At 44.5% G+C, this 72,089-nt stretch overlaps 1 protein-coding gene across 1 annotated transcript; it reads left to right on the top strand.

The window, feature by feature from the left end:
• Positions 1-27,785: 27,785 nt before the first annotated feature.
• Positions 27,786-59,271, top strand: MED17 (mediator complex subunit 17). Its single transcript, XM_066586917.1, has 12 exons — positions 27,786-28,100; positions 30,105-30,271; positions 32,235-32,454; positions 34,847-34,983; positions 36,959-37,043; positions 38,098-38,250; positions 50,914-51,044; positions 51,298-51,482; positions 52,108-52,245; positions 53,344-53,455; positions 54,785-54,944; positions 58,970-59,271. The coding sequence occupies exons 1-12, from the start codon at positions 27,860-27,862 to the stop codon at positions 59,173-59,175; spliced, it is 1,935 nt and encodes a 644-aa protein (XP_066443014.1). The 5' UTR covers positions 27,786-27,859; the 3' UTR covers positions 59,176-59,271.
• The last annotated feature ends 12,818 nt before the right edge of the window (positions 59,272-72,089 follow it).

The following is a 72,089-nucleotide window of genomic DNA, read 5'->3' as shown; positions in this document are numbered from 1 at the left end:
TTATTTTGCCATTATGGAGTCAGGAAGGAATTTTTTCTCTCAAAATGGGCTAAATTGTCTTCTGCCTCATTGGGTTTTTTTTGCTTCCTCTGGATTAACAAGAGGGGGGGAAACAGGCTGAACTAGATGACATTGTCTCCTTTCGGCCTAACATACTGTGTTACAACTGGCCGGGGCTATGACCTCTACCTGGATAATTTACATGATTGTTCCCCTATTCCAGAGCCTTGCTTCCGGAAAAACTGTGGCATGTGGCAAGGTTAAAAAAGAACAGAAGAGCCTCTAAGTCGCTGTTGGGCAAATTCTTAGAAGGGGTACTATGCAGCGACAACGTATTGTGTCAAATATAAGGATCAGAGGGATGTCCATATATTGAGCACAATACACGGCTATAGCAGTACCCACTGCCCAGTACGAGGTACCAATACAGAAACCCCCATGTCAGACTACAATAGGTACACAGGAGGCGTTGACTTGTCAGATTAAGTACTCGGGCTATACAATGCCATGCATATGTTATGGTATAAAAAAAAAACCTGTCCATGCCCATCACACTGGTGGCACTGAACCATGCTTACGTACTGGAAATTGTGTATGAGGAAGCTCGGCTGGCACAGTCTCACCCGTTAAGACTCCCTCCTTGGGTAATTTGTATTGTGTCTGGTGCGGTGACTTGGCTGGTGGTGGGGGGCAGTAGACCCTCCTCAGGCTGTAAGTTGCAATAGTAGTAGCCCCCTAAGGGCGGCTTGTGATGCCCCGGAGCCTACTTGTCCGGCGGGAGGCAGTGTTATTAGTTCGGTTGTGGTGGCACCAGATTTTTGTGGCTCCAAGGACTCCCTCTCGTAATTTGTTAATTAATGTTATGTTCAGTTTGTCAATAAATAGGCTGCTGTGGCCATTTTATCCCAAGAGAAGTGGTTTGTCTTTTGGGGATGTTACAGCAGAGGGGCCTTCTGGCCTCCACGGGTCATGGAATGTCTTTATATTGGATTCTGTGGTGTCCTATAATTCTTTTCTCTAGACTATGCTCTGCTAGCCATGCGGCATTACGTCCGGCTCTGTGAGACCAGGTAGACTCTGCACATGCGCATTGCAGCAGTGACTGGCCTCAGTCTGTCCGTAGTCTCGCGATATCTGTTCGATCTCACACATGTGCGGTATCGCTCGGTTGAGAGATACGGAAGGAGTACTGGACATGAGACGCTATGCAGCTGTACACCACGTATTAGTGACACCCCCTCAGCGGCCCCCGCGCACCAGTGACCACCCCCTCAGCGCCCCCCCGCGCACCAGTGACCACCCCCCCAGCCCCCCCCCCCCCCCGCGTACAAGCGACGCCCCCCAGCATACAAGCGAAACCTCAAGCGGCCCCCGCGTACCAGCGACACCCCCCCCCCCCCCCCAGCGATACCCCCCAGCGGCCCCTTGCGTACCAGCGACACCCCCCAGCGGCCCCCTGCGTACCAGCGACACCCCCCTCAGTGGCCCCCCGCGTACCAGCGACAGCCCCCCGCGTACCAGCGAACCCCCCAGTGGCCCCCCACATACAAGCGAAACATCAAGCGGCCCCCGCGTACCAGTGACCCCCCCAGCGGGCCCCCGCGTACCAGTGACCCCCCCCCCCCCAGCGGGCCCCCGCGAACCAGTGACACACCCCCCAGCCACCCCACAGTCTGTGCTCAAATCGCTCTATGTCCTGCTCTCCTGCTGCTGCTACCACCGCTCTTTCCAGCCTCCGCTGGCAGTGGCTGTGCTCATGCCTCCAGCGCTCCGTCTCCTGGTACTGGCGGCGCTCTGTGCTGCGTTTCTGCTGTTGCCGCCTCCGGCACACCGTCTCCTGCTACTGCCGGCGCTCCGTCTCCTGCTACTTCCGGCGCTCCGTCTCCTGCTGCCGCTGGCGCTCCGTATCCTGCTGTAGGCGCTCCGTCTTCTGCTATCGCCGCCGGCGCTCCGTCTCCTGCTGCCGGGGAACTGCGGCCCTTCCAGGTACTAGTGGTGAGCGGCCGATGGCTCTGCGTGCCAGCAGGGAGGGCTCTGCGTGCCACCTCTGGCACGCGTGCCATAGGTTCGCCACCACTGACCTATAGGATCAATATATGGATATGTAGAAATCTACCATCAGCTGTGGGGTAAAGCAATGGGGAGTCCATGTGACCTCATGTATGATATAACTCGTTACTTGGATAGTGGGAATAAAGCCTGGATTTTCAGTGAAGAAACGTAGCCAGTGATCACTTTAGTAATGAAGTATTGACCTATAGGATCGATATCCGGAAATCTACAAACCCGCAGTACTGTAATACAACGGGGAGTCCATGTGACCTCATGTATGACAACTCGTTCCTTGGATAGTGGAAATAAGGCCTGGATTTTCAGTGAAGAAGTGTAAGCAGTGATCACTTTAGTAATGAAGTATTGACCTATAGGATCGATATATGGATATGTAGAAATCTGCCATTAGCTGTGGGGGCACTGCAATGGGGAGTCCATGTGACCTCATGTATGATAACTCGTTCCTTGGATAGAGGGAATAAAATCTGCATTTACAGTGAAAAAATGTAACCAGTGATCACTTTAGTAATGCAGTATTGACCTTTCGGATCGATATATGGATAGTTAGAAATCTACCATCAGCTGTGGGGTAAAGCAATGGGGAGTCCATGTGACCTCATGTATGATAACTCGTTCCTTGGATAGTGGGAATAAAGCCTGGATTTTCAGTGAAGAAACGTAACCAGTGATCACTTTAGTAATGCAGTATTGACCCATAGGATCGATATATGGATATGTAGAAATCTGCCATTAGCTGTGGGGGCACTGCAATGGGGAGTCCATGTGACCTCATGTATGACAACTCGTTCCTTGGATAGAGGGAATAAAATCTGCATTTACAGTGAAAAAATGTAAGCAGTGATCACTTTAGTAATGAAGTATTGACCCATAGGATCGATATATGGATATGTAGAAATCTACCATCAGCTGTGGGGTAAAGCAATGGGGAGTCCATGTGACCTCATGTATAATAACTTTATCAGTGATCACTTTAGTAATAACATATTGATCTATAGGCATATATATCTAATCTGAAAGGACCCGCCGCCATCTTCTGTGCATGCACGCTACAGTAAAAACGGTGGCTCGTGTGCAGATGGGATCGGCCCAGGAGATTTGAAATCTTCAGTAGCCAAGAGGCTGACGTTCCCCGGGCCTGTGGTCCGATCCATGAGAAGAGATAAAAAATACTCACCTGATGTCCCGCGTCGCGATCTATAGCGTCTGGCACCTTCGTTGATCTACTCCCGTTAAATTGGCAGCGCAAGTGCAGTAGAACTATGTTCAAAACTGCCTTTATCATAGTAACTGGTTCCTGCCAGCATGGATGGCTGTGATATACCTATTAGGATCAGTGCTGTGTATTTCTCTCCTATTACTGAGGGAGTTTGAGAAAGGAAAAAGCGGAAAATCTTGTGCTGTACATAGTGGAGGGGGAACCCCATCACGTCGTTATCACCGCCCCTCATTATAATCACCCGGCCTCACCTCACAAAGCGAAGAATACCCACACATCCATTCTGTTTTGTTCTAAAATATGGCATAGACGTTATAATGTAGAGCAGGCCTACACTGTTGTGTTCTAGCAATTCGGGTAATGATTCCGAAACTACGTCAGAGGAAGAAATACATTCAAACAGTAAGCCAAGAAAATAGCTCAGCTTTCACGCTGTTTCCAGCTGGACAGGCAATTGCACAGCCACTAAATGGGTATTGATCCAAAGTATTCCAAACAGGGCATCCAATAGAGAAACGGAAAGTGGCAGAACAATAAAATACAATGTTTTGACTTGCGTCTTTTTTAAGTATAAAGCCTTAGACAAACACGACACTTACATAGAGCACTCACTAGGTAAAAGCACAAATCCCCATACACACTGGTAATGAGCTGGATCCTCCCACCTGTCACCAGCTGTGGCTGTAATCATCATGGCGAGATACTCCATGCTTCCATCACCGCATCTCCTCCTTGCTTATGCACTGCATCATACACATTTTATGACCCATGATGGGATACATCCCGACAGTGACGTCTCTGCTTCTACTGCTAGCCCTATGAAGGTTGAAGTAGTTGTTGGGCTATCAGAGCAGAGTAGTGTGGTGCCCCCTGAAATGTTGGATTCCACAGTCCTTTTCACCATAGATCCCCCAACTTACAGCAACTTCGGGTGTTAATGTGGATGTCACTAATTTTGCCCCCTATCATTTTTCACATTGATTTGTGATAACGTCCTGGAATTGTCCAGTAAATCAACATCTATGCTGGACTATTAATGACAGAGCATCCCACCTCTGTGTAATCCAGACTGTGGACCCCCACTAATGTCCCAGAGAAAGAAAAAGAAAATTGTTTATTATATTAATGCAATTAGTAAAAAATAATCCTCCATCTGGTCATACTGGTCCACCAGTGCTGAGAACACAACTTCTGTATGTGTGTCCGTTGTGTATGCATGTTTAGCGGCTTTTGAAGATGGATTGATACGAGTGATTGAAACTTTTCATGACAGGTAACGAGATGTGAGAAACATTCTATCAAAATATTGGAATATCCTCAGGAAGGACCCTGATCTAAAAGATTGTCTAATAGACCCTTGATCACGTTCAGACGAGGCAGGAAACTCAGGGATTGCCTAGTACACAGTCATTTACCTTCTGCACCAGTGAGGACTTGGCTCTCTATGGAGGCTCCTACCGCTGCTCAGGATGTAAAGCCTGCAGATACATGCAACGCAGCACTACATTCACGAGTTCATCGACTGGTAAGGAATACAGAATTAGAGATTTCATAAACTGTAGATCCAGTGGGGTTATATACTTGGCATCATGTTCATGCCCCATGGATTACATCGGCAAAACAGTACAACAGTTGCAACGCTGAGTTCTAGCCCATATTGGAAATATAAACCAAAAGGAACACACAAGCTTGGCGACCCATGTGAAAGAAAAACATGGAAACAATACGGATTCAATAACTTTCCGAGACAGACAAAAAATCATTGCAGAAAGAGAATGCATGGATCTTTAGACTCCAGACCTGTGCTCCAAAGGGCCTGAATGGTTGCCTATCATTCGCAGCATTCATTTAGATACACTTTGAGATTGAGTCATTATATCATCATCAACATCACTGGGAACAGGCTAGGCATATAGAGGTGGAGATGGAGGTCCGTATATTGTCGACTCGAGAATATTGGTAACCAGACCCATAATTCTCCAACGTTGTCAGGATTGGTAATGGGTTCTTGGTCTATAACTGATCAGATAATGTAAGAATGTCTATGAAAGTCTCAAAAGATGGCATGGAGAGTCATGAAATAAATCCAATATATCTACCTGAAGATAATGTATCTATACAGCATCCCGATATATAATCATTGGTGGATTGGGATTTACCCTTAAAACATTGGTCGTGGCATAATAAATGTGTGTATCCGGCCCAAGCTCATTTATGAAATATCTATATATGGTAAAAAGAACTAAAGTGACACATATAAGAAGTGCTTTTCATTCGGTCAGACTGGGCAGTATGGGGAAATGCTTAGCAGCAAGATCTCTATATTGTTTAAGAACTAAAATGAAATAATCAAAGTGATCTTTACTTTCCTATATTTGGAAAATGACCTTACCGCTGTTATGTTATACTGGGCAATGTGTTTGAATATAAGATTTTGGCCGATATGTTACCACCTAGGGGATTTATCTGAGCCCAAATGCTAATTTTCCACTCTAATACCTTAAACCGATAATACAGATTGCTCCATACAGCGGCTCTATATAGTGCGCTGTATCGTGTTGCCGTGGCGACGTATAGTGTATGAGTCATCAGTAAGCGACATGGGTAGTGGGCTTCATGTACTAATGCACATGCGCGAGTCCGTCATGAATCTCGCGACACCTCGTCATCATAGGGCACGTACGTCATGACGTCACGATCCCGCGGGATCTTGACGCAGTGTTAGAGTGTTATTCTCATTGGAGCATAAGGGATGAATCCCGGATGCTGGAGGGCGGAGACATAAGTATTTAAGGCTAGTCGACTGACCCACATACCATCTCTGTCTGTATCACTGCGGCCAGACAGGCTGCCGGTCGTGCTCCATAAATGTGGGCTTAAGCACTTACTTACCTATCGAACTGAGCAGTGATTAGGCTGCTAAATAAATCCACATACTCCATTCTGATGACATAGCAAGAAAATCAATAGGCTATAGATCAATAGGAGTAGAATCATTAAGTGCATGGAGTGCATAGCATAGTGACTAACGAGCTGACCTCCTCCAGGAGTTTATCAACTAATCCTGTGGAAGGATATATATATATGGCTATGACTTCAGTAGGTATAGTGTAGTTTTTCTTTGACACGGTATTTAGACCTTTATAACTGGTGGCTATTATTATCCAGGTACCCACCAGTAGAATAATAAAAACAAAATAAGATACACCTTGTATAAAATAAGAGACACACTTGGTCACCTGGACGTTGGTAGATGGGCCAATGTAATTTGAACGAAGTATATACCAAAAGCCTTGCATTATTTAGTGTGGTTGGAGTATTGATTATAGGCATGTATACCTCTGATAGTAAATGTATTTTGCGATATGTACCGGTTGATATTGGGGCCTATGGAAGCACTGTTGATGCTCGCATCTTCAAGGTAAAGCTGTGGTTCTGCACAATTTTTGCCAGATCAATGACGCGGGTTGGACGGTTGCGGATAGTAAACTTCCAACAACTTCTCAACAGTTGCAGGTGCAGATCAGTACCAAGTGATTAGGCCTGCATCTTCTGGGCTTCCAGTTAGAGACCATTTTGCGGACTACTTCCAGAATCCTAAAGGAGCGGTTCTGTGGCAGCTGGCCTCTTAGCTACGAAGCCGGAGGATCAGGACTTTCCAAACCGTGTTATTGTTTTTTAACAGCTTCCAAATTAATCTTTTCAGCAATGTTTTTCATTTTTTTAGCTAGGGACTAACAAGACAATGAGGACCCTTGACGTAGATTGTGAGCTTATCTAATAAGGCCCAATTTGCTTAAGAACTCCTGAAACGGAGTGCTGTCTATCTTCATAATTTGGCTATATTATTAGCAAACAACATATACTGTATATATTATTTTTGGGCGGCTACTAAAAGATTTGGTCAAATGTGCCTTCGGAATTCTTACCAGTAAATGGCGCTCATCAAGATTGGTTGGACGTTGCCGAGCCATTTCTGGATGCTGCGCAGCTTCCAAACTGCATCTGGGTGCTAGACAGAAAGCACATTCGTGTCAAAAAGCCACTACACTCAGGCTCTAGGTATTTCAACTATAGGCAGTTTTATTTGGTAGTGCTGTTAGCAGTTGCGAATAGTAACTATCCCTTTCTGCTGGTTGATATTGGTGCAAGTGAAAGCGCTGTAGATGCTCGCATTTTCGCGGCTTCCAGAAGGGGTCTGTGGCTTATTGCTGACAAGCTCTCCCTGCCAGAACGGAACCTACTTGGCTCGACAGGTCAACATGCCCCATTTGGCCTTGCGGCCTGCCAAGTACATACAGACTCCAGCTTTCACACTTGCATTTTGTACAGACAGGCCCTGTTATGGAACAGTATTAAATGTAGTTCCAATTTTTCTTTTTTGATGAAGATGCCTCAATTTTCTCTTCCAGCAGCAACTGTCTCTGAAATGTTTCCCTTTCCGAAGCAATGTTAACGCGGGTGCATACATTTATGTTTCAGCACATTGGGCGTGTTTGCTAAATTTGGGAGGGAGTCTGTTAGATAACTCTCCATTTGTATAAGTCTGATCTCCACTATTGCTTTTCCTTTTAGGCCGTGGGTGCTACCAAGTTCGGAGAGGGCAAGGAGAAGACATCGGGGGGCTGCGGTTTGCAGTCCCTAGGCACAAGTCTTGCATCCCAGGCTGTTAGGACCTGGCAAGCAATTTTTCTGAGACACCCCAAGTGTGGGTGAAGAACAAACACCCTTGTATTTTTTTTCTTGCTAAATTTATTTGTTTGGTGGATTGTAATGCTGCGCAGACAGGTTACGTTAATCGCGGCTTAGTTTTTTTCATTTTTGCAAAGACCGTTTTGTACTAAAATGGCCCGCATGCTGCTTTGTTCCAGCAGTTCTAGCGAAACTGAAACTGCATCGGAGTCGGAAATAAGTTTGTGCAGTGACGACTCTGCTTTTATCTCTAGCTCCATGGAGGTTGCAGCAGTTGTAGAGTCGTCAGGCCCGAGTACTGCGATGCCTCCCGCAATGTGGGTTTCCAGTGATTTATAATACCGCAATTTGTAGCGACTCCAGATGTGAATGCGGATGTCGCAAATTTTGCCCCCATTAATTTTTTTTTTATTCGATCATTAATAGCCCGCTTTTGGAAATAATTGCCCAGCAGACAGACATCTATGCTGGACAATTTATTGCAGATCATCCCACCTCTGTGTATTCCAGACAATGGATCCTCACAACTGTCCCAGAAATAAAAATAATTTTAATCAATGATGTCACATACTGGACACAGGAGAGGGAGAGAGGGACCATGCCTATCGATCCCACCTCAACCCTCGATCACTCTAGCGGTATTGTAAGCGTGGAGTCGTTAGAATTCAGGCTGATTTGTACCTGGCTTCCTCGGGGCTTCTGCACGCATGCAAAGTGAAAGCTCAAATCACCACCTGATCCGTTCTAACCCACTCCAGAGCTCTACAATGCCTATATACAGCTGCCACCACCAATGTCCACGGGCATTGGACCCGATCTATAAGTTATTAACAATCGTCGGCGTATTATGGTTCGTTGTTAAAACGGACAGGGAGCTCTGAGGAATCATTTATTTAGGTTTGGTCATATCTCGGCGGGAGAGCCTCCGATCGTGAGGATATGCCCGCCATATCTCCGTTTATGCTTTTAGCTACGTGTGAGTACCAAACGGACAGGCGCAATCCCAACCAGTGATGGGGTTACGTAATTTGAAAGGGTTCCTGAGCACCTAATACACCGTGAGTGGATGCGTTTTGTCCGGCAGGGACACACGATTTTGAAAACCTAAATCATATGCCGCGGGGACCTTCACACGACCAAATGTTCTTATTGAAGATTTCCCCAATATGGATTCTTTCGGCCTCAGCTAGTCTGGAAGAGGAAATTAATACTTAATTAACACCTACATGGTCAGCATCCTCATACTAATACCACCCAACACATACAGGGGAGAGAGAGAGAATGGGGGGTTATTTACATCACAGCACAGCTCGTCCAGGCAGGTGAGACAAGGCTTTTCCTACATGCACATATTGACAGGCTGGGGAAAAAGCTGCTAAACCTGTCGCTCCTTTCCATCTATTCAGGGATTATCTAGTGGATAGCAAATGGATTGCTGAATATAAGGCAAGGTACATAGGACAAAATGGCTGAGGGCCTAACTACTGTAGGTACAAAATCTGATACATCGCCACAAATGAGTTTAGTTAAAAAATCCTCCATCCACTCGTACTGGTCCACCAGTGCAGTACATGCCACCCGTGTTTGCATCAGTTATGCCCCGAGCCCACATTGAAAGTTTGCAGCATTTCTTGCATTTCGCAAATAATTCCCAAGGCCCCTGCCCATGACGGACTGAGGCCCCTAATTTCCCTGCTCAAAGAGCCCTTTAAGAATCTATATACCCCCGATAAAAACCTGTCCATTGACAAGTCTTTAATGCGTTTTAAGGGCTGCCTTTCCCCTCTAAATGCGCTAGGTATGGCGTAAAATTATACAAGGAGTGCGAGAGCGCTACTAGCTACACTACACCTGCGATTTCTTCATTATGTGGATCCACTGTGCAAAATGTCTAATCTTTTGTTATGTGTATGATATAAATATGAATGAGTGAGGGATCCCTGAGTCGTCGTCCTCAACGGGCCAATTTCCAGGCTCTTTGGTGAGTGCAGTGATGTTGGAAGGAGAGCAAGCGTCACCGCGGAGAATGTGGGTTCACCCCCTCCTTGACATGCGTCCAATAAAAAGGCCACTTGAGGGAGGGTGCTTAATGAAGAGCTTAGACAACACCCCGATCAATTTGTGGCTTATGCACGCCTAACAGTCTGTGCCCTTGACAAGATCCTAGAAAAGCTCGCCCCGACATAACTTATCAAGACACCAGGCTGCGGAGGTGTGTTTCAGCAGAGGAACGTTTGCTAGTTACACTGACGGACGTTTTCAATCACGGAGCTAAGTGTCATTTGCACCCAATCATTTTTTTTTCTGGGTGTGTTTAAAAGTAAATTAGGTAGCGAATGCTGCTGCGCAATGTTAGGCCGCAATTAGTTCTGCAATTAGTGTGAATCTACAAAATCCCCCCATGCACATGCCCTTTTGTTATTAACCTTTGTTATAATAGCATGTCGCCAAAAGCTGTAAAACATCTTGCCGCCTGAACCCATAATTCAACAAACGCTTCCACTGCACATGACTGCAAGTTAGACAGGCAGCTAACATTTTGCTGCCATAAAGGAATGTGGTGTCTAAATGGGCAAGGCTTTGTATACACATACGTGCTGTCATTGCCTGCTACATCACGCTGCAAAGGATGGTGACCGTGTAGGTTTAAGTCGGGGAAAGATGGGGGCGGGGGTTTCAAATATTTTAAAATGCCCCTCCCTAATTGCGGTATTTCTCTTGGTCCAGCAGTGTCTCTCTTCTCTCCTCCCCCCCCCCCCCCCCTACAAACAGGAGAGGGTAGCTCCACCAGCAGCGCTCCTCGCAGGCGGTGCACTAACTATTCTCAGTTGATTTTTGTGCACTCTCGGTATTTTAATGCAAAAGGAATGTTTTTTGTTTGTCAATGTCTTGTTTACTGTTTTAAAATTATTTTTGGCTTACTTATTTTAAAGATTCATTAGTGGGTAATTTGTGTGTGTATATTTCTGGGTTTGGTCTTCAGGTCAGCGAGATACGCGACCTTAGACTTTTTGACCTTTAGACTCCAATCATCTAATGTCCCTATAATGGGAAAGCTGAACTAAAGAAATTCAATCTTACCCCTCTGGAGGTTGCTTCCTTGCGATCACTTGAATCAGACCATGATATTCTTATCAAACATGGAGTTTAGAATTCCCAGGTTCCCATAGCCCCACACAGATTACCTTTCTAGACCTGAACATATTAAGGACAATATTCACACAAACATTTTAAGCAGCTATACGGAAATAGCTTTTTAGATTTCCGTAGTAGCCACGCCAAAAAATGGAAACTTAATTTAAACGGATAAGACATAACTGTTCAACTATTGAAAATTTTGAGAAACAGGCTGACATCTTATCTTGCACAATAGATTTAAGGATAAAAAGTATCCGGAAACCTTAATACAAACCTCTTACAAAAGGGCCCAAACAGAGGGGAGATCTATATGAATTAACGAAAGAAACCGAACCCAATCAAAGTAAATCCGACTTTTGCTTCATGCCTTATTGATTTTAATGTTATTCTAATAAAGGTTATATTTTATATTTAGTTCTCAGTGAATATGTTCTAATAGTATGAGGACTTGTCTGCCCCTGTGACTGCTGATACTCTTAAATATAGCGGGTTTTCTATCTGGGAGCATAGATACTGCTCCATGGTTAGTGGATGCCAGAATGGTTTTTTCAGATCAAAATATGGATTTACATACTCAGTCGGCTTCAATTAAGCAATCTTTTGAAAATCTGACCAAAATCTATAAAGATTTTATTAGATCATGGTGGGAGGTGCAGGGCCTAACTATATTGAGCATAAAATAATACCCCGTGGGCTACGGATTCAGATTTTACCACCGCCAAAACTAAGAACAGACCCTTTTATGGAAAAATGGGAACAATTAGCCTCTGAGTTCCCTGAGATTAATGAAGCTATTGCTGGATGAGGAGAAGATGAACTTGGATAAGAATACAAAGTCTCTGGAAGATGCCAGAAATTTTCTGAGAGGTAATATGTCAAAAAGAATACTTTGAAACACTAGAAAAATATACCAGTTACCTTAAAGAGCGTAAACATTACCAGTTTACAAGAGATATGTGTGAACATAGAGCATATGATGCAAAATCGTTTACAGAATTGGAACTAAGTTCATCTGAGGGTGAATACTCGGGGACAGAAATACCAAAGAGGTGCTTATCAGGAAAGATCTAAGGGCAGAGGTGAAAGTAGGCCTAGGACATGGGGTAGAGGTTGGTCCAATCCGTCTAATGGAGGTCATTTTTTAGGTCCCCCGATATCAACGTATATGTGGAGGAATCAGGGAGGAATGTTAGCCCCCAGTAATTAGAACGAAGCATAGAGTACAACATCAGAGGCTAAATACCAATGTGGCCACAAAAACGTATTCCTCTGCACCTCTTGAGTTAGAAGATCAATCACAGATAATTAATTTATCCTCTAGAATTTTCTCTGAAAGCGAAATGTCCGTTATGAAGAAAGGCCTGTCTTTTGTTCCTACTTACAAATTCAGTAGTTTTGAATGGATTAAAGATGTTTCGCTCTTCCTTAGGGAATTAAGATGGCATACATGTTTTGCCATTACGGGGTCGAAATAAATGCCAAGAAGTTGGTACAGTCCCAGAGGAACTCAATCTGAATTTGTTGGAAGAATTGTTTGAAGAGGGGCAACGACAAATAGGTGAGGGTTCATTTACTAATCTGCGGCCCAGAAGCAGTGGTCCATCTCCATCTGTAGTCACCTTATATTGACATTTTTGAGGCAATGGTGAGGGAGGAACTGGAAACATTGTCAAATGCCAAAAGATATCATCATCAAACACGGCTGACAAGAAAAGAGCTTTTTTATCCATCGAGAAAGACATGTCTATTATAATCAAGCCCTCCGATAAGGGGGTAACATTGTCATTCTGGATCGGGATGCCTATAAAGAGATGTGTCTGCAGATATTAAGTGACAACCTCGAACTATGAGAAGTTGTCCTGTGATCCGACAGATGAATTTGCTAGTGAATTAAAAGATATTTTGTTGCTAGCTAAAGGAGATCATCTCATTGGAGAGAAAGAGATTCAGTTTCTATTTCCCCAAAAGCCTCAGATTGCAACTTTCTACGGGCTCCCGAAAATACATAAAGGGGTGGGGTGTCCCCCTTAAAAGGGAGACCCATAGTATCTGGGATTGACAGCCTTACAGAAGGAATAAGTGAATATTTGGATATTATTCTACGACCGTTTGTTTAGGCCCTTCCAGCCTACATTAGAGATACCACAAATATATTAAAGCGCCTTGATGGTCTACTGATTTCATCAGATGTCAAATTGGCGAGCTTAGACGTTGAGTCCCTTTATGGTTCCAATCCACACTCAGGAGGGATCAACGCTGTAGACTTTTGTAAATCAGCGAGGTCTACACTTCAGGGCTCATAGCCGCCTGCTGATCCAACTTCTGTGGTTCGTGTTGGAACACTATTTTTTTGTTTGACAGTAAGTAATTCCACCAGCTATGGGGTACGGCGATGGGAAGCCCATATGCCCCCACTTATGCCAATTTGTACCTGGGCTGGTGGGAGGAAACGTCTGTGTTCAAACAGAATGATATGCGGACATCTAAGATAGATTTGTGGATCAGATTTATTGACATCTTTATTCTGTGGACCGGAAGTGTGGAGGAATTCCATAGATTTGTGGAGTATCTAAACAACAATAGACTGGGCCGGTATTTCACGGCCGAGACGGACATCAAAAAAGTCTGACCTTTCTTGATTTACAGATTTCACGCACTGAGGGAGGTCTGCTGGAATCAACGATTTTTCGAAAGTCTGTGGTGCACTGGGGGTTAATACACCAGGCTAGCAAGGGCTATAGTTGTCATGTCACGTGGCAGGGTGGCTTCACTATCCTGATGGTCCCGGGTTCCACACCATACCTTTTGTCAAGGGAGCTGCTTCAGTTATACGGAGTGCAGGATGGACTTCTGATACTAGGATTTCGTGAAACAGCTTTAACTTTACTACAATTGCTTATGTACATTCCAGGTTACGAGTCAAAGTATAACATGCGGTATTACAAATAAGCAGTAGATGGATGATCATTTGGTTATCGTGACTTTAAAGGTGACCGCTTCAGCAGAGTTATTGACGATACAGTCTATGATGCTCTTGGGAATGTCTCTTACTTCGCTTGTAGCAGGAATATCTTTGCTAACAGATTCAATTCTTGACATGCACGGTCAAATTTAAATTAACCTCTGCTGTGGGGCTCCATTCAAATTACAATTTTCACTTGGTACTCGCAATTCCGTTCCATCACGCGGTACCTGGAAGGACGCATGCAGGGACAATTTCATCAGTGTGCTAGCTGACCAATACTGCTCTCCACCAAAAGTTAGAAACAGCATACGCAGGGAGGTCCTTGTACAACTTATCCTCTCTGTCTTTAGCTCCAGCTCTGTCTTGCTTCCTCAGAGCTCATTACACAATAATCCCCTTCACAGTGTGGACTGGCAAAAATGGCAGAGTGGGTTAAGATCCCAGGAGCTCTCTCTCTGTCTGTCCTTTGTTCTTGCATGTTACTCTCCCCCTTCCCCCTCCAAGAGACAACTGACTCCCCTTGCTGTCGGGTCCCTCCCAGCTTCTTGGGGGAGGTGGAACTCTGCACTGAGAGTCTGCTTGATAACCAAAATCACATCTCATCTGTACAATTTAACCCTTGTATCTCTGCATAGCCTGAGATATGCAAGGTTCTGCAAATACTGTATTTCTTGAGGATAAGGATCTGGGAAACTTTCCTCAGCTCAATGATAAGTGGGTCAACACCCTGATGTTTCTTACAGATCTCTCTGCTCATATTCATGAACTGAACTTAAAGTTACAAGGTTTTGGTAAAAGTATTGACGTCATGTTTGGATACATAAAAGCTTTTGAAAGTAAACTTAAAATTTTCAAGCAAGATGTAGAAACTAAAACTTAGAAGTATTTTCCTCGAGTAGCCAAGTATTTTGAGAAGGCCAGTGCAGCTGTACCCAATGAAATGGAACCCTTGCATACCAGCAGGTTTTAGGCTCATTACTTGACCAGTTAACTCAGTGATAGATTTAACCAATTTAGAAGCCTAGAACAGACCATGAAAATCATTAAGCATCCTGATGACTTAAGGTCAAAGCTTGACAATCTCGAAAGGTTCGGCTTGGAGAATCAATAGGAGTGCCACTACGAACAGGAGATTTGGAGTGCCTGGAACCGATTACCACTTTTAGCACCCTGAAAAATATGGCAATGGCTTTACTCACAATTTTTCCCTCTACGTACTTTTGTGAGACCTTATTCTCAACGTTACATAATATCAAAACCAACAATAGAAACAGACTGACAGATGGCGTTAGTAGCACTTGCTTGGGCTTGAAGTGTACAAAATACCAACCTTCAATTGAAGATTTAGCCAATGAAACTCAGCAACACAAAAGTCACTAATAGGCAGGTTAGTTAAGGAATCCCTCTCCCCCCCCCCCCCCACTTATCTCAGGTCACAGCATCCCACACAATTTAAAGTTTAATATTGGACTGTTAAATAATATTAAGACCAACAAAAGAAACCGACTGACTGATGAACAGAGAAGTCACTAAGCAGGTAAGTTAAATTAGTTTTTGGTTTATCCAATACAGCTATATGTTACAAGTATACATTTTTCTTATTTAAAGTATAAATATCATGAATTTTTGGGTTTTTTTCCTCAAAGTGACACCACCCGAGTTATGCTCCGTTTTTCAGCGAATTTTGACACACCGAGCTCAAAAGGTTGCCCATCACTGATGTAGGCTGTACAACTAGGAAACTAAGAACACGCATTACACAACATGTTCGTCATAAAGAATTCCAACGTCAATAATTCCGGAGCAGTAAACATTTTGTAGAGCAGCATTCTAGTAACATTAGGAATTTTATATACCATGGAATAGGAAAAGAAATAAGAGAAAACAAAATGTTGATCAAGCTAATGTAATAAAAAGAGAAGGTTTCTGGATTCTGCCGCTTGGCACCAGATTCCTGAACGGTATGAACGTAAACACTGATCTTCTGTATGTATATTAAATGATAGTTGGAATGCTTTCAGTATAATGAAATAATTTTCATAAGGACGGTACTTTGTAGATAACTGCATGATATATGTGATATTAGATAGTGAATTATCATTATAGTACAGAGAAGGAATTGACATTTACTGCTCTAACACAACTTCATTTTTCTGATAAAATATAGATATTTGAGTGTCATCGTTTTCATACATTTTTAGGATCTTATGATATAAAACACTAATTAATGAATATATTGGTTATAGAATACAGTGTGAGATCAGACAAAGATGAATGGATGTAGGTTGTTCATGCATGTTATTTGTACTGATTCATATAATATTCCGTTTTTGGGGTTTTCTCCTGACTTTTTCCCAGTTATTTCTTTTGATGGAACAGCCGATGTACAAGGTATTTGTGGTGTATAAAATACATCGGCCTCTGTAATTTACTTAAATTATAATACAATGTTACATTGAAGGATATTGTCAATTAAGTTGACTATTTAGTCATAGAATAAGTATTTTTAGGCAGATATAGGGATTGGAACGGCATTACGGCTCTTTGAATGGGAACAGAAGAGCGGAGTGCCTGACAACCCTAAACATACTGTAAGAGGTTACATTTTAGGAGTTTTTAATGAGTTTTAACATATAAAGAAACAGAATGTGATGTAACGAGGCGTACAACAAGATTCTTTGGAATTCAAATGCCTTCTCAGTGCGCACCCTGAAAAATGAGCATTTTTGTTAAATAAAGCAGGAATTATTTTCACATTTTCCTGTCCACAAGTCTTCATTTATCTTGTAACTATAAATTAGGTCTATTTGCGGATGATATCATCCTGACTTTAACCAAACCTCTCCAGTCTCTGAGGGAGGTCTGAAGGCCATACAGATGTATAGTAAAGTGTCTTATTACAGCTTGAATGCCACCAAGTCCCAAATTCTGGGAATTAATATTTCACCCAGCCACCATGAAGCTTTAAGTAAGGAGTTCTCCTTCGAGTGGCAGGAGGATAGCATTCCCTATTTGGGGATTATTTTATCTCATCCCCTAAATTTTATATTAGAAAAAATTTTTTTAACCCTTTGATGGATTCTCTGTGGCCGGAGCTAGACTCGTACAAGTCCCAGTATTCATCATGGCTGAGGAAAATTGCAATATATAAAATCATGACGCTCCCAAATATTTTTAGCTCTCTCCAGATTGTGCTGCCCATTAAACTACTTTTAAAAATTGCAGAGACGAGTTACTCACTTTATCTGGGAGGGAAAGAGACCCCGAGGAGCTCTAAATAGTCTAGCCCTGAGAATGGGTAAAGGCGGAATACATCAGACAAGATACTGGTCGTCCCCAGCTAGTGATATGGGCTGAATAGCAATCGAAGAAGCATCTATCAAGCAGAGATCCTTAGAGGCCGCCATTATGGGCTTATATTCTATCCCTTCTCTGAAAAGTTCCCACACAATGTTATATATCCTGATCTGTCCCCCACGATACCGGCTCCTCTGAACGCCTGGAAATACATGATCAAACATCTTTATCCCTCCCTTCAATCTAATAGACCCAATATCCCCATAGAGACACTGGAGGTTTTTATCAAAGATCTGGTCTTAAGAGCTTGGAGATCAAGAGAGGTACACCATCTAGATGAAATTTTAGAAAGAAGGGGTTTAATCCCCTTTGAGATACTCAGGGAAAAATTTAACTTCCCAGAGGGCAAACGGCTGAGATACTATCAAATGAGAGCTTTCCTTCTCTCAACCAATATTCATAAAATGAAAGTCCCTGTAATGCTATCCAGGATTTTGAAAACAGACTCCCCAATAAACAAATCCCAGATAGGAGCGGTGCAGATAGCATGACTGGCAACTGTTCAATGAGCAAAACTATGTCCTGAACAGGAAAAAGGATCTGAAAGTAACCATCAATGAGGAAATCTGGGAAGCAGCATTTAAACTCGCGACAAGAGCAACTAAAGGCTCTGGAATTCTTGAGGTATATATTCAAATCGTTACAAGATGGTATTTAACTTTAGTGTCTCTTAAAAACAGGGGTCTGTATGAGGGCGATGAGTGTTGGAGGGGTTGCGGTGGTAAGGGTTCTTTGCTCCACATTTTTTGGGATTGCCCGTGTTTAACCATTTACTGGAAAGAAATATTTCTTATGACCAAAAATATTTCAAACCTTAATATCGCTAAACGACCCGAAAGCGGCCTCCTCCTTTTACACATGGAAGGGATACATGACCCCTTTAGAAAGATAAGACGCAGACATAAAAATGTCCTAATAGCCAAACAATGGAAAAAAGTGCTGCCCCCAAGAATAGACGACCTATGTGACTTGTTGGTCTCTCATGCTTCGATGGAGAAATTGATGGCAACTCCATCGAATAATTTGTTGAAATATAAGGAAATGTGGAATGTATGAAACTCAAAATACACCAAATGGATGCAGAGAGATAATGTTGGTTTTTCTTGCCTTTGTGTTCTGTGTGGTGTTGAGGTTACTGGACTAAAAGGGGAAAAAAATTCAGGATATTAAATTCGAACGTTTTCATGCGTGTATCATGTGACTTGTAGAACTATTTTCAAAGATGTTTTTTACATGCCTGTAATATCTCCACCCGAGTTCTCCTGTGCAAAGTAATAAATGTTCTAAAGAATAATCAGTGCTTATGATCGCGGTGCGCGCAGCATCCCAGGTTTGTACAATTCTGGGCTATACTTCAGGAAGATTTTGATATTAAAGGTTCTATACCCACAAATCCGGCTATTACATGTCACCGTGGCAGGCATATCAGACAGGGCTCTTTCACACAAGTGTATGCGTTTTTACGATCGCTCATCTGCACTGTAAATTCACATAAAGATACGTTTTTCCACGATAGCATTTTCTCGCCCATTCAGAGATAATTAGCATTTGCTGGCAAAGTCACACGAGCGCTTTTGCGCTGTGAAAATATGGCGAACAAAAGAGTTAATTGCTGCCCCGACCCACAGCGGGCTGCTACATATCGGCCACATGTGGTGCCTCGCTCTCTCCAACCTTGTTGCTGTTTTTGGCCCCACCATCACGACCTAAATAGCTAGATGTCGCTGCGGGCTTCTGGGAGTCTGTGCAGTTTCCTAACTGCATCGGGGAGCTGGACAAAAAGCACATTCATGTTATAAAGCCGCCGCACTCAGGGTCTCAATATTTCAACTACAGGCATATTTTTTCTGTGGTCCTTTTGGCTGTGGCTGACAGCAACTATTGTTTCTGCCTGGTTGATATCGAGGCCTGTGGAAGCGCTGCGGATTATCACATCAGTGCTTCCAGAATGAGTCGGCGGTTTTCGTCTGGCCAGCTTGCCCAGCCAGAACCACGGGTTCTTCCGGGCTTGACCGGCCAAGCTGCCCCATTGGTATTTGTGGCGGATTTGGACTTTCGACTCATGTCATGCATCCCTTTGCTCGCAGGGACATGGACACCAGGAGGCGGGTTTTTAATTACACTCTCACACTTGCTTGGCCTATTGTTGAGTGCACTTTTGGGATTCTTGTCAACAGGTGGCGGGTTTTCCACAGTGCCATTTAACTGGCTCCGGACTACATGTGTGGTAATAAGAGCCTGCATGGTTCTGCAGAACTTTTGCCGGCACAACAATGCTGTTTGGAATGCAGGCGACACTCAACCAACAACTCTCCCGGGAAAAGTTTTGGTTGAGTCTAGTCTGTATGGCAGGCCAGCTCAATCTGCTCTGCGAGTGCGGGTCCTATTAGCTGATTTTTTCCTGTACCCGCATGGACACGTTCCCTGGCAGTTGGAACTGTGGAATATGCATTAATGTGTGATCTCCCACTCTGTTTTTACCCTTTACACCCAAAAAATATAAAAAACCAGCACGACACGATCTTCATGTACCTCACACTTTTATCTGCAACCAAAATACCTCCGTATAAACATGGCAGCACGAGGTGAGGAACCATTACCACCATAATGCAGCTCTGTGTAACATACAACTTGTATGCAGCCGGAATAAACGGTTTAAGAAATTACTCGGGGTCAGCTTTGCTTTTTCCCAGGTTTTTCATTTAGCTTTTGTCTTAGAAACTTTAACTCACTTCTAATTAATATATTTTTAGGTTTCGTGCAATTTTTTATTTCCCTTTAATCCATATTTTTGCACCCGTTCCTGACGTATTTACATACAGCCCCAGCCCATTTTTAGGTGCATTATCCAATTTTTTAGTATTCTCTCTGCATCACACCCAGCCCCATTCATGTATATATTAATCTGTGTGGTTTCGCTGCCCAAGGTCTGTTTTTACTGCAAACATCCCAAAAGCATTTGTTTTTTAATAAATGTTGTACAATCTTCATGCACCTCACATTGATTTCATCTGTGACCATACGGCAACAGCTCTTCTTTTTATGTTAGCCCAGCGTATATACAAAACACCCCCGAACATACATGGCTGCCTTGAAGTACAGAAACCTCAACATTACTACTGAAACAGCTTTATAGATCCCAGAACTCACGGAGAGTCGTAGAAATTGTAATAAAAAACACATTCAGGATCAGCTTTCCTTTCTCTCATGTTGTTCATTTAGGTTTCATCTTTGGAACCTCACAGATATAAATTATTCCTATCTTTTATGTATCGGATAACTTATACTTTTACTACAGTGCATGTCTCAGCAGCAGCTCCCGATGTAATCAGATGCAGCTACAGTACATCTTTGTGTATTTTTCAACTCTAGTGTTTTCTCCGTATGAAGTCCAATCCTTTTCTATGCTTTCATTTATGGGGCTTCCCCATCCCAGAGGTGTTTTTACCTACACCACCAATAAAGTGACTCTTTATAGACCTCATGCTCATTTTGTCCCTAACCAGACAGCAAACCATTTTATACATAACACCTCCATGCAAACACAGAGGTGCGCTGGAAGCCTTCCCATTACCGCCATAATGCAGCTCTATATATAAGTGAGAATGCATATGGTGGTATAATAATTGTAAGACATTCTTTCTCTTGAGGTTTTGCGTTTTCTATCGGTCATCTAAGTTATTTTTTTCAGAACTTGAAAGCCCTTCATGGGGATCTGCATTATTTATTCAGACATCATGTGAGAGTTCTTCTTATGCCTTATTTTGGCCCGAGGTTCTGATGTAATTGCATACAACTTTATCACATTTTTATGTGCATTATCCAACTGTGCGTTATTTCAGGATCAGGTTCAGTCTGCTCTTGTAGTCCCTTTCAGGTACAGTTTTAACTGCAATACCGACAATTTAAAAAAAAACAAAAAAAACTGCAAAAATAAAAAATGCAAGTATGGCTCAGTCTTCGTTCCCCCCCCCCCCCCCCATGCATTTTGTGTGTAACACTACAGCAAGATTTTTTTATTCTATAGTTCACATAAAAGGCGTACAAAAACACATGGCTGCGCAGAGGTACGAAAGCCTCCACATTAACGCCATAATGCAGCTTTGTAACTCGGATATTTGCATAAGGGCATAATTGTGAAAACAAAATGTAAATAATTTGAAGGGGCCGGCTGTACTTTTTTCCATATTGTTCATTTAGTTTTAATTTTTGAAACCTCATTAAATACATAATTTTCAGGTATTGTATGAATTATTCTTTGCTTTGTGTAACAGTTCAGCACGGCTCCTGTGCTCATACACAGCTCCAGCATGTTGGTGTACCTAAACTTCTGTACTGTTTTCTCTGCACCAAGTCTAGTCCTTTTATCTAATTTGTGTGGTTTCCCCACCAAGATTTTTTTTTTAACTTAAAACCCTAAAAAAAAGTAAAAATAAAAAATCATGCGTAAACGTGGAACAATTTTTCATGTGCCTCATACACACTTTTCATCTGGATTTTGAAAACAGACTCCCCAATAAACAAATCTCAGATAGGAGCGGTTTATAATTACAGGACTGGCAACCATTTAATGAGCAAAACAATCCATGTCCTGGAACAGGAAAAATCAGCTGAAAGTAACCATCAATGAGGAAATCTGGGAAGCGGCATTTAAACTCGCGACAAGAGCAACTAAAGCCTCCGGAATTCTTGAGGTTTATATTCAAATATCGTTACAAGATGGTATTTTACTTTAGTGTCTCTTAAAAACAGGGGCCTGTATGAGGGCGATGAGTGTTGGAGGGGTTGCGGTGGTAAGGGTTCTTTGCTCCACATTTTTTGGGATTGCCCGTGTTTAACCATTTACTGGAAAGAAATATTTCTTATGACCAAAAATATTTCAAACCTCAATATCGCTAAACGACCCGAAAGCGCCCTCCTCCTTTTACACATGGAAGGGATACATGACCCCTTTAGAAAGATAAGACGCAGACATAAAAATGTCCTAATAGCCAAACAATGGAAAAAAGTGCTGCCCCCAAGAATAGACAACCTGTGACTTGTTGATCTCTCATGCTTCGATGGAGAAATTGATGGCAACTCCATCGAATAATTTGTTGAAATATAAGGAAAGGTGGAATGTATGAAATTCAAAATACACCAAATGGATGCAGAGAGATAATGTTGGTTTTTCTTGCCTTTGTGTTCTGTGTGGTGTTGAGGTTACTGGACTAAAAGGAGAAAAAAATTCAGGATATTAAATGAGAACATTTTCATGCGTGTATCATGTAACTTGTAGAACTCTTTTCAAAGAAGTTTTTTACATGCCTGTAATATCTCCACCCAAGTTGTCCTGTGCAAAGTAAAAAATGTTCTAAAGAATAATCAGTGCTTATGATCGCGGTGCGCGCAGCATCCCAGGTTTGTACAATTCTGGGCTATACTTCAGGAAGATTTTGATATTAAAGGTTCTATACCCACAAATCCGGCTATTACATGCCACCGTGGCAGGCATATCAGACAGGGCTCTTTCACACAAGCGTATGCGTTTTTACGATCGCTCATCTGCACTGTAAATTCACATAAAGACACGTTTTTCCGCGATAGTATTTTCTCGCCCATTCAGAGATAATTAGCATTTGCTGGCAAAGTCACACGAGCGCTTTGGCGCTGCAAAAATATGGCGAACAAAAGAGTTAATTGCTGCCCCGACCCGCTGCTACATATCGGCCACATGTGGTGCCTCGCTCTCTCCAACCTTGTTGCTGTTTTTGGCCCCACCATCACGACCTAAATAGCTAGATGTCGCTGCGGGCTTCTGGGAGTCAGCGCCGTTTCCTAACTGCATCGGGGAGCTGGACAAAAAGCACATTCATGTTATAAAGCCGCCGCACTCAGGGTCTCGATATTTCAACTACAGGCAATTTTTTTCTGTGGTCCTTTTGGCTGCGGCTGACAAAATATTGTTTCCGCCTGGTTGATATCGAGGCCTGTGGAAGCGCTGCGGATTATCACATCAGTGCTTCCAGAATTAGTCGGTGGTTTGCGTCTGGCCAGCTTGACCTGCCAGAACTATGGGTTCTTCCGGGCTTGACCAGCCAAGCTGCCCCATTGGTATTTGTGGCGGATTTGGACTTTCGCCTCATGTCATGCATCCCTTTGCTCGCAGGGACATGGACACCAGGAGGCGGGTTTTTAATTACACTCACACTTGCTTGGCCTAATGTTGAGTGCGCTTTTGGGATTCTTGTCAACAGGTGGCAAGTTTTCCACAGTGCCATTTAACTGGCTCCGGACTACATGTGTGGTAATAAGAGCCTGCATGGTTCTGCATAACTTTTGCCGGCACAACAATGCTGTTTGGAATGCAGGCGACACTCAACCAACAACTCTCCCGGGAAAAGTTTTGGTTGAGTCTAGTCTGTATTGTAGGCCAGCCCGATCTGCTCTGCGAGTGCGGGACCTATTAGCTGATTTTTTCCTGTACCCGCATGGACACGTTCCCTGGCAGTTGGAACTGTGAAATATGCATTAATGTGTGATCTCCCACTCTGTTTTTACCCTTTACACCCAAAAAATATAAAAAACAGCACGACACGATCTTCATGTACCTCACACTTTTATCTGCAACCAAAATGCCTCTGTATAAACATGGCAGCACGAGGTGAGGAAACCGCGTTACCACCATAATGCAGCTCTGTGTAACATACAACTTGTATGCAGCCGGAATAAACGGTTTAAGAAATTACTCGGGGTCAGCTTTGCTTTTTCCCAGGTTTTTCATTTAGCTTTTGTCTTAGAAACTTTAACTCACTTCTAATTAATATATTTTTAGGTTTCATGCAATTTTTTATTTCCCTTCAATCCATATTTTTGCACCAGTTCCTGACGTATTTACATACAGCCCCAGCCCATTTTTAGGTGCATTATCCAATTTTTTAGTATTCTCTCTGCATCACACCCAGCCCCATTCATGTATATATTAATCTGTGTGGTTTCCCTGCCCAAGGCCTGTTTTTACTGCAAACATCCCAAAAGCATTTGTTTTTTAATAAATGTTGTACAATCTTCATGCACCTCGCATTGATTTCATCTGTGACCATACGGCAACAGCTCTTTTTATAAGGTTAGCCCAGCGTATATACAAAACACCCCCGAACATATCTGCCTTGAAGTACGGAAACCTCGACATTACTACTGAAACAGCTTTATAGATCCCAGAACTCACGGAGAGTCGTAGAAATTGTAATAAAAAATACATTCAGGATCAGCTTTCCTTTCTCTCATGTTGTTCATTTAGGTTTCATCTCTGGAACCTCACAGATATAAATTATTCCTATCTTTTATGCATCGGATAACTTATACTTTTACTACAGCGCATGTCTCAGCAGCAGCCCCCGATGTAATCAGATGCAGCCACGGTACATTTTTGTGTATTTTCTCCGTATTAAGTCCAATCCTTTTCTATGCTTACATTTATGGGGCTTCCCCATCCCCAAGGTGTTTTTACCTACACCACCAATAAAGTGACTCTTTATAGACCTCATGCTCATTTTGTCCCTAACCAGACAGCAAACCATTTTATACATAACACCTGCATGCAAACACAGAGGTACGCTGGAAGCCTTCCCATTACCGCCATAATGCAGCTCTATATGTAAGTGAGAATTCATATGGTGGTATAATAATTGTAAGACATTCTTTCTCTTGAGGTTTTGCGTTTTCTCTTTCATATCGGTCATCTAAGTTACTTTTTTCAGAACTTGAAAGCCCCCCGTGGGGATCTGCATTATTTATTCAGACATCTTGTGAGAGTTCTTCTTTTGCCTTATTTTGGCCCGAGGTTCTGATGTAATTGCATACAACTTTATCACATTTTTATGTGCATTATTCAACTTTTTTGTGTTCAGGATCAGGTTCAGTCTGCTCTTGTAGTCCCGTTCAGGTACAGTTCTAACTGCAATACTGACAATTTAAAAAAAAAAAAACAGCAAAAATAAAATCTGCAAGTATGGCTCAGTCTTCATATGCCGCCCCCCCCCTTATAGTTAGCATAAAAGGCGTACAAAAACACCTCCGTAAAAACATACGGCTGCGCAGAGGTACGAAAGCCTCCACATTAACGCCATAATGCAGCTCTTTGTAACTCGGATATTTGCATAATTGTGAAAAAAAATGTAAATAATTTGAAGGGGCCGGCTGTCCTTTTTCCCATACTGTTCATTTAGTTTTAATTTTTGAAACCTCATAATATACATAATTTTCAGGCATTGTATGAATTATTCTTCGCTTTGTGTAACAGTTCAGCACGGCTCCTGTGCTCATACGCAGCTCCAGCACGTTGGTGGACCTAAACGTCTGTACTGTTTTCTCTGCACCAAGTCTAGTCCTTTTATCTAATTTGTGTGGTTTCCCCACCCCAAGATTTTTTTTTTACTCAAAACCCTAAAAAAAGTTAAAATAAAAAAACAAAATTATACGTAAATGTGGAACAATTTTTCATGTACCCCATACACGCTTTTGATCTGCAACCACCCGGCAACAGTGTAAACCGCTAGCAGAGGGCAAACCTATAGCAGCAGAGGTACAAAAACCTCCACATGACGCCGTAATGCGGCTCTATGTCACCAAGAACTTGCATAGAGGCATCATAAAAAAATAATTAAATCTCCCTTTTAAGAATCTGATTCTCTGTTTTCCCGTTTATTTGGGGCTCATTCACACGGATGCGTTAAACGTGCGATACAGTGAAGCCGCATTGATCTGCATTAGGCCCCCCAGATCTGTGAAATACATTGTCCTATTTTGGTTTGTATTATAAACCGAAATCGCCTATGCAGGTCACCGGGGTCTGTAGCATCAGGCAGGAGGCTATGGGGGCTTCTTGCATTTTTTTTTTCTGTGCGCATGAAAAAATGCAGTAAATATGCGCACAAAAAACCACAAGGACTAAATGTGCAGAAAATAAGTGCAGCTGTGGTCTGTGAAAAAATACGAGCCGCAGACGGCGGTGAGCAGACGCCCAGCAGAACCCCACAGAAACGGGAGAGTATTAGTTTTTGCTTCCTTTTGTATTTTAGCCCCAGCGTGTTTTATGTGCATTTTCTGCTTTTTCTGGCGTTTCTCAGTCCTGCTGAATGTTTTTAAACTGCCCATAATAGAGTGAATGTGTCAGGATCCTCACACGGCCGTGTAGGTGAGCCCCAGTGAACGTGTCAGGATCCTCACACGACCGTGTAGGTGAGCCCCAGTGAACGTGTCAGGATCCTCACACGGCCGTGTATGTGAGCCCCAGTGAGCGTGTCAGGATCCTCACACGGCCGTGTATGTGAGCCCCAGTGAACGTGTCAGGATCCTCACACGGCCGTGTATGTGAGCCCCAGTGAACGTGTCAGGATCCTCACACGGCCGTGTAGGTGAGCCCCAGTGAACGTGTCAGGATCCTCACACGACCGTGTAGGTGAGCCCCAGTGAACGTGTCAGGATCCTCACACGGCCGTGTATGTGAGCCCCAGTGAGCGTGTCAGGATCCTCACACGGCCGTGTATGTGAGCCCCAGTGAACGTGTCAGGATCCTCACACGGCCGTGTATGTGAGCCCCAGTGAACGTGTCAGGATCCTCACACGGCCGTGTATGTGAGCCCCAGTGAACGTGTCAGGATCCTCACACGGCCGTGTATGCGAGCCCCAGTGAACGTGTCAGGATCCTCACACGGCCGTGTATGTGAGCCCCAGTGAACGTGTCAGGATCCTCACACGGCCGTGTATGTGAGCCTCAGTGAACGTGTCAGGATCCTCACACGGCCGTGTATGTGAGCCCCAGTGAGCGTGTCAGGATCCTCACACGGCCGTGTATGTGAGCCCCGGCCATCAGCCCCCTCACTGTGACACCCTGTGGAGACCATTTACGTTCCCCTTGAAAACTTTCAAGCTAAATTCACAGAACTAGAAAAAATTTACTTCAGAGAAAAGAAAAAAAAAATGAAAACCCCTTCATTAAAAATGGCGGGAATGAAGAGGCTCACACAGCAGACGAGAGCCTGTATCTGCTCTCTGCTATATCATGCAGCTCCCGTACTGACTCCTCACTAACTCATCATCTTCCTCGGTATTATTGATAGACTATCTAGTATTCATCTTTCTATTCACTTCGCAGTAGTTTGGCGCCATTACTAGGCCGCCAGAGCGCAGCACCCCCACACACATCCACCCCCTCTGAAGCTCAGAGCAAGAATGGCCTTCACGAGCTTCACTTCCGGTCACTACGCGCCGAAAGCTGCATTTCCTGTCACATGGTGTAGTGAGCGGCAGAGATGGGGGGAGGGAATGAATTGGTCACGTGTGAGGGAAGAGTCACGTGACGGTGTGACGTCACAACCTCCTAGGAGATCGTACATTCTAACCACTACATTAGCTGTGAGCTCGCCGCCGGGTCTATCATGTCTGGGGGGCCGCCGGTACAGATCAGCATCGAGTCCTCCGCGGAGAAGCAGGTGCAGGAGGTCGGGCTGGACGGCTCGGAGACCTACGTGCAGCCGCTGTCCATGTCCCAGAACCTAGCCCGCCTGGCGCAGAGGATAGACTTCGGGCAGGAGTCTGATGATGGAGACAACGGGCAGGGAGTGCTGCAGGCTCGGGAGAACGACTGGGCGGAGCAGCAGCAGCAGGAGGAAGAGGAAGGTGAGTGCGGCTGGAGATCGGCCGACGACATCCTGAACGATCTGATGATTGTTTACATTGGTCGTCAGTGGGAGGAGCTTCCTTTGGCAGGTGGCTGCTGATTGGCTGTGTCATACCTTCCTCGTTAGGGCTCATTCACACCGATCTGCCTGTTAAAGCATGTACTTTAATTTTTCTGCGTACACTCATGGATATGAATTGCATATTCCACTAGCGTAATAATAATCCCAGCATGCTCTATTAGGCCGCGGACTCTATCTGGACGGCCTGGCGTGCAGTCAATGGAGGCGTCCGATGTGCAGCCCATATGCAGTTAATATTGCGCATGGGCCGCGGGTATCCGTGACATCACTGAATGACGGAGCGGGCGATACAAACATTGGAAAAAATTACCTGTACCGCGTACGGCCGATAGTGAGCCGCTGCGGCCATACGCACATATATAGTATACGCCCGTGACACGGACAGCATGAACCCCCCCGCAGGCTCGGAGCGCTTATATATGCTGTCTGCACAGATGTAGGGGGGGCGGTAAAAACGCGCAGTGAATGCGTGGGATGTGCGCGAACCCAAGAAGGCGGGAAGAATCCATCGGTCCTTCTTGTGGATTTTTTTTTTAGTGTTTTTGTGTCCGCAGAAAATAAATGCAGGATTGAGCAAAATTCACCGTAAATACGAGCGTCTCTGGTCCTTGAACACGTTGCGCACTTCACGGACCGAAACTCGCCAGATAGTCGAGTATTGGAGCCCTTCTAGCGACTCTATTTTTTTTTTTTTTTGTCTGAGCGTAAGAACCCCGCGAGGACCGCTGAGTTATGTGCAAATACATAGGGAATAAACATTTAACCCCGTAAGGACCAACCCCGGTAAATATACGGCGCTTGGTCCTGGGCTTTAATCCCGGCTGATAGCAGGAGCCGGTCAGGGCCTCGGCTGTAAGTCACAGCTGAGTACCCGGAGGAGAAGTGGTTTTTATCCCCTTCTGCCTTCTTCTTTCCCGGGTACATGGCACTCGGTGAAAAACGCAGAATGAAAACCAATGGGTGTTATTCCGACCGTGTTGCACGTGTAAGGCGGTCTGTCCACGGGCGCTGTGATATCCCGCAGCAGATCGCAGGAGCCAGATGACTGCTCTCCGCGCCTTTCTGACAGGCTGACTGCGAAGAATCGCTATGATTCTCCGCTTGTGCACAGGGGGGCTGCGCCTTCCATAGCCTTAACCGCGGCCGGATTATCACCACGGGGAAAACAATGCAGAAACGCCCGTGGGCAGGCAGGCTAAAGATTACGCCGTAGGCAGCTGGTAAAATACTAATAAATAATATTAAAGTTAGAAAAAGCGCTTTTCCAAATCGTCACATCCAAAAACAATTGGTACCAATACCTCCATAAGTCTCTAGTTTATTAAAATATGACATTATTAATATTACACGATTAACTCCGGCAGAAGAAAAAACACAGAATCGCGTATTTTTCATCACTCTGTGTCTTACAAAAAAAAAAAACGAATACAAAGCTATCAAAAAGTCTTGTGCTCCCCACAAGGGCCGCCCTGCGAGAAACGAGCCCTGTGCTGATGGAGATATATAAAGGTCATGGGGGTTTAACGATATATATATATATACCACGTGTCCCTTAATGCACCGTGAATGCCATGCAAATAAACCCCCTTCCCTCTCAAAATGGTGCAATTGTGGGTCCTCCTCCAACTTCGCCCCACTTAGCAGTTTCTCTAAGCCTTCCAATACGTTATATGATACTAATGAAGCATACAACTCGTCCCGCGTGGGGAAAAAGCCCTCGTGTAGAAATGTCAGCTGATATAATACAAAATAACCAGAACTGCAGGCGCATCACTAACCCTTGGTCATGAAAGGGTTAAAATTTAAAAAAAATAGGAGTATACTCTTCCTCGGCCCCCGGCCTGTTAGCGTTTCCCCATGCTGGACGTCGCGGTGGCTTTGTGGTCGTACTTCCTGTTCAGTCTGTCGTCTTCCCCTTCAGGTATGATCAAGTTCCAGCCGTCACTCTGGCCGTGGGACTCGGTGCGGAACCACATCCGCGGCGCGCTGACGGAGATGTGCGTGCTGTACGACGTGCTGACCATCGTGAAGGACAAGAGGTACATGCACCTGGATCCCGTCTCCCAGGAGTCCACAACGCCCAAGCAGGTAGGTCACTGCGCCCGCCCTCCGGCTCATGGGGGGGTCTGTGCTGGTTTTAGGGTCCCCTCTATTGGCGCAGAAGAAACCTGCTTGACATTTGACACTGGTGCCGCAGAGATTAGTAGCGGCGTGGGCAGTGTGTTTTGTCCTGTAGGGGGCGCCAGCAGCAGATTTCCTCTGTGCACAATATCCAATAGGACGAGCGGCTGGTCATGCACATGGGTCCAAGGGAGGGGTCCAACTGTGCCGATGCTGGGATATAGATGTATATACAACCTGCTGTGGAGCGCGTCCCCAGGGGGCACAACCTCTAAAACAAGCTGGAAGGTACCCAGGGAAAGCATGAGGGACACAAACTGGCGCCAGCACCTTTTAAGGCGGCCGCACACATGGGCATAAGTGCATATAGGTACCCTATCGCATGGCGTATGTGCACTATGGATGGCGCATGATCACGTGCTGGAGCGCCCGTAACCGCACTTTTTACTGCACTTCTTTCACTGCCAGGACCGCTCGCATCGGCGCCATATTTCAGTAGGTGGGTCAGCTGACTTAGTAAGCGAGACAGCCTGTGTATTCTCGGGTATTATCGGTTAACCCCGCAAAATCATGCAGCTCAGTGCGCAATTGTGGGCAGACAGGGGCCTTCACTGCGCAATTGCACACCAAGATGGAGCGTGTCGCGTTTTTCCCCACAATCAAAATGCGGACAAAGAAAAGTATTAAAACGTTATTGCTTGACCTGCTGATAGATGTAAGCGGTGAAATGCAGTTCACAGCCGCACGTGTGCGACTACGTTTGGCGTCCCTTACAGTTTTTTATGGGATAAGTTTAACCACAAAACTTTATTGAAAAGTAAGATTGTACAGTGAAAAAATACACTTTTTTATGTAAAAACTGACATAAATGTGCGAAACTGTATGGCTGCATGTTTACCGCATACGTTAAAACGTACATGTATGCTTAACCACTTCCATCCCGAGGATGTATATTTACGTCATGGGGTGTGAGCTTAGTATAGAGCGGAGTCTGGTGTCAATCCCGCTCCGTACATGGCGGGTGCCAAAAAGGGCAAAATGCAGAAAGATGGGACATGCCGCGATTTAATTTTTTTTTTTTATGCGACATCGCATGAGTGAAAATGTCGCAAATATGGAGGAAACCGTTGAAGAGCCCGGCCTTCATAATTCTGTGTTTTCACCCAACTTGCACAAAAATCGAGGAAGCGGCCTTAACCCTCTTTAGAATAAAGTTTTAAACTTTCTTTAGTCGTCCTTGAACACTTGAAGCGATCCATAACCTGAAGTGTGTTAAGCGGTTGTCGGCTGGTGGCTGACCTACCTGTCGGTGGTGGCAGCGAGGTGCGTTGCGGCACGCTAGGCCGTGTAGGATGCGATTTGGGTACCATGTTGCATGAGTGCAGGAGCTGGAAATAAGTCGGCCCTGCGGTCTGCCACGGGCGCCGTACGTCACAGGTTGGTGACCGTCAGACCCGTCATCCCGTGACGCAGCCAATCAGTGCTGTGCTTGCCTGCACCATCGCTCCCTGGATCAAGCACTGATGTTCTCGCGCTGCGCCTCCACAGGGATAACATGGACTTCACGATGAAGAAAATCTGCCATTCTGGTCTACGGAAGGGATTCCAATATGGAGGCATCTGTGCGCCATGAGGAGTTCAGCCGTATTTACATTTCTGGGTAATATTTTCTATTGGGCAAATATCCATAATTACCCGGTAGGAAATAAACCCGTCGAGAAATATGGCTCATATACCGATGACCCGGTTGTAGGTTAATCGCGTCTCTATTCTGGATCCGTATTACCAACTTGCTGCAATCCGCTCGTGTAAAAGCAACCTGAGAGGTCAAAAACTGGGGAAAGTCATGTGGTTTTTGCATTTTCTCCTTGATTGCCGGGTCCGCTGGGAACGTCTATACTTACCGTCTCCCTATATCTTCTCTTCCCAGAATCAGCACGGCTTACTGTTGGTTTCGAAACGGAAATCGCTCCTTGGCGCCGCACAGATCCTTCTTAAAGGAGGCGAACGCCTGTCCAAGTCCGTAGCGGAGAACCAGGAGAACAAGAGGCAGCGAGACTTCAACTCTGAGCTGCTGAGATTACGCCAGCATTGGAAGCTGAGGAAGCTGGGAGATAAGATCCTGGGGGACCTGAGCTACCGGAGCGCAGGTAGAGCCTGAGGACACAAAACGCCGCTCCCGGCTGCTGCGGTCCTCGCAGATGAGGCACAGATAATTGGACAAGAAAAATACCCAACTTTCAAGATTGGGCTCCAAAGTTGTGATATTAGTAGAGCAGGACATCGTTGTACGAGGCTTGTCGCCACACACAGAAACCCTGTTCACACTGCCCGACCCACAGGCAGCATAGATAGAGCGCCGGCTCCATTCCCTGTGAAATCAGTGGGAGCGCTGCTCCTAAGCTTCCTGTTTGGGATAGGACATAACATCCTGCCCGCAGCCCAGAGCAGGAGGTGTAGGAGCAGCGCGGCGCTCCCAATGATTTTATGAGGAGTGAAGCCGGCGATCCAACTTCCTCTGATCGCTGATGATGACGACGGCTGACTCTCTGCAGTGATAGCGGGCCGGATGATCAGCTGATGACCTATCTAGGGGATAGGTAATCCATTAAATAAGATCGGAATATCCCTTCAGGACCCGGCCTACTTTGGCCCTAGGGATGTACTCATTTTTGGGGGAACTTTCATCTTCACTTCGCAAAAACCATAATTTTTTTTTGGGCGGTACCAGCTGCAATTTTTATTGGTACCATTTTTTTCTTTTTTTTAAAACTTCGCTGCATCCAAAGTCCCATAGCTTTTTTGTTTTTTATTTATTTATTTTTTTCAAAACTTGGAAGGCTAGGTTTTTGCATGACAAGCTGTAGTTTCTATTGACAGTATTTTGGGGTACATCACTTTTATAGTGTTTGTGTTCTTGTTAGTTTACTTTACCTCCTATTTAAAAAAAAAAGTGAGCATTTTGGCTCTTTTTATTTATTTTTTCTGTCTTTTCCATATCGTTTTTTGCCGTGCAGGATATATAGTGTGTTCAATTTTACCAAACGTACGTTTTTTTTTGGTTTTTTTTTTTTATATAATTTTTTTTTTTAGAGGGGAAAGATTGCAAGAAAGAGTTTTTGTTTTGTTTTTTTCTTAGCTAATTTTATTTTTTTTAACACCTTTTTTTAAATATCCCTGTAGGGGACGTGAACCTGTGATCATATAATTGCTATGATAATACATTGCAGTAGGTCTGTACTGCAATGCATTATAGCTATTGCTATCGATCATACGCCATTGCAGACTTGGATGGCTTTTGGTTCACATCGCAATTCATTAGTCTTCTGCAATTAAATCGCGGCAGGCCAATGACGTCACAGTGGGAGTGCGCTCCTGTGTACCCTTTACATGCCACATCTAATATTGATTACGGCATGTTAGGCCTCCCTCACACAGACTTTTTTTGTACAGCGTTTAGCACTGCACTAAACGCTGTACAATGCTCACATTCATTTCGATGGGGCTGCTCACACAAGGCTAAAATCGCAGCATCTTCAACCCTGCACTTTGGCAGCGATGCATGTTCTATTTTTGGCCATTTTCAGCCCTGCGTCGCCCATTGAAAATGAATGGGCAGCGGTTTCATTGCTGCCGGAAATGCGGCACAAATTGGTACTGCGCTTTTGGCAGCGCTAAACGCCCTAGCTACACTGCCTGCGTCAAAAAATCAATACTCACCTTGCAGGTGATGTCGCTGTCCCCGGCGGCGCTCTCAGGACTTATCAGCCAGCAGGGGAACTTTTTCTCTGGTGACGGGGATTTGAAATCCCCGCCTCTAACGAGAGATTGCTCTGATTGGCTGAGCACTGCTGAGTGACAGCCCGCTCAGCCAATCAGAGCCAGCGCTCAATGCATCCAATCTCAGCCATTCATTCATTGAATGGCTGTGATTGGACGCATCCAGTGCTGGCTCTGATTGGCTCAGCCCGCTGTCACTTAACGGCGCTTATCCAATCAGAGCATTCGGACGGCTTCACAAGGTCCCGACAGCGGTGCCAGGGACAGCGACTTCACCAGCTAGGTGAGTATTCAGCTGTGCTGAAAATGCAGCCAAAACACTGGCATGACGCATGCCAGCGCTGCTGAAACCGGGCGGAATCTGCAGTAAACCCAGTGCTGAAAAATGCTGTGTCTGCAAACGCCTGTGTGAGGGAGGCCTTAAGGTGTTACGACCGGGATCAGTGAACACTGGAGGTGAACTGTCAGTCACAGCCAGCTCCTGACAGATGGCATGGGCTCAGCTTTTGGAGATGAAAATCCCTCCCCCCAAAATTGTCGTATCCTTAGGTCCAAAATGGGCCATGTCACTAAGGGGTTAATCCGAGGATAAGTCCTCAGTCGTTCACATCTAGACAACACGTTTTAAGGGTTTGAAGTGTTTTGGACCACAGATGGAACTTCTTCTCATAGTCTGATTATCTTGTAGGATGAGATCTCTGCAGGCGTCTCCTCATGTTCCTGCTCTGACGTCTTCCTTTTCTGTCTCCTCCTTGGTTGCAGGTTCTCTCTTTCCTCACCAAGGAACATTCGAAGTCATAAAGAACACAGACATAGACTTGGATAAGAAGATCCCAGAAGACTACTGCCCGCTAGATGTGCAGATTCCCAGCGATCTGGAGGGCTCCGCTCATCTGAAGGTCAGCACTGTCTGTATGTATGTCTCCCCGATGCCTCCCACGTACATGTACGTAGGATGTGCATGACGTGGGATCGACAACTGAGTCTTCTCCATACACAATCGTGGTTTGCTATCTATGACAGCTGCCCACAATAGTCCTGATCGGAGATTACTCCATTCTTGGCAGTTAACTGTTTAACCCCTTAACACTGCAGGGTGTACATTTACGTCCTGCAGCGTCTGGGTAAGTATGAAGGGAGATCGCCGGGCAATCTCTCTTTATACAATGCGGCCGTCGACTGTTTCTTACAGCCGACACCCAGCGGCAACAGCTCTGATAAGTCATGTGGCTGATCGGAGCTGTTCACCCTTTAAATGCCGCTGTCAATTCTGACAGTAGCATTTAAATCCCCCGAACGATGTTCGGGGGTCCCATACAGTCCCCCCACAATGAGACCGCAGGAAGCTGTGAGGGTATCATGGCAGCCGGGGGCCTTCTGTAAGGCCCCAGTGTTGTCGTGGCAGAATGCCTATCAAGCCATGCCCATGGGGTGGCTTGATAGATTGCCTGCCCAAAAGGCAGTATGATGTAATGCTATGGCATTACATCATACTGCAGGAGCGATCAAAGCATCGCATGTTGTTAACCCCTCTGGGGACTAAAAAAAAAGTAAAAATAAGAACAAAGTTTTAAAAAAAAAATTAGTTAAACCCCCTTTTGCCCTATTTATAATGAAAGACTCTGAATAATAAAACAAAAATACATATTTGATGTAGTTGCTTCCATAAAAGTCCGATCTATCAAATCAACTCATTATTTGCACCACACGATGGAGGTCGTGGGAAAAAAAACCCACCAGAAATACGCTTTATTTGGTTATCCTGTGTCCAAGAAAAAATGCAACAAAAAGCGATCAAAAAGCCGTATGTATTCCAAAATGGTACTAACGTAAACTACTGGACGTCCCGCAAAAAATGAGCCCTGGCACAACTATGTCGATGGAAAAAGAAAAAAAGTTATTATAATAAATAATTTTTTAAAAAATTAAGTAAAAGTAGTAGAGCAAAAAAAACAAAACTATGTTTGGTATCATAGTAATCGTACCGACCCATAGAATAAAGTTATCATGTCGTTTTTGCTGCAGTTTGGGCGTTGTAGAAACAAGGCGCACCGAAAGATGGCGGAATTTAATTTTTTTCATTTTACTCCACTTAAAATTTTTTCAAAAGTTTTTCAGTACATTAAATAGTACCCTTGAAAAATACAAATATCGTCCAGCAAAAGATAACCCTCAAACAGCGACGTCAATGGATGAATAAAGGAGTTACGATTTTTTTAAATTGGGATGGAGGGGGTAAAGGGCCATGTCATTGAGGGGTTAAATGCTGCTGTCAATTCAGCTTATACAATTATTGTGTCAACAACACATCTTCTGCCCATTAGGGCCAGACAGAGTCCCTGCAATGCCCACCGTGGTCCGGATCCAATTCAGGCCACCGTATAGACAGCCCAATAAATAGTAGCACAGGCAGCAGTTTCTGATGCAAACAGATAATCCTCTTTATTCCTCCCAGAACAAACAAACGACGTTTCGATTCAACGAATCTTTGTCAAGGTATACTTGACAAAGATTCGTTGAATCCAAATGTCGTTTGTTTGTTCTGGGAGGAATAAAGAGGATTATCTGTTTGCATCAGAAACTGCTGCCTGTGCTACTATTTATTGGGCTGTCAATTCAGCCGGCAGCGGCATTTAAAACTGAATCCTAATGGAATGGAAGCCATCTGAAAGCTTCTGGTTTCTTGAGAACCCATTGAAATCAATGAGGAAGGGAACCGAAAACACTTTACTTTTAATTCCAATTTTCTGTTCCAACAACCGCACTGAATTGTATCTGAGGTCCCATCTGGCTGTGAGAGGCTGGTATACTATGATAGGACGTCCGTCTTACAAGAAATTGGTTAACCGGAGAACCGCGTTGGTTTTGTTCCAGGTTTCCATTCAGAAGCAGTCGTCGGATATTGGTGACCTCGGCACAGTGAATCTGTTCAGAAGGACGGTACCCAAAGCCAAAGCAGGTACGTTCAAAGTACTACGGGTGCGCTACACTGGGGTCTCCCACGGTTCCCATAATTAAAATGGGACTACTTAATATATGTCTATTAGTCTCATTTTTTAGCATAAGTCTGTCCCTTTACTTTTTGCTTAGTAACACAATATAATCCTACATGGGGACATCCTGAGGAATACAGGGGTACCTTTTATTTTGTTCCAGTCTGGCTCCCATCTCCATATGTCACCCCAGAAGGTCTTTGTGCATCGTATGCTAATTAGCTGTGCACCGTCTGATGGGTGGTTAGTCCGGGCTCTCTTCCCAACTACATTAAAAAAAGAACACTCTGCCACTGGACTCCATGCATTTCACCTCCAGACTGCTTGCGCTGCACTAAGGCAGGGGTCCCCAACTCCAGTCCTCAGGGCCCACCAACAGGTCATGTTTTCAGGATCTCCTATGGTAAGAACACCTGTGGAAATGTCTGAGGCACTGATGATAATTACATCACCTGTGCAATACTGAGGAAATCCTGAAAACATGACCTGTTGGCGGTCCCTGAGGACTGGAGATGGGGAACACTGCACTGAGGGATCGGGCACATGTGCTGTGGCGCCCTCTTGGGCCAGAATGGCGTTACACACATGCTTCCTTCAAGCACTCTGATGGTAGAATGCATGGTGTCTCCTAGGAGTGCAGGGCTGGAGATGTCACTCAGCAAGGAAACAGGCAGTTTTGTAGTTGAATAGGCGAAGAGAGCGCCGGGACCGTCCGTTGGATGGTTGGACTGCTGGCGAAAATGGCTCCAGCTTTAAAAAAAAAAAAAAAAAAAAAGAAGAAAAAAACCTGGCAATTTCAGGTTCCTCCAGAGGGAGGTGCATGTAGTTAATCCATCTAGTTGCAAAAGCTGCTTAAATTTATTCTATCACTTTAATTATTAAAATGGTTGTAAAATAATAGATCTAATCCGGTGATTGTCGTTATTGTTACTTGTGCCAGTCTTACTGTTCTGGTGCCATCTGCTGCAGATCAGTCCTACACGCTCAATATTGAACTCCCCCCGTTCTTTCTGATTCCAGGGACACCACATTGGCAGACGAAGCTGGAAGCCGCACAGAACGTCCTGCTTTGCAAAGAAATATTTGCCCAGTTGTCTCGTGAAGCCGTTCAGATCAAATCTCAGATCCCCCACATTGTCGTCAAGAACCAGATCATCTCCCAGCCTTTCCCTGGTAAGACGTCCGTGTCCTGCAGAGGTTCATGATGGGCGTGTGAGTGGGTGCTCAGCAGTATCTGACACCCGTTACCTCCCACACTTCACATGGATACACTTTTCTTCCTGGGTTCCTTCTGACTTCGCTAAAAACCGTATTCAGACTGAAACCTGAATGAAACCATAGACGTTAATGACTCGGAGACTAAAGTTGCAAACTTCGGTCCCTGTTTGACATTGTTTTTGTCAGTTTTCTGACATTTTTGGAGGACAGAGTGGTATATTCAACTATGCTTCACTATACAGGACAAAATATAATTCAACCTGCGTACAGCAGCACTCGGAGGTCAAAAAGAAAGCTCCGTCAAGTGATCAGGTTACAGTCAGTATATGTGATCACATAGCGTGGTGTGAACAGAGCTTAACCCCTTAAGGACACGGCCTATTTTGGGCTTAAGGACCCAAGTATTTTTGGCGGATTTTCATCCCCATTATTCAAAAGCCATAACTTTTTTTATTTTTCCGTCGACGCGGCCGTATGAGGGCTTGCTTTTTGCGTGGTGCACTGTAGTTTTCATTGGTGCCATTTATGGGTACATAAACTATATTTTAAAATGTTTATTAATTTCATTATGTTGGCAGGGAGAGAAAACGCATCAGTTCTGCCATAGATTTTTATTTTGAGTTTTTTTTCAGTGTTAATCAACGGTAGTCAGAGGTAGGTGGTGTACTGGGTTAAAGAGTTTGTCCGAGTTATTCCATCTCTCTGCAACCTCTTTCCCTATTGTGTAACATTACAGGTTGTCATAGACTTGCCTCTCACCACTTCTGTGTCCTCCAACGCGGCTCGGTCCCCCGACTCCAGTCTCTGTCTACAGCTGCAATCCCACCAGTTTAGAAGACGTTATTGGCTGCTGCCGCTGTTTTGTCCCATAAAGCAAATGGGACTGCAGCTGCAAATGGAGACCGGAGAAGGGGGGAAAAAAAGCACAGTCACGGGACGGTGCGAGGAGAGGTGAGTAGATGACAATTCGTTACACAATGTGGAGGGGGGGAGTACCAAGATGGTATAAGTCGGGCAGCTGCTCCATGGGGAGGCATGATCAAAGCACCCGTGTATAGGTGCTGCTGGCCTAGTCTGCTAGTCAACCGGTGCTCAATTAGCATGTGCGAATATGATGAAGAGGGAGTAAAGAGCTGGGACTCTGGCCAACCTGTTAGAGAGGCACGTATGGTAGATTAATAAAGTCAATGGCACATTATTAAATCCTGTGAATATAACGCTTATTTATTTTGAGGTTCGCAGACCTTTTTATCAAACAGCTGGGTGAACACTAGTAGTAGTGACCGTCCCAGGAAGAGTTACATAGTATAAAGAAGACACAAGAAAAAGTAATAAGAATAGAATAAAAATAAATAGAACAGAAAATTATTATAAATTAAAATAGATAAAATATGCTCAACCCGTGTCCTGCAGGTTCAAGGTATGTGTGAAGGGAGATCGTGGGGCGATCCATACAATGTGGAGGCCGTCTGTTTCTTACAGCCAACACCCGCTCATCGGAGCTGGTAACCCCTTAAATAGTACTTATCAGTTTTCGGGGTCCCGAACACCCTCCCTCCCCCCGTGATGAGATTGCCGGGTGCTATGTGGGTTTGTAGATTGCCTGGCAGATTGCAGTATGATGTAATGCTATAGTATTACATCATACTGCAGGGTCGATCAAACAATTGCAAGTTTTTGTTCCCTCTGGGGACTAAGAAAAAAAAAAAAAAGGAGAAATTGGTTTTAAAAAGTTTTATTAGTTAAAAAAAGTAATACGTTAAAAAAGAAAACCTTTTGCCATAATAATAATAAAAGAATCTAAATAATAAAACTAAAATACATATTTCGTATTGTTGCGCCCATAAAAGTCTGATCTATCAAAGTAATAGATAGCACAGTGAATGTCGTTAGAAAACGAAACGCCAGAATTGCGGGGGGGGGGGGGGGGGGGGTTACCACTTTCTCGCCAAGAATAAATACTATAAAAAGCAACCAAAAAGTTGTATCTTCTCAAAAAGTGGTACCAATAGAAACTACAGAGACGTCTTGCAAATAACGAGCCTCACAGAACGATGTTGATGGAAAAATAAAAACGTTATGGCTGTCAGAAGATGGCGGTAGAAAATAATTGTATTTTTTTCCAAAGATTTTTTTTATTTTTTATAAGTAGTACAGCAAAAGTGAAACTATACAAATATGAATCACGGCCCGATATCTCCCTCGCCAGTGTGAAGGGGCCCCAAGAGAAATAGAGCAAATGAAAAAAATATCTTTGGAAAAAAAAGTAAATTCGGATAGCGATAGATAAGATAGATTAATATAGATATTCAGGTATAGTAGTTATCGTACTGATCCATAGATTATCTTGTCACTTTTGTTGCAGTTTGTACGCCGTACAAAGATTGCAGAATTTCTGGGGTGTTTTTTTAATCCATCTCTCTTCACTTTTTTACTATGAAAAATGCAACTCGACCCACAAAAAACAAACCGTCAGACGTTTACGTCTATGGTTAAAGAAGAGTTACGACTTTTTTAAAGGAAGGCGGGGGGGCGAAAATGGGGGTGGGGGGGAATGACAAGCCTACAGAGCCTCGAAACTACAAGAAAAGTACAGCTGCAGATAAAATGGAGAGAAAAGGGGACTCAAACCCATATAAAGGGATAAATGTGCAGGCATACAGAAATTAGATATATTCTGGTATATAAAGAGGTAAGAACACACTTAATATTTAATGATATCTCGGGGTTAAACAAGGTGACTAAAAAAGCTTTTGGTAATTGAAAAAAGTATGCAGTCATAAAAGTTAATATAATAATCTTTATTTGTATAGCGCCAACCTATTCCGCAGCGCTTTCAGGCATGGATAAATGCAAAACAATACAACAATTGCAACAATTACAATGTGAGATACAATCAGTTTGAAACAAATGGGGTGGGGGTGATACAGGAGGTACAAGGGGGGTGGGGGGGAGCGAGGCATGGGGAACACAGGCAATAGGGGATTTCATGTGGAAATCAGTTAGTAGAAAGCAAACAAGGCGATAATGAGGTCATATGTGATAGGAAGGGTGAAAGGCGTGGGGAGCCATAGGGAGGGGCAGGGGATTTGGTATGCCTCCCTGTAGAGGTAAGTTTTTAAGGCGCCCCTGAAATTTCATGCATCGGGAATTGTCCGGATGCCTTGGGGTAGAGTGTCCAAGAGGATGGGTGCTGCTCTGGTGAAGTCCTGGAGGCGAGCATGGGAGGTTCGTATTAAATAATTATTTAGTCTGACTGTGTTAGCAGATCGGAGTGTGCGGGCTGGGTGGTATACGGACAGGAGGCAGGAGATGTATGGTGGCGCGGCGACATACAGAGCTATGTGGGTGAGGTTGATGAGTTTAAATTTAGTTCTGCAGTGGATGGGCAGCCAATGCAGCGACTGGCATAATGCAGAGGCGTCTGAGTAACGACTGGATAGAAAAATGAGTCTAGCTGCTGCATTTAGTATGGATTGGAGTGGAGCGAGTCTAGTACGGGGGAGGCCGATGAGTAGCGAGTTGCAGTAGTCAAGTCGGGAGTGGATAAGGGCTACCACGAGTGTCTTGAGCGTGTCTGTGGTGAGGAAGGGCCTGATTTTTAGCAATATTTTTGAGATGCATGTTTGGGCCAGAGATTGGATATGAGGGGCAAAGGAGAGATCCGAGTCCAATGTGACCCCAAGGCATCGGGCATGCTGTCTGGGGGTTATGATGGTGCCAGACACTGGAATGGAGATGTTGAGGGGAGGTCGGTTAGAAGGTGGAAAGACGAGAAGGTCCGTTTTAGACAGGTTAAGTTTGAGAAAAAGGGAGGACATAGTGTTAGAGACAGCGGACAGACAGTCGGTGATATTTTGGAGGAATGGTCCAGAGATCTCACGAGAGGAGGTGTATAGTTGGGTGTCATCAGCGTAGAGATGGTATTGGAGGCCGAATTTGTGAATTGTTTGTCCAACTGAGGCTGTGTAGATAGAAAAGAGAAAGGGACCGAGCCCTGGGGTACCCCAACAGCGAGAGGAAGTGGGGCAGAGATAGAACCAGCGAAGGAGACACTGAAAGAGTGGCCAGACGTAGGAGGAGAACCAGCAGAGAACAGTGTGCTTTAGACCAATAGAACGGAGCATAGTGAGAAGGAAGTCATGGTCGACAGTGTCTAATGCAGCAGAGAGGTCAAGTAGGATTAGTAGGGAGTAATCACCCCTTGACTTTGCCGTCATTCAGTCATTTGATACTTCTGTGAGGGCAGTTTCAGTCGAGTGTAGAGAGCGGAAACCAGACTGGAGGGGGTCGAGGAGTGAGTTGTCAGAGAGGAAGTGTGTAAGGCGGGAGTAGACCAGGCGTTCCAGTAATTTGGAGATAAAGGGGAGGTTTGAGACAGGTCGGTAGTTGGCAGCGTTGGTCGGGTCAAGGGTTGCTTTTTGGGTTTTTTTTAAGCAGAGGAGATATGATGGAGTGTTTAAATGATGAGGGGAAGGTACCAGAGGTTAGGGAGAGGTTGCAGATTGTGGTGAGGTGAGCAGTGAAATCTGGGGAAAGGGGCAACACTCAGATCCATCACAGGGGCCTGTTATTTGGGGCTGAGGAGGGAGTAGAAGGTGTGGAAGAGTCATTTGGGGTTGTGGCATAGTGAGGAGACAAGGGAGGTGAAATAAACTTGTTTGGCGCACCTAGAGCACCGCTGGATAAAGCGCATTTGGGATGTGTGCCAAGGTTGCCATGGTCCACGGTTGATGGCCCAGGTCATGGGCGCTTTATCCAGGGCACTGCTGAGGGTGGTGTGATAGTGTTCGGCTGCCAGGGGAGGGGAGAGATAGGGGACAGGGAGGACTGAATAGTCTCGGCGAACAGTTGGGTGCAGATGGTCTGGAGGTTCCTAGAGGTGCGATAGATAGGAGGGTCACGGGAGATGGTAGGGTGCTTGATGGAGAAAGAAAGGAGGTTGTGATCTGAGAGTGGAAGGGGGGAGTTAGTAAAGTGAGAGTCAGAGCAGAGACGGAGGAAGATTAAATCAAGAGTGTTGCCATCTCTGTTAGTGGGGGAGTCAGATTAGTGATAGGCCGAGGAAGGAGGTAAGCATTAAAAGCTGGAAGGCAGATGAGAAGCTGAGATCGTTCGTTGTGATATTGAAATCGCCAAGCAAGAGGGTTGGGATTTCACAGGATAGGAAGTGGGGGAGCTAATTCTGAGAATGGGGTTCCCATCACCCCCTCTCCTCTTCACTGCATCCAACCGCAGTGACATGCAGATTAGATGGAATGCCAGTCCAGCATGTGCGGCGCCGCACTGTTCATCTTCAATGGGATTGACGGAAATAGACAAACATTTTAGTCCGCTATCTCCAGCAGTCCCTTTTTGAAGATGAATGGAGCAGCACCGTGTGTGCTTGATCGCCCCTCTATTCAATCTGCATGTCACTGGTGGGGGTGCAGTGAGGGTGACTCAGGATCCCAACTCAAGATTGGTGAGGGTCTCTGTGGGAAGACCCCGTCGATCAGACTTTTATCACCTATTTACAGGAGGATAGAAGGGAGAGGGGGGACATGATGGAAACATTTATATATGTTACAGGAGGAGAGAAGGGAGAGGAAGAGATGATGGAAACCTTTATATATGTTACAGGAGGAGAGAAGGGAGAGGGGGGCATGATGGAAACCTTTATATATGTTACAGGAGGAGAGAAGGGAGAGGGGGACCTGATGGAAACCTTTATATATGTTACAGGAGGAGAGAAGGGAGAGGGGGGCATGATGGAAACCTTTATATATGTTACAGGAGGAGAGAAGGGAGAGGGGGACCTGATGGAAACCTTTATATATGTTACAGGAGGAGAGAAGGGAGAGGGGGACATGATGGAAACCTTTATATATGTTACAGGAGGAGAGAAGGGAGAGGGGGACATGATGGAAACCTTTATATATGGTACAGGAGGAGAGAAGGGAGAGGAAGACATGATGGAAACCTTTATATATGTTACAGGAGGAGAGAAGGGAGAGGGGGACATGATGGAAACCTTTATATATGTTACAGGAGGAGAGAAGGGAGAGGGGGACATGATGGAAACCTTTATATATGGTACAGGAGGAGAGAAGGGAGAGGAAGACATGATGGAAACCTTTATATATGGTACAGGAGGAGAGAAGGGAGAGGAAGACATGATGGAAACCTTTATATATGTTACAGGAGGAGAGAAGGGAGAGGGGGACATGATGGAAACCTTTATATATGTTACAGGAGGAGAGAAGGGAGAGGGGGACATGATGGAAACCTTTATATATGTTACAGGAGGAGAGAAGGGAGAGAGGGACATGATGGAAACCTTTATATATGTTACAGGAGGAGAGAAGGGAGAGAGGGACATGATGGAAACCTTTTATATATGTTACAGGAAGAGAGAAGGGAGAGGGGGACATGATGGAAACCTTTATGTTACAGGAGGAGAGAAGGGAGAGGAAGACATGATGGAAACCTTTATATATGTTACAGAAGGAGGGAAGGGAGAGGGGGACATGATGGAAACCTTTATATATGTTACAGGAGGAGAGAAGGGAGAGGAGGACATGATGGACACCATTATATATGTTACCGGAGGAGAGAAGGGAGAGGGGGACATGATGGAAACCTTTATATATGTTACAGGTGGAGAGAAGGGAGAGGGGGACATGATGTAGACCTTTATATATGTTACAGGAGGAGAGGAGGGACATGATGAAAAGCTTTATATATGTTACAGGAGGAGAGAAGAGAGAGGGGGACATGATGTAGACCTTTATATATGTTACAGGAGGAGAGGAGGGACATGATGGAAACCTTTATATATGTTACAGGAGGAGAGAAGGGAGAGGAGGACATGATGGAAATCTTTATATATGTTACAGGAGGAGAGAAGAGAGAGGGGGACATGATGTAGACCTTTATATATGTTACAGGAGGAGAGGAGGGACATGATGGAAACCTTTATATATGTTACAGGAGGAGAGGAGGGACATGATGGAGACCTTTATATATGTTACAGGAGGAGAGAAGGGAGAGGGGGACATGATGGAAACCTTTATATATGTTACAGGAGGAGAGAAGGGAGAGAGGGACATGATGGAAACCTTTATATATGTTACAGGAGGAGAGAAGGGAGAGAGGGACATGATGGAAACCTTTTATATATGTTACAGGAGGAGAGAAGGGAGAGGAGGACATGATGGACACCATTATATATGTTACCGGAGGAGAGAAGGGAGAGGGGGACATGATGTAGACCTTTATATATGTTACAGGAGGAGAGGAGGGACATGATGGAAACCTTTATATATGTTACAGGAGGAGAGGAGGGACATGATGGAGACCTTTATATATGTTACAGAAGGAGGGAAGGGAGAGGGGGACATGATGGAAACCTTTATATATGTTACAGGAGGAGAGAAGGGAGAGGAGGACATGATGGACACCATTATATATGTTACCGGAGGAGAGAAGGGAGAGGGGGACATGATGGAAACCTTTATATATGTTACAGGAGGAGAGAAGGGAGAGGGGGACATGATGGAAACCTTTATATATGTTACAGGAGGAGAGGAGGGACATGATGAAAAGCTTTATATATGTTACAGGAGGAGAGAAGAGAGAGGGGGACATGATGTAGACCTTTATATATGTTACAGGAGGAGAGGAGGGACATGATGGAAACCTTTATATATGTTACAGGAGGAGAGAAGGGAGAGGAGGACATGATGGAAATCTTTATATATGTTACAGGAGGAGAGAAGAGAGAGGGGGACATGATGTAGACCTTTATATATGTTACAGGAGGAGAGGAGGGACATGATGGAAACCTTTATATATGTTACAGGAGGAGAGGAGGGACATGATGGAGACCTTTATATATGTTACAGGAGGAGAGAAGGGAGAGGAGGGACATGATGGAGACCTTTATATATGTTACAGGAGGAGAGAAGGGAGAGGAGGGACATGATGGAAACCTTTATATATGTTACAGGAGGAGAGGAGGGACATGATGGAGACCTTTATATATGTTACAGGAGGAGAGAAGGGAGAGGAGGGACATGATGGAGACCTTTATATATGTTACAGGAGGAGAGAAGGGAGAGGAGGGACATGATGGAAACCTTTATATATGTTACAGGAGGAGAGGAGGGACATGATGGAAACTTTTATATATGTTACAGGAGGAGAGAAGGGAGAGGGGGGACATGATGGAAACCAATAAATATGTCACAGGATGATAGGCGGACATGATGGAAACCTTTATATATGTTACAGGAAGAGCGAAGGGAGAGGGGACATGATGGAGTCCTTTATATATGTTACAGGAGGAGAGAAGGGAGAGGGGAAGCTATACACTAGAACAAGGGGGAACAATCTGAGATTAGTTGGGAAAGAGCAGAAGCAACATCAGGGAATATTATTTTACTGAAAGAGTAGTAGATATCTGGAACAAACTTCCAGCAGACGTGGTTGGGAAATCTGCAATAAATGAACTCAAGCTGCCTGGGATAAGCACAGATCTATCCTAAGAGAGATAATATAAGGGCCAAATAGATGGACCATGTGGTCATTTTTTGCTTTTAATTTTTGATGTTTTTCAGTCTGCTCATGTGCCAGATAAAACCTTGCACATTCCTGGTCAGTGTACTATCTGCAGTAGGTGGAGCAGCCATCTATCAATCCAGCAATCGTAGGTTCAGATAACCGTGACTGTTAGAAGACTGCCGGCCTCATCTGTAACCAGAAGCACCCAGCGAACTCCTCTCTCCTCGTTACCGTACGGTGCCTTAAAACTTAGGGACCTATTGTAGAGGCACATGGGGGCTCCTGTACACAGGATTGGGGATTTGAGGCACATGCATATACTTGGTTTGTAAAGGCGGTCAAATCTTGGTGACAGGTTCCCTATATAATATATTATTCTGCAACGCTATCATTAGTGAACCCCTTCTATATCAGTGCCGTCCCCTCCCCAGGGTTGTATGCGGACTTTGGCTTTCACAGCTCTAGTGGTGGTGGGGTTAAATCTGTAGCCTGCATTGAACACAATGTTGCTTCTTCTTTTGTGGCTGCAGCTTTTACTTGATTCTCCTTTTTCACTGATTATAAATGAGCTCTTTCTGCCCACGAGTGGAAAATCCAATGTATAGAAGTTGAAAATGCGTCACAAACAATAGTAAACCGCACAAACACAACGCGTTTCATTGGGGTTTCTAAGTACGGTAACAAAGAACCTGGAAGAGCGAGTTGCTGCGTCCTTAAAATATCTATATTTTGTTTCCATGTTAAACAAGCCGATCTTTTCTGCCGTTGTGGATGTAAATGCCGGCTCCCCCGCCGTCGCTCCTTTGTGTGCATCAATAAAGCCTTAATATTTTATGGAGTTGGAACATTCGAGGTTCCTCGGCATAAAGGGAGGCACAGTCAGAGAGCTGACATGTTGTGCCGTTTCCTTGGCAGCCTTTGTACTAGACAAACATCCATCTTTCGATGTGCACAGGCTGTTCTCTGGCGCTCCACACTTCCCACTTTATAGACGGGGCTCGCTTTGTATGCAGCTCGCTCGCTGTATTGTATGTTGGGTTATATGGAGATGAGCGCGCTATGTTCTTGCATGGCGTTTGTTCTTATGGACGTGGGCATCTCTAAACCTCTTCTGATGTTTCAAGGATACCAGCGGTACTCACAAGCCTTTGTACTATCTCCATATTAAAAGGGGGCACTTATTTTTTTGCAGATGGTTTCCTCACGGTAAGATTCGTCACATATTAACTGGATTGTCCGGCTGCCAGACAATTTATTAGGTTTAGCTAATGTGAAAATGGCAAAAGCAGAGGTATTTACCAGGCTTCTAATCTAGCACTACAGCCCGGGGTCTTTCTAACCTTTGTGTAGGGATGGATACCATCTGACCACTGCAGCCAATCAGAGGCCGCACGGTTAAGTGACATTAACGCTCAGATGCTGGGAGCCATGATGGGAGAATGACACCTGAGTTGCATTGGCTTCTGGCTGCAGTGCTCAGGTGGTATGCTAAACAAAGTTCGGGAGGACTCCTGGATCTTTGGTGGAGGAGACGGGTAAATACTGCTGCTTTCGTTGTTTTAGTACATTTGCAGTTAAACTGAAAAAAAAAAACATAGGGTGTAATCACATGGGTATTTTCACATGTGGTTTCTGTGCATTGTGGGATTCTAAAGCCTAGTTTAGACACGGTTATCACTCCAAAAAATCTTTTGAACAACTTTTGAGCGATAATCGTCATGTGCTTTTTTTTTTTTTTTTTTTACAGCACAAGGTGATCGCTCAAACGTTGAGCGATCACCTTGCGCTCCGAGCGGGGGATGCAGAAGACAAGCGGGGCCGCTTGTCTTCTGCATCCTGCTGTTCCCCACTCTGAGCGCCCGGCTGTTATACAAGCGAGCGCTCTGAGCGGGGGATGAAGAACACAGCTGGATAGCTGTGTTCCTCATACCCCGGCTGTCTTCAGGGAGCGGGATACAGCTGAAACGATAGTATCAACTGTATCCCGCTATAAACTCCTGATAACTGATTGCTGATCTTTCAGCACGCTGAAAGACAACGATGAGCGATGGTTTAACGAAAACTGCAGGATGACAGTGCAGTTAGACACTACGATTATCCCTCAAAAGACGGCTTTGAGCGTTTTTTTTTGTTTTCGTTTTTTTGCGAAAAAGGTTGTGTCTAAAAGGGCCTTAGGAAATTGCACATGAAAAGAACCAGTTATTTTCAATGGATGTATTTACATGGACGATTTTTCTCTGTTTTGGGACGATGTCGCCCATTATTTTGTATGGAAGGGGAAACCAATTGCATCACACTCACATGTAGATGTGATTTTCATGGGAGTGCGATGCGTTTTTATCTTTCCTATTGAAACATTCCATTCTCACACGCGTGTAAATATCCTGTGCAATGATGCGTTTTTCTCGCAAAATGCATCACAGTCAGTTTTACAAGCGCGATATCGGTCACAGCGACTCCGACTGATATCGCGCTCGCCCACGTAAATACGGCCTTAAAACAATCCTCCTGCAGCCAGACAACCCTTTTAATGTCTTGTCTGTAGCCTTTATGCCTCTCTGGGGACCCTTTTACACGAAACGATAATCATTGGATTGTGAGCAACCAAGGGTAATAGTTCAGTATAAACGCTGCCAGCGACTGAACGATGAATGAAAATGTGTTTGCTTATCATTCGTCTTATTTATGCAGATATGAAAACCTGACAATAGTTGGCCAGTGTAAACAGCCGTTCATCTTAGCAATCCAGAACAAAATAGCACTGCATGCAACGCTGTGTTGTCACGTGAAATGCCGGACTAAAACCAAACTGACCTCGTTATAGACAATGGGGTTCATTTGGCGCTGTTCTGTTCTTATGGTCGTGTCATAAGATGTATCTGTTGGCCACTCCCATAGGGGAGCAGGAAAACCGAACCACTTAGGGCCGATGGGAATGAGACGTAAAAGGGAGGATTCCCATCTGGGGAATCGTATCCGTGTGTTTGAAAGTGCACCCGTGAGATGTCGATTTTAGAGATGAGCGAACGTACTTGTTTTAGGGCGATTTCACAATCAAGCACCACTTTTTTTCAAGTAACTGACTACTCGGGCGAAACGATTCGGCAGGGGGCGGTGTGGTGGAGCCGGGGGTAGCAGTGGGGAGCTCCCCCCACTCCCCTCTGCAACCACCGGCGCCCCCCGAATCTTTTCGCCTGAGTAGTCAGTTACTCGAAAAAAGCAGTGCTTGATTGCGAAATCGCCCTAAACGAGTACGTTCGCTCATCTCTAGTTGATTTCCAAAATGCTCCATTCTCCAGATATTGCAGATATTGATTTCTCTGGTTGTTTATTGCTCGTTGTCAGGGAAGCAGACCACCTCTTCTATGGAAAGAAATAGCAGAGCACAAGGGTAGGTGATGGCCAGCCGGGAGCTAGTGCCCTCCTGGGATGCCGGGCAGCAAATTTAGATGAAAGAAAGAGGTGTGCCAGCGCCGGCCGTCTCTACTTCTCTGCTATTAGAAAGGAATCCCCTCTTCTCTTCCTTCCCTCTGGCCACCCTCTTTATTAGTATATGGTGACACAGTAAATGACTGTTTAGACTACACTCAGGGTTTGTTTGTAGTCTGTAACCATGGAGACACATACATTTACACTGGCACTATAGACACAAAACGGTAGGAGTTTCTAAATCATGACTGTTTTCAAAGTTGCTACATTTTTATTTTAGATTGGTTGTAACAATAAATGCATTTTTTATTTATTTTTTTAACATCTACGTTGGAACCTCCGTTGCAGATCCAGCTGAAAGTACCAGAAAAAGAGCTGCTTGCAGAGGTTTTTCTTATATTCAAAAGCAGGCGGACCCCATTATATAGTCAATGGGGTCCACCTGGCACATTTTAGTTCCATCTAGAGACGAAACTACTCAGCCACGGGGATTCCCCTTTCCTGCTTCCCGAACGGAATCCCCAATGCTGTTGTGAAACCACCCTTGACTAGTTTATAGCTCCTGCAGTTGCACTGATGATCACGGCCATCTGCAGGAGGGGCACTATAACGTTCTTGTGTGTTGTTCTATCTCCTTCTGCTCAGGCCTCCAGCTTTCTATATCATTTTGTCACTCCACAAATGACAAGAAGTCTCAGAAGTCGTCTTCTGATAAAACGATCCTGGAAGATCATCTGTACGTCCTGGAGCACAACCTGCACCAGCTCATCCGAGAGGTGAGACACGGACGTCTACTGCTGGCTTCACAGATTACTGCTTAAAGGGGTTACAAAAACATGGCTGCTTTCTTACAAACGCAGGGAGTTGAGGCTGGTATTGCAGCTCTGTTCCCATTCATGTTAATGGATCTGAGTTGCAATACCACACAAAATCTAATGTACAGGGGGGGCGCTGTGCTTAAAAGAAAGCAGCTGTGTTTTTCTAACAACTGCTTTTAAGACCCGTTTTTTTTTTTTTAAATCTTCCCAGTTCCACAAGCAGACGTTAAGTAACATCGTGATGCCCCATCCAGCCAGCGCCCCATTCGGGCACAAGAGGATGCGTCTTGCTGGGCCTCAGGCTTTTGATAAGAACGAGATTAATTCCATGCAGCAGAGCGAAGGCCTCCTGGAAAAAATCATCAAACAGGCCAAACACATATTCCTCAGAAGCAGGTGGGCAGTCACATGGAAATATCTGCACTTTTCCTTTAGGCATCTGTCTGGTGCCGTTCCTCTGACATTCCTCCTGGATATGTGAGTAAACTGATAGTTGGGTGCTTAACTTAGTTTGATGCTGTCCATAGACCGGGGCAATGGTAGCACCTAGTTGTCAATTTATTCTTACATTTCCAGGAAGCATAACAGAGGAATATCACAATGCAGAATTCCATAAGTGCAACTGACAGATCTGAGCTAAGCCTTGCAGTTCACATTAAAGTGAACCTGTCCTGTGTCCACAGCACCAGAAACTAAGTGATGTGACAGGAAGCTGGGTGATGTATTTTATTATACTCTCCCGCGATCCAGCATCATCACACTCTGAAGTCGGCGCATGGCACAAGAATCTGACATTTTTTAGAGTCCTGTGCATGCGCTCTCTTATACAAGTTTATGGGAAAGTGCACTGGGACACTGAAAAGAGTCAGATTTCCGTGCCGTGAGCCAACTTCAGTCAGTGAAGGTGCTGGAAGAATACATCACCCAGCACATCCCCTAACAGCACCATGACTTAGTTTATGGTGCTGTGGGGACTTGACAGGTTCCCTTTAAACCCATGCCTTTTCTTCTTTTACAATAGGACAGCCCGCAGTATAGACAGCATGGCCAGCAGAATCGAAGATCCCCAAATCCAAGCCCATTGGTCAAGTATCAATGATGTCTACGAGTCCAGTGTAAAAGTCCTAATAACATCCCAAGGTTACGAGCAGATCTGCAAGTAAGTGGTGGTATTTAATGAGAAACTTGTCTATGCCAGTTATTTCAGAGCTACAACTCCCAGCTGGCCAGGTATGTAGGCAGTTGTCGTTTTGCAACAGGTAAAGAAACACAGGTTGTGGACCCCTTACCTAGATAAAGGCAATTTATTTCATATTGCGTAGCTTAAATCTGTTTGCTGGGACCCTTGTCATTATCCTGAGACAATTGGGTCTGCACTGGTCGGAAATGTCTGAAATTCATCAAATATGCCACAGTACATGGTAGTTTGTAGGACAGAAATTACACCGTTTGATGCAGATCCACGGCTTCATCCCTTCATAATAATAAACTATTGCATTGAGTTTTCCTTTTAATGCATTTAGAAAGCCTCATACTTTGTTTGCAGGTTCTCCTACATTCAAGTTTGTCTGGGGGGCATTCCAAGCACTGGTCTCTCTAATGAACGTGCATAAGCTCAGCTCCCCTTTCCTCTTTCAGAGGCTGTGTAGCCTAACCACGCCCACTTAATACTACAGGGCTATCTCTCCTCCTCTCTCTGAGTAGCGGCTTCTCTCATTCTACCTTATTGCTGCTGACTCAGAGTACTAGTAACTGCCCTCTGTACCAGTAACTTTCTCTGCTCTCTGTCCTCCTTTTCTCCTCCTCCTCCATTTGCCAACACTGTCATGCAGCCCTTTGTGGAATGGCAATGAATACCCGATCATAACAGGACCGCAGGCTAGGGGAGGAGCTGTCAGCTTATTCTGACAGAATAAGATAAGATTTCAGTCAATTGCAAGTTTGCGCTTTTGCGATTTTGACATTAGAAAGTCCCATTGAAAAAAACAGTGATATCGCAGCTTCGAAAAAAACGCTAGTGGGTAGAAGCCCTAAGGCTTACGAGATGTTACGTCAGGCCATGGAATCCAATGCATCAGATGGTAGCATAGATCAGCCGGCCATGAAAATGGCAGCCGATATACGCTCGTGTGAATAAAGCCTGAATAGGAGGTTTGTGTCAGAAATGTACATAATCCCCCTTGTGCTGTTAGCGACGCTCATACTGAACTAATAGCCCAATGTCATTTCCATCTGTGTTTTACTTTCTTCCTCCCAGATCAATTCAGTTACAGCTGAACATCGGGGTCGATCAGATCAAAGTTGTCCATAGAGATGGGAGAGTGATCAGCCTGACCCATCAGGAACTGCAAGACTTCCTCCTGTCCCAGGTGACCCTGATGTCATATAGTCTTACAAATGTCTGTGCTAGGGAATCGGTCAAAAAAATCAGGTTATCTTGTAGATATGATACCTTTTTAATAGCTAACAAAACTACATGACGTTACAGCAAGCTTTCCAGCCTCACCGGGTCCTTCCTCAGGAGATAATGGAACAAATCTAACAATGTATTTAATAAATACACATGATCACATGGGAGGGCAGGAAACATGTCAAACTTAATTTACGCTATATAAATACCAGAAACAGAGGGTGAGACGGCACAGACATGTTGGATTAATAGCATTTAGATAAATACCAGGGAGGGAGGACCATAACAGTAAATAATCAGTCCAGTGACAAGTCGGCACCTTTATGTTCTCCTCTCTAAGGGCAGCATAAGGTAGTGACCGGCACATAGATTGCATCAATGTGCCTCTTATGTATCTATGAAGTAGTTTGTCAGAAGCTTTGATTCTATCAGCTGCTACACACAGAGGACTACAGGAAGTAGTCCTCTGTATCCATGAGCTGCAGGCCACTTATTGACAGCTGTCTGCTTATTACTGTTCAATCAGTGCCTGTTGAGGCAAATGAGCGGGGCTAGGCTGCACATCATGAGTATGGAGGACTGCTTCGTATAGTCCTCCGCTTAGTTGCTACTGATAAAATGTAAGTGTTTGACAAACTGCTTCATAGATGCATAAGACAGGCACACTAATGGCAGCGATGTGTCTATCACTATCTTGGGCTGCCTTCAGAGAGAAGACCATAAAGGTGCTGACTGATTCTCTTTAATTGCTTCCAAACCCTCTGCATAGACCTTTTAGTTACTTAATAAAATACTCTCTGCCTGCAGCCACCACTAGAGGGAGCTACTGCATACTGAAAATATTTCAGTATTTCTTATCTGGTATTAAAAGGGTTGTCCAATGAGAGTAAGTTCTCACCTATCTGTCATTCCCTCATTTTCTGGATTCTTGGGGGTACTAGCGGTCAGACCCCCATGATCCTGAGAATGGGATGCAGTGCAACCCAGAAATATAGGAGCAGTGGTCGCACGTGTGCACTGTTGTTCTGTTAATTTCAGTGTGACTGCCAGAGATATGCGAGTTCAAGTGCTCTGCTATCCCCAACTGTCCCATTGAAATGAATGTAACGGCAGCGCTCATCTATTGCCATTCATTCCCAGACGCATTGGATCCCAATTTTCTAAATTGGTGGGAGTACCAGCAATCGGACACCCATAGATCAGCAAGGTATTCCCTGTGTTGTAGATAGCGGATAACTAGTATTTAACAGCAGGAGTTATTCTCCATTTGCCTCTTGTGTCTTCTCAGATGTCTCAGCACCAAGTCCTTGCTGTTCAGCAGTTGGCCAAAGTGATGGGTTGGCATGTCCTTAGCTTTAGCAACCATGTGGGTCTGGGCCCAGTAGAGAGCATTGGCAACGCATCATCCATAACTGTGGCGTCTCCTAATGGGGACTATGCTATTTCAGGTATGTGGATCACTCTCTTATTATCATATCTTTCCTTCCCTCTCCATCTACACTCAAAATAAAGTTCTACCTATTCAAATGGCTTTACCTTTTATAGCAGGAGCTGAGAGAGTTGAGCTCTGAAAACCAAAAAATAGTGAGTGCAGCTCTGGAGTATAATACAGAATGTAACTCAGGATCAGTACAGGATAAGTAATGTGTATATACACAGTGACTCCACCAGCAGACTAGTGAGTGCAGCTCTGGAGTATAATACGGGATGTAACTCAGGATCAGTATAGGATAAGTAATGCATGTACACAGTGACTCCACCAGCAGAATAGTGAGTGCAGCTCTGGAGTATAATACAGGATATAACTCAGGGTCAGCACAGCATAAGTAATGCATGTACACAGTGACTCCACCAGCAGAATAGTGAGTGCAGCTCTGGAGTATAATACAGGATGTAACTCCGGATCAGTACAGGATAAGTAATGTATGTACACAGTGACTCCACCAGCAGAATAGTGAGTGCAGCTCTGGAGTATAATACAGGATGTAACTCCGGATCAGTACAGGATAAGTAATGTATGTACACAGTGACTCCACCAGCAGAATAGTGAGTGCAGCTCTGGAGTATAATACAGGATGTAACTCAGGATAAGTAATGTATGTACACAGTGATTCCACCAGCAGAATAGTGAGTGCAGCTCTGGAGTATAAAATAGGATGCAACTCTGGATCAGTACAGTATAAGTAATGTGTGAACAACCAGCATAATAGTGAGTGCAGCTCTGGAGTTCAAGGGTGAGTTCATTCATAGGGAAATTGGTGCAGATTTTCTGCAGCTGAAAATACACATAAATTCTGCATCAAAAACTGCAACATTTGTCCACATTTTGACTTTGATTCAGCCGCCGATCCATCGCTGACTTCAACCTTTCAGCTACTGCTAGGACCCAACAGAAGTGTGTAAACACACCTACAAGTGGCCGCTCACTGCCTGCATGTATCGGCGCTCCTCTGACGTATATACTGTGCTCTTGTAGCTGGCAGTGAGCGCTCGGTATTCGGAGGTGAGATTAGCGCAGCTTTTTTATATTGAATTAATGCAGATTTTCCAGAAAATGTGCCCCAATTCCACTTTGCGTGAATGCAGCCGTATACAGGATATAGCTCTATCCGTGAACAGTAATGTATGTACAGAGACGCCCCGGCAGCCTTTGCCATAGTAAGCAGTGATTGTGGCTCTATGCTGCCCATGTAATGAGGATTTACTTCTATTTTATCTCTCATGAGTGATTATTTGTTCGAACGGAACCAAACACAACATATTCTGTATAGACCGAGCCTCGCACCTCCAGCCCTTCTTTTCCTTTCAGATTCCAGAGAAAACCACTTTAGTTTTGGACTTGGCTGCTTTCCTTGTTCTTGTAGCGAGTTGTAGGCGGCTTGTTCTGCGTCACGGAGGCCGGTATTATACACCGCAGCGTCCTGCATTGTGCTCGTTTGTATGTCTCCATGAGCCGGTCATGGCCTGTGCAGCCTCCCAGGACATACAGAGAGTCATTACTCACTGAAATCACCCCTCTGTAATAGATTTCGGACAGTATATACAGTGAAATCAGTTTAACCCTTTCCAATCCACCGTCTGAGGTCTTCCTACATTCTGATTGAAGGCTGTACAGCTCTGATGTCGGAAGACGTCCAGATGGGTATTCTTACTGTATATTACTGGTCGCTCTGCTGTTGGGGGGCCTCTCCAGCATGTCGCATACTGCAGTACTGGCTCTTGCAAGCAGATGGCGCCATTGTAAAATGGCAGAAAGAGAAATCTCCCTAGGAAACCCTGAATCTAAAATTGGATTGCAAAGGGTTAATTCAACGTCCAATAATCCATAAAGTCTGATAGTTATCAGACACTTTTTTTGTTTCTAGGATAGAATTGCATTAGCCATTGATTAGCCACTTTTTATAGTCCCTGGCCCCTTCACTATTGGAGCTTCCCTCTACGGAAATTAGACCCGTGACCCCGAAGTATAAAATCACATGACAAGTTTTCCATGGATCCGTTTCAGTCTGAATCCACATTAGATGGAAAAATCCAGCGATCCGAGTAACTTCCAACAAGGCTGGGTCATTAGTGATGGGCTAGCCGAGTTGGGATTTTGCTACCAACCTTGTGGGGTTTTCTCGTGTATCGGTGTGGAGAGTATACTGAGAATGTGATTTGAGGAAAACCTCCAGCAAAAGGAGATCCTGTGGATGGATTAACTTGTCATCAAAAGGGGTCAACGGAGGATGTCAGGATTTGTTCTGATGAACATACGCTGCACAGTCAAGGAAACTGCAGCTGAATGCAACTAATGTGTCAAAATGCACAGCTCATCATTTCTTAGCATGGATGGGCTATAACCGCAGATGGACAGTTCAGTGCAATTGCTGTGCAAGAGAAACGGAAAGTCGAAACTCCAGGGGAACAAAAGATGACAAAAATTTGTATAATTCAGTAGGGAAAAACACCACCTGGTCAGATGGATCCAGATTTCTGTTGCTCCATGCTAATAGGTCAGAATTAAGCGCAAGCAGCATGAATCAATGACTCCTTCTTTTTAGCTGGTGAGAACCTATCAGCACCTCCATCTAATTTGCAGACGCTTCCTGTCTGCAGGGGCCAATATTTCTGCATAATGATTGCAACACTTAGGCCTCATGTCCACGGGGAAAAAAAGAATTAAAGGGGTTGTCCCGCGCCGAAACGTTTTTTGTTTTTTTTTCAACAGCCCCCCCCCCCGTTCGGCGCCAGACAAACCCGATGCAGGCATAAAAAAAAAAAAAACGTCCAGTACTTACCCGAATCCCCGCGCTCCGGCGACTTCTGACTTACCTTGTGAAGATGGCCGCCGGGATCTTCACCCTCGGTGGACCGCAGGTCTTCTGTGCGTTCCATTGCCGATTCCAGCCTCCTGATTGGCTGGAATCGGCACACGTGACGGGGCGGAGCTACGAGGAGCCGCTCTCCGGCACGAGCGGCCCCATTCAGAAGGGAGAAGATCAGACTGCGCAAGCGCGTCTAATCGGGCGATTAGACGCTGAAGATTAGACGGCACCATGGAGACGAGGACGCTAGCAACGGAGCAGGTAAGTGAATAACTTCTGTATGGCTCATAATTAATGCACAATGTACATTACAAAGTGCATTAATATGGCCATACAGAAGTGTATAACCCCACTTTATTTCGCGGGACAACCCCTTTAAAATCCACAGCGGATTTTAACTCTTCTCCTGCCCGCGGATCCGCACCCCATAGGGATGCATTGACCACCCGCGGGTAGATAAATACCCGCAGATGGTCAATAAAAGGGATTTAAAAAAAAAATATGGAGCATGAAAAAAAATGGACATGCTCCATTTTCGTGCGGGTCTCCCGCGGGGACGGCTCCCGCAGGCTTCTATTGAAGACCTAAAATAAGAATAACTTACCCGCAGCAGTCTTCTCTTCTTCACGTCCGGATCTTCTTTCTTCGGCCCGGCGCATGCGCACGGCACGCCGCCAACGTGCCGAGCACATCCGCCGGCCGAAGAAAGAAGATCTGCCCAGTCCGCTGCGGGTAAGTTTAATCTTCTTTTCAGCGCTCGTGTCCGCGGGACAGGAGGGACCTGCTGCGGATTCTCCATGGAGAATCCATAGCGGGCCTGATTTTCCCCATGGACATGAGGCCTTACTGGAATCTACACCACGACAAATTGCTGCTGTTCTAAAAGCCAAAGGAGGTGCAAGATGCTACTAGATGAGGGTCTCTAATAAAGTGGCCATAAAGTGTAGTCTGGTATTTTCTCAAAACCCCAAAGCAGAATATTGAGCAGGGAGCCAATAAAGACGCTCCATAACCAGATAGATACTTACCTTTGATTTACTCTTTTTGATCATCTGCTGCCTATAAGATTCTATTGATTCCAGATGAAGGGAGTTTTACTGTATTGCTCATATGATATGACGGATGTCTCTTGCTAACAGTGGATTTTCTGTATATCTTCCTCGCAGTACACAACGGACCTGAAAGCGGCAGTAAAGTCATGGTCCAGTTCCCCCGATGTCAGAGTAAGGAGATCCCCAAGAGCGACATGTTGCAGGACAATAAATGGAACTACCTGCGAGGACCCTTCAAGGAAGTGCAGTGGAATAAAATGGAGGGGCGTAATTTTGTATATAAGATGGAATTATTGATGGCTGCTCTGACACCTTGCTAGACCGTGTATATGGCGCTGTATTGCGGATATTCCTGGGACACAACCCGTGAATCGACGCTATCCTTTCATTTAAATAAAAAAAATTTTTTTTTTCTAGGTTTGTCTCTTTTTTTTGTATGCATTCTCATTTATTTATAGTAGGGACCAGCAGATCTGTATACAGTGGTGCCTTGGGTTAAGAGTTTAATTCATTCTGTGACGGAGCTCTTGACCCAAAACACTCTCTTAAAACCAGTTTCCCCATTGGAATGAATGGAAACGCCATTAATCCGTTCCGGATCGTGAAGCTCTGCTGATTTCTCTGAAATTGTCCCTAGCTGCAGTAAAAAAATAAATAAAATACATACTCACCTGTCTGCCGCGGCTCAGGCGCGTCTAGCTGCCCCTGTTCTCCCTGCACTGCTATGAAACTTTTCAGCAGGCAGGGATTAATACTGGAGGGCGAACAAGCGGCGGCTAGACACGCCTGAGTCCCAGCAGCGGCGGACAGGTGAGTGTATGTATATATTTTTTACTGCAGCTAGGGGTGATTTTCAGGGAAGGGCTTATGATTTTAGCCCTTCCCCGAAAATCACTACAGGGGGCTGTCTGCAGGCCATTGCTTTCAATTGGGCCACCAGCAGCAGCAGCGGCCCCATTCAGAGCAAGGCTCTTAACCCAAGTTTTTGCTCCTAAGTCAAAGCAAAAATTTGTGAGAGGGCCTGCCCTCAAGTCAAAAAGCTTGTAAGTTGGCACTCTTTACCCAAGGTATCACTGTAGGTCCCTACTACTCATAGTAATTATTAGGAAATTTATAGTACCAGTGTTTCTGGTGGCACAATGCGCCACACAGCTGTGCTACATGGTATATCCATTATGCTCTCCACACATCACACACACACACACACACGGCTCTACTACATGCATCCTGATTCACACACATAGCTGTGCTACATGGTACATCCATTATGATCCTCACACACACACACAGCTCTACTACATCCATCCTGATTCACACACAGCTGTGGTAGATCCATGCGGATTTCCAGACATCACCAGCTCAGCAGAATCCTGGATACAGTGATCAGCCCCTGGTCATGTGATCCCTGACTCCACCCATACAGGTGATAACATGACAGTGATGTCATCACAGGTCCTTGTGATTGCTGTCGGCTTATCCAGTATACAGTACTTACTACCCAACTGCACAATGGCTCCTCCCATAGCAGTGATGTCACCACAGGTCCTTCAGGCCGCCGGATCTCTGTGGTGGTGGTAGGTCGGTGTCTCCTGTCAGGACCGCTGAGTTGTGTCTGAGATAATAACGGCTTAGTTGTATTCTCATTTTGTTAGTTTTGTCCTCCTCTTTCCCCCCCCCCCCCCCCCCCCCCCCCCCCCCCCTCCAAGAGCCCTAACTGTGGTGTTCTTTTGTCGGTCAGGCTCTGTGTTTTATATATGATGTCACTGGGGCGGAGCATTAATTATATATTATTCTGATGCATGCACCTTTTTACGGTGCTGCATCAGAAGCCTGGCACAGGTCTCCCATGCTAGGAAGTGGGTGCTCTGCTATTTTGGATGGCAGCCTGGCACTTGCTCTAACAGCAGGGACTCGAGAATCCGCTGATCCATGGTGTTTAATCCTTTACATGCTGCAGCATGTAAAGAGTTGACAAGAGAAGGGCTCTCCCTCTTCCACCCATCAGACCCTAACGATGTGATCTCAGAGACCTGATAGATTGCTATGGCACCCAGAGGTTTGAAGATTGCTACCAGGTCTGTCAGCTACAGTGGCATATGCAGCTCTGCCTCTGGCTGATCTTCGTAGGCTTTATAATACACTGCTATACTGGAGTACAGCAGTTTATTATATGAATGATCAAAAGTGGTGAAACTCAAGTCCCGTAGTGGGACAAAAGTAAAATAAATAAAAAACAAAGTCAGAACTTCCTCTCCATAGTGTGTGTATGTATATGTGTGTATAATATATATAGCCACAAATTTGGTATGGCTGTGTTCGTAATGACCCAAGTAAAAGTTAGTACATTATTTAACCTGCACACTGCAAGCTGTGAAAGAAAAAAAAATAAAAAATTGGTGAAATGCCTATTTTAAATAGCTATTATCTCAGCTTACCAGAAATTGAGTAGAATGCAATCAAAGTTGTATGGATAAACAAATGGTACAATTAAAAAGTAGAATTCGTCTCACAAAGAGAAAAAAAAAAAAAAAACACCTTGATGAAAACTGAAAAATGTTAGGGGCCTTTGAGTGTGGCAATAGGGGGGGAAAAAAACACTTGTATAGTTTTTTGTTTTTTTTTCCTTTTATTTGCTGCAAGTGGAATTTACTTCACTTTATAATTTGTATGAGGCTCGTGACACACAAGTGTATTACAGCTACATTTATGCATCTGTAATATGGATGAGCATCTCAACCTGGTCGCCAGTAGCCTGATCCGAACTGCGATGCTCAGAGTTCAAATCAGGGCAGGACACTCCTTCATATTACAGATACATAAATGTGGCTGTAATAAGCTTGTGTGGCACCAGCCTAAGGCTGCATTCACACGAACGTATATCGGCTCGGTTTTCACGCCGAGCCGATATAAGTCGTCCCCATCTGCAGGGGGGGTGAGGATGGAAGAGCCAGGAGCATGTACCGAGCTCCCGCCCCCTCTCTGCCTCCTCTCCGCCCCTCTGCACTATTTGCAATGGGGAGAGGCGGGACAGGGGTGGGTCTAATTCACAGAACTTAGCCCTGCCCCCATTCTGCCTCTCCCCATTGCAAATAGTGCAGAGGGGCGGAGAGGGGGCGGGATTTCCCCCCCCCCTCCCCGCGCACATGAGGACGACGTATATCAGCTCGGCGTGAAAACCGAGCCGATATACGTTCGTGGGAATGCAGCCTAAAAGATATACGTTAAAGGGGTTGTTCTGGACAGTGATATTAATGATCTTCCTTCAAGAGAGGTCATGGATATCAGATCAGTGGGGGTCTGCCGCTCGGGATCCCCGCTGATGAGCTGTTAAAAGAGATTGTAGCGCTTGTATGAGTACCGTGGCCACTTCACTACATGCAGTGCTGTATATTTCATAGCTGCTGTGCCTGGTATAATAACTCAGTCCCATTATGCCATGGGAGATGAATGGGATGTCAGTCTAGAGAACAGGTAATGATGCTCACCTGAGCACCAAGGCTTTTGAAGCTGCTGACTGGTGTGTGTCCTGAGCGGTAGACCCCACCGATCTGATATTGATGACTCATCCAAGGATAGGTAATCAATCTTGATCCTAATAAATCCCTTTTAAACTTGATTATAACTATATACAGTGAGCTCCTCCTAGTGGTGGCTGCAGGTAGCCAGAATTTTACACTTTGCGTAGGTTAAAAGTTGTATTTGCTCAAGGGTTTCCATCGCCTCCCAGTTCCTCCAAGGCCTTCCCAGACACTTCCAGCAACAGATAAGAGAGTTTTAAGTTTTTTTTTAACTATACAAAGTTTATATTCAGGGCAGTAGGGGTGATTATGCATCTTTTACTAAAATAGATCACTAGAGGTCCTTGTTCGAAGCTTAAATGCCCCTTCTGCCTGCATACTGCTATGTCCATGTAGATGATGAGGAGCTCCAACTAAGAATGGAAAAGATCTTAAGCAATTGAGCCTGGAATTTAGACACATTTTTGAGATTAAAGGACTACCTTGTTCCATAATCCCAGTGCCATGTGCATAATCTACCATTCATTATAGTCTATGGGACATTGGATTCAGCCGAACTCACTCCCAAATCTTCCATAGATGGGAGTGGACAACTCGATCTGAGACTGATAGTCATTACTCGGACATCATTGGTGTTCAGTGCTTTGCAGTACTGAGGTCTTCATACTAGAACCTGTACGGCTTCTGTAAGATCTACTCTTGTTTTTGTGTGTTTCCTGATCATAACGTCTATTGTTATAGTTTATATAAACCGCAGTCTGCCCTCCGCTCATCTATTGTATGAAGGTAAGCAGGAGGGAGCGAGGCAATTGGACTACCTGCAGCTACCTGTAATCATGGAGACAATGGGCCTACATACACAAAATGCAGTAGGATATTTTGGGCTCAAAGTCTTTAACCCTTTCCAATCCAATCTCCCTGCCAACCTCACATTCCCCAGCTCTTATTTATTTTGGGTGGGAAAGCGTGTTGTGGATTCCTTGTAATTACTCAACAGAAACACATAAAAATGAACTGACATGATGATTTTATTGTCATTTTTTTTTTTAATTAACACTTTCCAATCCAGTGTCGGCCCTCATCCAAAGTTTGGTTTCCCTGCATAGCGCCGATGTTGGTGACTGTTCTGCATATGTATGTTATAGTTTGGAGCTTTCTGATGGAGCGCAGTCCTGTATACTGAAAAAAAGTTTGGTACAATTTCAAATCACAAAGCCATATAAGAATTTGGGAGTATAAATTTATAATCACTTTTGACACTTTCAACAGAGGCTTACATTCCTCAAGAGGAATCATGCGTGAATGAGAAGTATGAGAAAGCTATAGCAGAGATAACACTGCTGGCCTGGTGACCCCCTAACACTAATTCAGAGACCATAAAACCTTCACATCTTCATCAGTGGACTTTTTAAAGTATTTAACCCTTTACTCATCTTGTCATATTCTTTGAAGTGCAAATTAATGACATGTATGTGCCTTGTAATAAGTGTGTGTGTGTAATATATATATATATATATATATATATATATATATATATATATATATATATATATATAAATTTTAATTTATTCATGCCTCTTCAGATCTATTTCATTATGCCTGAGGAATAACCCTGTGAGGTTGGAAAGCTCGCTATAACATCCTGTATTTTTGTTAGCCATTAAAAGGTATCAGATGTACAAGATTACTTGGTTTCTCTTGCTGAGAACAGCCACATTATCCTGTATACTGTGACATACATATGCAGAACAACCCCTGACATTGGAGCGCTGTCCTGCTTGCTCTTAGTAACATGACCTCGTCCGACATCAGAGCTACGCAGGGAAGGTTTGTGGTGTCACCCAGTACAGTCTCAAGAGCATGGAGCAGATACCAGGACTTGAGGAGAGCTGGACGGGGCCGTAGAAGGGCAGCAACCCAGCATTAGGACTGGAGGAGCAGGAGCGCTGCCAGAGCCTACAAAGTGACCCCCAGTAGGCTACTGGTCTGTATGCTTTGGACCAAACTGTTCGATAGTGGCATCCATATTCACAACTCAACACCATTCAATCGGCATAGGCCAGAGTAATTGATTTTGTGGGTGACTAGGAGTGCAGCCCTCAATTGGATGATGATTGAGGTTTATATGGACTGTTGATATGTCATTTTTTTTCATCGAATTACATAGTCTATAAATCACATTAAACAAATTCAGTATTTTCCAGAGTTCCGTAGCAGTAGTTTCAAAGCCACTAGGGGTCAGTATGTTATTTAAGCATTATCTCCACAATGGGGCTTTTTTCCTCTATTTTTCCTGATATACAGGTGTGCCTAAATCTGAGAATAGGCCTGCACATGTCTTGTAGCCCCGTCATGCCCAATGGGGATTAGGTTTCTATGGACCTCTCCATAAGTGAATGTCTTATCTGTCTTGCCCACACGCACATCACTTGTCCTGCTCTTCTACTTTGTGAAAAATCTGTCACCAACTATTAGTACCATAAACTAAGTTACGGTGCTTCTAGTTTAGGTGATGTGGAGTGCAGGGCGTCGCTTTTCATGCTTACCCTGTCCCCCACTGCTGCGGAGACCCCAGCAAACTCAGTGCACACACAGCAAGCGTGCCTCTTTTCAGAAGACTGTGGGTGCGATGTCTTCGCTGGAGGGACGCCACAGGAACAGGGTAACAGGTGAGTATAACAAGAGACTTCCCGCCACGACCCCACACCGCCCTCCGGAGTTGGAATGCATGCTGAGCTATCCACATGATGTCATTTGTTGTCGATCATGGAAGCATTTACTTTGCACTATTAATCCGGTGAAGGAACCAGGAATCAAGTGTTTAAAATAATATGTGGCATCTGGAATTTATATTAGAGGATACCTTGTATCTCAGTGAGGCATGTTGCCCGTTTACTGCTAAAGAGTGCCAATTCCAACAAATCTAGAAACTTTCACTCATTACCTTGCATTCAGTTAGCGAGTCCTCACTATTGCCCTGGATCTACACACTGCATTATACCCTTTGCAAACTTCATACCCATTAGGGACGTTTTAAGGTATAGATGGAATAATATCATAAGGCCCATTTACACGCAAAGATAATCAGTCGAAAGATTCGAATTGTTTTGCTTCAACTGCTAATGGACACTAATGTCAATTAGCAGATTTTCACTTTAATTTGCATGTAAATGAGCTCCTTTGCTCTGCCAGTGGGCTGCAAGCTGAATGCAATGTAATCAGCAGCTCCTGTGGAGAACACATCACCATGGACAGCAAACACAGCATGCGGTCTGTGTTAGCTTCTCTCCAGCTGAACAGTGGATTTTATGCTCACCTAAAAATCATCGTTCAGTCGGGGAGTGAAAGATGGGAGCATTTACACACAACGATTATCGCTCAAACGCTGGCAGATTTTGAGCGATAATCATTGGGTGTAAATGGGCCTTTAGAGTCCGTGACTACTCATCAATAGAAGTCTGATCCATGAAGCTCCACATCATTCTGGCCATTTCTTCTTAAAGCAGCTAGCACTTTAAAAGAACAGGACTTGCAGATGACTGAACATGGCAGCTCTAGTACATCAGACCCTCACACTCTTGGGGTCATATGGAAAGTCACACATCCTACAGTTTGTTTATGGAGATTGGCTTATCTGTATGCTTAAAGGGTTTCTCTGCTTCGCATAACAGTTGTCTGTGATAAAGTTATTGTCAAGAGACACTTCAAAGTGTCCCCAACTGGGACTCCCAGTGCTAACCTATGCAGAAACCTGGCAGTAAGTGTTGAATTCTCCTGCAGTGCCCCCACAGGGAAAATGAAGCATTACAGCAGCACTTATTCACATGGATAGGTTATCTTTGTAATGCAGAATCGGTGCTGAAAAACAAAGTACAAATTATACTGGAGCGCTCCAGGTGGATTTAGTTACAAATATGAATTGAATGCAAAATGACTCCAAAATGCAATTCACATGCGTAGATATACTTAGCAAATCATCCCCTTAATCCAGAAAGGCTTTTAACAAAATTCCTTGGCCAGTGAAACATCCGGTGGACCACCAGGAACTACGCAGGAAATATTCGCCAATTAAGTTTATTAGACAACCAAAGCTCGACGCATTTCGGGAAACAGTCTCCCCTTTCTCAGGATACATAACACCATAAAACCGTACTTCCTGTCTGGAACGCAGCAGGTTATTATATAGACAGGGAATGGAGGAGATCAGGGTTTGGGACGTACATGACCTGATAAATATAAGGAGCCTGAGTGGCACTCCTATGGGGCTTACAAATACAAAGGCTCATAGTTAGTCAACACATCATCATGAAACGCAACTATTTAAGAAAGTTTTTGGAGGAAAAAATACACAATTTGACCAGGCTGAGCATCCTATGAGCTTTTACAGGAAAGAATAACCTAGAAGACATCTACCTCAGGAAGCCATGAAGACCTGATGGAACAATTCCAATTATCAGTGAGCACAGCTGATGTTTTTGCCTTCTTGACTGTTACATAAACTGTCTATAGGAGGACGCAATGGAAACTACAGGGGTTCTTTTTCACAGTGCTGCCCATAGACATGGGCCACTAGCACTTAATGGACATTCCACGCCTGACCATCATGCCAATTAATAAGTTGTGGTGAACATAATAGCCATCTGAGCAGACCAGAAATGTTGTTATCGCCAAGCGCAGGCAGTCTAAAAGGGAACAAGGTGATCATCAAAGAGCTCAGCATCCCGGTTCCAACAGTTCCAAATGTTATTGAGAAGTTTGCTATTCATGAAGATAGCCAAGAACCCTCCATGACGTGGTGGAAGGAGGAAAATTGATGAGAAGACTCCATGAAGTTTGGTTGGAAATGTGGCAAAGAAACTACATACAACATCCAAAGAACTTCAGGCTGAGCCGGAGACATCTAGAGTGATGGGTTCACCCCATACTACTTGTGGCACACTGAACAAAACAGATCTCTACGGGCTAATGCCAAGGATGACTCCGCTGCTTAACCCCTTAGTGACAGAGCTTTTTTTTTTTTTTTTTTTTTTTTTTTCTATTTTCGTTTTTTCCTCCCCCCTTTTAAATAATCCTAACTCCTTAATATATCCATCGACGTCGCTGTCTGAGAGCTTGTCTTTTGCGGGACGAGTTGTATTTTTCAATGGTACCATACAATGTACTGAAAAACGTTTAAGAAATTCTAAGTGGAGAGAAATGGAAAAAAATAAAATTCCGCCATCTTTCAGTGCGTCTTGCTTCTACGGCGCACAAACTGCAACAAAAGCGACATGATAACTTTATTATATGGGTCAGTACGATTACTACGATACCAGACTTATGTAGTTTGGGGTTTTTTTTTTGCTGTAGTACTTGTATTTTTTTAAAGATATTTAATTTTTTTAAAATCATTTTCTGCCGCCATCTTCTGCACGCAACAGCTTTTTTATTTTTCAATCGACATAGTTCTGTGAGGGCTCATTTTTTGTGGGACGTCCTGTAGTTTGCATTGGTACAATTTTGGAATACATATGACTTTTTGATCGCTTTTTATTGCATTTTTTTCTTGGAAACAGGGTGGCCAAAAAAGCGCATTTCTGTCTTTTTTTTTCTGACAAAGTTCATCATGTGGGGTAAAAAATGTGTTACTTTGATAGATCGGACTTTTCTGGTCACAGCGATACCAAATATCTATTTTTGATTTATTATTTAGATTCTTTTATTATAAATATGGCAAAAGATGTTTTGTTTTTTTACTTTTATTACTTTTTTTTTTAATTACTTAAACTTTATTGTTCTCATTTTACTCATCATACTGCCATCAGACAGGCAGTCTATCAAGCCACCCCACAGAGATGGATTGATAGGCATTCTGCCATGAAAGCCCTGTGGCAATTCAGAAGGCCCCTGGCGGCCATAACACCCGCACGACTCCCTGCAATCTCATTGCGGGGAACCGTACAGGACTCCCGAATGTCGTTTGGGGGACTTAAATGCCACTGTCAAAATTGACAGCAGCATTTAAAGCAGTGGTTCCCAAAGTGGTCTATATGGATCCCCCGGGGTCGATTTTGACTTGCTGGGGGTCTATCTCAGCAAGAAAAACATTTGGGGGTGCAGAGATGTAAATGGGGGTCCATGTGAGCAGACTCCATTTAGGCATAATACACCTTCCACAGATTGTGTACAGAATACTTATAATAGGCACAGGCATTACTGACCTCTGATAGTTCATAAAATTGTTTATGTAGAGTTCGCGCAAAACTCCTTGGGCTCCGGCGATGGACGCAACAGACCTATGCAGCCGCTAATTTACCTATAAAGTTTCTACTGTGCATCGCAGTCACATGATCTGCCAGAGCCCAAGAAGTTTTACGCAAACTATACCCATCTGCTTTGTGGTGTGTCTTGGTCATGGGCAACTTCTCAAGTTCTCATACCAGCAGCAATGTATCGCGCCGTCCCTGTTGCTTATCCTGCATTATGGACTATCGCCAGAAAGGTTCTAATAGTTTTCCCATCTTCATGCCTCGTGGCAAGGGGTTTAGCGCGGCGCCAATCTTATCACAAAAAAAAAGCAAGAATTTTACCAGGTTCTGATTTGTTTCGTCCCAAATACAAATACTTACTTGCATTTTGTGTCTTTTCAATAAAGATCTGAATAAAAATTCTACATGTTTTTCTTTTTTTTTTACAATTGTTTACTCTACAAAAAAACCCTAAGTGAGCAGCGCGGTCAGCTGGGAAAAACTCAGTTTGACTTTAATAAGTTAAGGAAAATTCAATATTAGGTCAGCTGCACACAGATGGATTTGCATCGCAGAATCTGAGGCGGGCGTCCGCCTCCAGATTCCGCAGCAAATACCGCCCATAACATGCTAGTAAAAAAAAAAAGCTTTTTCCTGGACACGAGCGGGAATCAATTGTGATTTTCCACCCATGGAGGAAAAGTCTCAGCATGTTCAATTTTTAAGCGGATTCCACGTGGACGGCTTCCATTGAGGTCAATGGAAGCCATCCGACCCGCGGCCCTTCCCGCAATTGGCAGATTCCGCATCATCGCTATGCTGTGGCGCGGGAAGAGCAAGGGTTTAAAAATAAAATCTGTACTGCGCATATCCAGCGGCGACATATGCGGACAATCCACAGTATAGAAAAGAAGAAGGAATGACAGGTACGCACGCATGCCAGCTAGGCACAGTGTCAGATTCCACTGAGGGCTCCCACATGCGGAATCTGAGCCGGTCGTGTGCAGCCGGCCTTAGGCCGGCAGGTAGGGGGTCTACGGAAAGCAAAAAAAATTGGTAAGTGGTCTACAGGGGAATCTCTGATTTAAAAGGTTAACAGCCCTGATGAGTCGGGCGGCTTATCAGGGCTATTGCCGCCGGGTGTCAGCTGTAAGTAGCAGGCGACACCCATGATGTATGGGGGGAGATCACCCAACGATCTCTCTTCATACATGTCCTGCAGCCGCAGGACGTAAAAACACTATAGGGCTGTCTGTAAAAGGTTAAAGAAAGGCAGAAAAATAGAGTGACTGAGCCTTTCCAAAAGTTATACAGACAAACAACAGTCCTTCTGGGAAAATGTTCTGTCGGCAGATGAAACCAAACTAGAGCTCTTTGGCAATGCATACCATTATTATTTTTATAGATGATTAAATGAAGCCTATAAAGAAAAGTGTCCCCCACCTACATGGTGGAGGAGCCATAATGTTGTCAGGATGCTCTGCCGATTCTGGGACTGGGGGAATTGAATATGTTACAGTGTAACAATCAGGTTCTTGGTCGGAGCCTCTTGTTTCGACCAGTCAGGGCTGATAGCGTAGTCAGGGTAGCCAGTGCTCGGTTCATGGGTAGTATTGGTTGCAGTACAATAGGAGCAGGCAGGTAGCATAGTCAGGGTGAAGCCAGTGTTCTGTACACAAGTCTATACATTTGCAGTGTGTGAGGAGCGGGCAGGTAGTGGAGCTCGACTACCGGCTTGGAGCACAATAATCACGCAGGGAGACTCAGGGCCAGGTTTATATAATGCAGCTAATCAAGGGACGAGGTGGAGCCAATCAGAAAAACAGGAGCAGCGAACCAGAATCAGGTCATGCAGGAGAGCTATCCAAAGGGCTGGATAGCTCAGCCGGTAGAGTGGCTGCCTGGAGTACAGGAGTTCCTGGGTTTGAGTCCCAACATACAGGAACAATTAAATCAGATTATCAGAGCATTTTAGAGCACACTAGGGTCCCAAGTGTAAGAAAACTACAAAATGGGTCCTATAGCAGGATGATGACCCAAAACACAAGAATGGGTAAGAAGGACTGGCATTGGAAATCTTTGTAGAGCGGAAATCGGCTATTGGGAAAAGAAACCTGCAATCATTCAAGATCCCGAGAGAACTGCAGTGGAGGAAACTACCGGCAGATGGGTGCAAGAAGCTGACAGATGTTACTAAAGGTTGTGCAACCAAGTATTAGGGAAGGAGCGTGTGATTCTGTCCATACCATATACTAGCGGTATTCTTTATCTCATGTATGGTGATGGGGAAACCTCTTTTTTGAATATATTTAAATACTGTAATGATACAAAGGTTGTAATATCCACTTATTTTTGAAGACGATGGCCTTTTTATACGGAACAATCAGGGGTCACCATGACTGTGCCCTATCTATGGCTCTCTCTCTTAAGTTACGGGACATCAGGGGTGCTTATTCCACCCAAGGGATTATTTGGCAGTAATTGCTGGTACATTGTGCATGGTCACTTAAGGAAAAGTAAAATAAGTATTTTCAGCATAACATCCTGTTAAAGCGATTGCAGCTTGTTGGCAGGATAAAGCGAGCTAAAGGGTGATAGGTCTTACAAGGTCAACTTCAATTTTCCAGCTCAACATCACTGGAGGGAACTAATGGGGAAGATACTGTTTTGCCTCCCAGCAAAAACAAGTTGTTTTTTTTGCACCAGCCCTGACTGGCGGATCGTCCCGGACATGTAACGATAATATTCACACAATGCTCTATAGCATCCGATGGCAGGATGATGTACGTCGTCTTTTAGTTGGATTGCGTCTCCATTTTCTCGTCTATATTATGTGTGTAAGCACATCAAACAGAAAACAAAGATCTCCGAAGTAAAACAGTCCAACATCTGTGTCAACATCTCAGCGGGATGCACCCAGCGTCTCATTCCTCTGCACTGCTGTGCTTAAATAATAATACATAATGTGACATGGTAGGGCAATGCAACGGAACAAGACAAAGACGACCACCCCTCCCCTCGCTTCTAATTTCCAATAAGGGGGTAAAAGTCTTGCAGAACTGAGGATTGGAGGTCGCCAACCCAGAGGAATTGTAGGATCGATCGCACTTATTGTGAATCATCATTACATGCCACAAGCACCTTTGCAAATTATTGGGTGACCGTGTTGTCTCAAAGGAGCTCCGATGTGATCAATAAGAGGTTATGACTTAGTAGAGTAATCACACAATGGATTGTCCGGTTTAGAAAACCCATTTTTCATACACCCTAGTATTGAATTCTGACTTGAAGGGGTTGTACCACAATTACAAGTTATCCAGCTGATGATTGGTGGAGGTCTCACTGCTTAGACACCCACCGATCTTGACAACAGAACTCCTGTATCCTGCTCTGCCTCTCACTGTGATGGTCGACTCTTCCCTTTCAATGACATCACTGACCAATTCTTCCCTTTAAATGACAGGAGCGCTGGCCGAGCATGCGCTGTCA

This window comes from Eleutherodactylus coqui, chromosome 1 (assembly GCF_035609145.1).
Source record: "Eleutherodactylus coqui strain aEleCoq1 chromosome 1, aEleCoq1.hap1, whole genome shotgun sequence".
NCBI classification, from domain to species: Eukaryota; Metazoa; Chordata; class Amphibia; order Anura; family Eleutherodactylidae; genus Eleutherodactylus; species Eleutherodactylus coqui.
The sequence above is the reverse complement of the archived record's forward strand: the minus strand, read 5'-3'. Positions and strand labels throughout refer to the sequence as shown.

Bases quoted from the DNA above. Each gene is read 5' to 3' on its own strand.
- MED17 (XM_066586917.1), top strand. From the start codon at position 27,860: ATGTCTGGGGGGCCGCCGGTACAGATCAGCATCGAGTCCTCCGCGGAG. The intron at 28,101-30,104 runs GTGAGTGCGGCT...CTTCCCCTTCAG, and splicing joins GCAGCAGGAGGAAGAGGAAG to GTATGATCAAGTTCCAGCCG. The intron at 32,455-34,846 runs GTAGAGCCTGAG...CCTTGGTTGCAG, and splicing joins CCTGAGCTACCGGAGCGCAG to GTTCTCTCTTTCCTCACCAA.